The sequence below is a fragment of the Hibiscus syriacus genome, unplaced genomic scaffold, assembly GCF_006381635.1.
Source record: "Hibiscus syriacus cultivar Baekdansim isolate YM2019G1 unplaced genomic scaffold, ASM638163v2 tig00112517_pilon, whole genome shotgun sequence".
NCBI classification, from domain to species: domain Eukaryota; kingdom Viridiplantae; phylum Streptophyta; class Magnoliopsida; order Malvales; family Malvaceae; genus Hibiscus; species Hibiscus syriacus.
The window spans coordinates 135,520-187,994 of record NW_024063353.1 but is presented as its reverse complement, the minus strand read 5'-3'; the positions used below and the strand labels follow the sequence as shown (position 1 = coordinate 187,994).

The 52,475-nt window shown below is 34.7% G+C and overlaps 7 protein-coding genes, 1 long non-coding RNA gene and 3 pseudogenes across 8 annotated transcripts; 7 read left to right on the top strand and 4 right to left on the bottom strand.

The window, feature by feature from the left end:
- Positions 1–1,136: 1,136 nt before the first annotated feature.
- Positions 1,137–4,117, top strand: LOC120181198 (annotated as a pseudogene).
- Positions 4,118–7,497: 3,380 nt separating this feature from the next.
- LOC120181151 lies at positions 7,498–8,981 on the top strand (annotated as a pseudogene).
- Positions 8,982–11,480: 2,499 nt separating this feature from the next.
- Positions 11,481–13,567, top strand: LOC120181170 (sphinganine C4-monooxygenase 1-like). Its single transcript, XM_039186357.1, has 2 exons — positions 11,481–11,785; positions 12,778–13,567. The coding sequence occupies exons 1-2, from the start codon at positions 11,564–11,566 to the stop codon at positions 13,330–13,332; spliced, it is 777 nt and encodes a 258-aa protein (XP_039042288.1). The 5' UTR covers positions 11,481–11,563; the 3' UTR covers positions 13,333–13,567.
- A 322-nt stretch (positions 13,568–13,889) lies between these two features.
- Positions 13,890–14,921, bottom strand: LOC120181207 (annotated as a pseudogene).
- A 3,187-nt stretch (positions 14,922–18,108) lies between these two features.
- Positions 18,109–21,459, bottom strand: LOC120181150. Its single transcript, XM_039186347.1, has 9 exons — positions 21,265–21,459; positions 20,943–20,993; positions 20,536–20,604; positions 20,312–20,464; positions 19,928–20,014; positions 19,801–19,890; positions 19,557–19,630; positions 19,346–19,422; positions 18,109–18,209 (listed from the first exon to the last, which is right to left on the bottom strand). Exons 1-9 carry the CDS (start codon positions 21,457–21,459, stop codon positions 18,109–18,111), a joined length of 897 nt encoding a protein of 298 aa, XP_039042278.1.
- Positions 21,460–21,860: 401 nt separating this feature from the next.
- LOC120181206 (probable apyrase 6) lies at positions 21,861–26,066 on the bottom strand. Its single transcript, XM_039186383.1, has 8 exons — positions 25,275–26,066; positions 24,881–24,993; positions 24,236–24,343; positions 23,844–23,898; positions 23,243–23,428; positions 23,065–23,162; positions 22,728–22,924; positions 21,861–22,549 (listed from the first exon to the last, which is right to left on the bottom strand). The coding sequence occupies exons 1-8, from the start codon at positions 25,879–25,881 to the stop codon at positions 22,276–22,278; spliced, it is 1,638 nt and encodes a 545-aa protein (XP_039042314.1). The 5' UTR covers positions 25,882–26,066; the 3' UTR covers positions 21,861–22,275.
- Positions 26,067–33,218: 7,152 nt separating this feature from the next.
- Positions 33,219–34,373, top strand: LOC120181143 (ribonuclease 1-like). Its single transcript, XM_039186343.1, has 4 exons — positions 33,219–33,378; positions 33,460–33,618; positions 33,710–33,908; positions 33,987–34,373. Exons 1-4 carry the CDS (start codon positions 33,271–33,273, stop codon positions 34,211–34,213), a joined length of 693 nt encoding a protein of 230 aa, XP_039042274.1. The 5' UTR covers positions 33,219–33,270; the 3' UTR covers positions 34,214–34,373.
- Positions 34,374–36,756: 2,383 nt separating this feature from the next.
- On the top strand, positions 36,757–40,659 carry LOC120181195 (ribonuclease 3-like). Its single transcript, XM_039186376.1, has 5 exons — positions 36,757–36,884; positions 36,997–37,152; positions 37,526–37,724; positions 37,826–38,056; positions 40,641–40,659. The coding sequence occupies exons 1-4, from the start codon at positions 36,777–36,779 to the stop codon at positions 38,047–38,049; spliced, it is 687 nt and encodes a 228-aa protein (XP_039042307.1). The 5' UTR covers positions 36,757–36,776; the 3' UTR covers positions 38,050–38,056; positions 40,641–40,659.
- On the bottom strand, positions 39,467–40,220 carry LOC120181197. The gene is made up of 2 exons (XR_005521740.1): positions 39,954–40,220; positions 39,467–39,762 (listed from the first exon to the last, which is right to left on the bottom strand). It is a non-coding gene; the product is annotated as an uncharacterized LOC120181197 (long non-coding RNA).
- A 2,537-nt stretch (positions 40,660–43,196) lies between the features above and the next one.
- On the top strand, positions 43,197–48,380 carry LOC120181193 (beta-1,3-galactosyltransferase GALT1-like). The gene is made up of 9 exons (XM_039186374.1): positions 43,197–43,384; positions 44,601–44,767; positions 44,914–45,674; positions 45,982–46,211; positions 46,299–46,580; positions 47,022–47,150; positions 47,219–47,398; positions 47,587–47,694; positions 47,795–48,380. The coding sequence occupies exons 2-9, from the start codon at positions 44,739–44,741 to the stop codon at positions 48,005–48,007; spliced, it is 1,932 nt and encodes a 643-aa protein (XP_039042305.1). The 5' UTR covers positions 43,197–43,384; positions 44,601–44,738; the 3' UTR covers positions 48,008–48,380.
- Positions 48,381–51,381: 3,001 nt separating this feature from the next.
- Positions 51,382–52,217, top strand: LOC120181196 (E3 ubiquitin-protein ligase MPSR1-like). Its single transcript, XM_039186377.1, has one exon. It carries the CDS (start codon positions 51,518–51,520, stop codon positions 52,124–52,126), a length of 609 nt encoding a protein of 202 aa, XP_039042308.1. The 5' UTR covers positions 51,382–51,517; the 3' UTR covers positions 52,127–52,217.
- Positions 52,218–52,475: the final 258 nt, after the last annotated feature.

Here is a 52,475-nt window from a genome sequence, read left to right as displayed (position 1 = left end):
GAATCAGTTTCCAGATTCGCAACGCGAACTTGGACTATCGCAATGCAAACTTGGACTATCGCAATGCGAACTTGGACTATCGCAATGCGAATATGAAATCGCAATGCAATATAACCAGTCGTTGCGATTTTGGACTATCGCAATACGAATATGTAAATCGCAATGCGATAATCCAAGTTCGCATTACGATTTACATATTCGCATTGCGATAGTCGAAGTTCGCGTTGCGAATCTGAAAACTGATTTGCGATACCGGAGATCGCGTTGCGAATTATCGATCGCATTACGATTTAGTTGGTCATTTTGGCAAATCCAAAAAAAGTTGATTAAATCGTATATTATAAGACATTTTTGGTCACTAAGGTATTTTCTCTTAGAATAAATATTTATTTAAAAATGTACTTTTTTGAAAATAAAAATAAGTATGTTTCGATCTTAATTTCTTGTTAATTTTCCATTTGTTTTAACACATTCGTTTCTCATTACTCTCTTGCTCTTTCGAGGGGAAAAATTAAAAACATGCTGTTAACGTGGAATTTGTCATCTAAAACGTTCTTTTGACCAACACATAATTAACTAAATATAATTGACCAGGTCAATCAAAATTTTAATCTTTTATAATTAAATGATATTTAATTAATTCATGGTATTTAATTAATTTACTAGTAACTGTTTGTCGTCATTAATAAAATTAAGTACTTAATTAAACTTAAGCTTAAATTTTCATGAAGTCGATTGTAATCAAAGCCCATGGTTACTCCACCGCAGGGGATCAAAACTCCACTAACGGAGAAAATTGACCAGCCGCGGCGGGTAAAGTAAAGCGGTAAAAGACGTAGGGTAACGAACTCTACTTTTCTATCATACATTTATCATAATAAATCAACACGTGTTTAAACAGGCGCTCACCGGTTCTCGGTTGTTTTACTCCTCTTCATGTGGGCCTATCCGCCTCCGCCGCCACCCTCACCACCTTCACCGCACCCCGCCTCCCCCCCATCTCCTCTTCCCCCGCGTATCCACCGCCCATAAAAGGGAAAAATATTTAATAATATCGAAATTTATTTATTTACATTCCCATGTTAAATATAACTAGTAAAAAAATTCAAGCAGCATTTTCTTTTTAGCTGTTTGGGGAGAGAGGAGTTTTAAGAGAGATAAAGGGGGCCTCTTCCAGATTTAGCTCGCGAAGCCAAAGCTCTCCATTGCTCGCTCTAGTTTGCAGACAAAATCCAAAGGACGAACAGCCAGCCTATAGAGAAACAGAAAAAGAAAATTAGACGAAGAAGCAACAGAAGCGCGAATAACAGAAACAGCGAAGCTAAAGGAGCAGCAAAAACAAAAGTTAAGGGAGTTTAAAAGAAAATAAAAGTTAGCATCTAAAATTTTGACAAAGAAAGGAGAAATTCAATTCAGTTTCTTCTTATCCAATCAGTAAGTTCCTCGCAACATTGTTGTTATCATTATTCATTATCTTTTCTGTCATTTCCATGTTAATAGTTTGTAATCGCTTTGTTTTTGGCCTGATTCGTTAAATGAGATTAATGAAATTATAAACAGATCTAACTCGCTCTCTTCTTTTTATTTCCTTTTCTTTTCAATCTAGCGGTTCTATTTGCACATACCTATATATATTTATATATATACTATATAATGCTCTGTTTTGGTTTGTTTATGAAATACTGAGATCTGTTTTTTATTCTTCAGCTCGTTTGATTCTGAGTTTTCTTTTCATGTTTTATAAGTTTTTTTCTGTTTATTCTCCTTTGACCCAATCTTCTTTTCCCATAACCAGTAGACACACAAAAGCCTCTGTAAATTATTATTCCTTTATAAATCTCAACTGGATCGTTCATTTATTGGCTCCAAATCTCTGTTTGATTCATTTTATCATTTCAAAGTTCAATTGAAACTCTTCGTTAGTTTTTCTTTTCTTTTCTGAATAGCTTGAATTGTTAATATTGACAGCGTTTTCTTTTTTTCCGGGGGACCAAAACAAAACCACTTGAGCTTCTTACAGTGATTTTAGATCTCCCATATTTTCATTTCGGGATAGTTTTCCCTTTTGAAGTTAAGGAGGGGGGAGGAAGAGTCATGTTACAGGACCGGTCCTGCGAGTCGTTTTGTTGTTTTGCAAGCTCTTGTCAACAAGGAACCGAGTGGGCTTACATGTACAATGGGAAACGTTCACTGGAACTCGGAGAACCGGATGACACTGTTCGGGAAACCAAGTTGGCTAAGCTCCCCCCCGATGATTCTTCCAGCGACGACAATGTTGATAATAATACTAATACTACTTCTTCCCCACAAACTCAGGTGACCTACTCTTGCCTGATTCACGTGACCAATCCGACGATGACAGTAAGCAATCTGATTCTTCTTCGGATTTGGATGCTTCACTTATCCACCGTCACTCCATTGGACTAGACAAACCTGATGTCATTAACCAATCAGACGAAGTCAGCCTGTCGGGTTCTGTGGAAGACTCACCGGGAACAGTCTGGGAAGATGTTGAGGAATTGTCGTCAGATTTAGATACCTTAATCCAACCAATTGGGAGAGACAACTCCATCAGTTGTCTGATAAGGTGTTCAAGGTCTGATTATGGTTCCATTGCCTCGTTGAACCGTAGTTTTCGTTCCTTAATTAGGAGTGGAGATCTACAAGTTGAGGAGGTTGAATGGAGTGATTGAGCATTGGATATACTTTTCTTGTCAACTCCTTCAATGGGAGGCATTTGATCCAATTCGACACAGGTGGATACATTTGCCGAGTATGCCTCACAATGAATGTTTCATTTTTTCAGATAAGGAATCCTTGGCTGTGGGAACCGAGTTGCTTGTTTTTGGGAAAGAGGTGACTTCTCAGGTTATATAGATACAGTATTCTGACAAATTCATGGACTTCTGGCACTAGCATGAATGCTCCGAGGTGCTTGTTTGGGTCGGCTAGTCTTGGAGAGGGCGATTGTAGCTGGTGGTTGTGATTCTCAGGGTAATATCTTGAGCTCTGCAGAAATGTACAACTCCGAGACACAGAAGTGGGAGACTCTCCCTAGCATGAATAAGCCTAGGAAGATGTGTAGCGGGTATATATGGATAGAAAGTTTATGTAATTGGAGGAGTTGGTGGGGGGAAAGATGCAAGGGTTCTCACTTCAGGTGAGGAGTATGATTTAGAGACTAAAAGATGGACTGAAATTCCTAATATGTCTCCCGGAAGGAGTGGAGCTGCTGGTGAGGCTGAGGTGCCTGCAGCAGCAGGTGCACCCCTCTGGTTGCAGTTGTAAATGATGAATTGTATGCTGCAGATTATGCTGACATGGAGGTAAGAAGTATGATAAGGAGAGAAAATCATGGTTGACTATTGGAAGATTGCCTGAAAGGGCTGTCTCAATGAATGGTTGGGGTCTTGCTTTCAGAGCATGTGGAGATCACCTTATTGTGATCGGTGGACCTAGGACTTCAGGGGAAGGTTTTATAGAGCTGAACTCATGGGCTCCAAGCGAAGGGCCTCCGCAATGGAACTTGCTAGCTAGAAAGCAATCGGGTGGCTTTGTTTATAATTGTGCTGTCATGGGGTGCTAGTAGATGGATTTTGGCAACATCCTGTGCAGTGAAATGGTGCCACTGCTACTGAGGTTTACATTATTGATATCTCCTCCTATACAGAATTCTGAATTCTTGCTAATGGTAATTTTCCCTTGCTTTCTTTTTTTATATATATATATATTTTCCCTTTTGCTACTGATAGCATGTCTCGACTCTTGAGCTTTTGTTTCTTTTTACAATTTCATTCAAAATTTCTTCCATTAAATTCGTGTCTTCCCCTTTTCAGTTACATGTGAACTTCCCAAGGTTGGTGCAATGTAGCACAGGAATAGGTTTAATAATTTAAGTACCAGCATATCCGTAGGTCGTCATTACAGATTGTTGAAGCTTTTCAAGAACACAGAACTAGGGTTTCTTTATCCTTAATTTTCTTGCTATGGTCTTTAAGGGAGGAAATAAGTTCCGGGGGACGTAATCTTGGATGTTGGCTGATGTACTGATTACATTGATCATTACAATTGATGAGCTATATATTCCCAGAATTTTTCTTATGTACACTTTGTAATCTTTTGTTGGTTTTAAATTTCTTTTGTTCAGCTGTTGCTGTTGGTTCTTATTCCTTTCAATTATTGATAATTTTGACATAGAACTATATTCGTTTTTTTGGCAGAATTCTGCTTATTGGATAAATAAAAATCCAATTTATCCCCCACAAGAAAAAGTGCTTTGTTCATATGATTAGGACGTACCATAGCAAATTTCTTATTGTGAACTTGTGTATGATTTAGCATCCATTGCTAAATATCAATATCTGCTTAGACTTGGGAAAGTTTTAGTACCTTCACTGTTGGCTTGGCCAGTCTGTCGTGGCAACTCTCTTTGGAGTTCAGAGTGTACTCTGCAAATAAGGTTATCAGTTATGACATCCTTGCCATGACATTCTTTTAGAAGATGGGTTCCAAACTATATACACGTGAACACGTAAAACATCGCGTATAAATTGAGGCCTTCGTGAAGAATCGATCTGTGCGGTTGGTACTGGATACAGGAGGCCATTAGAATCGTCTCGGCTTACAAAATGACACCGAATCTCTCTATATATCTTTATGCATGTCTGGTTTCATTCTTCTTCTACTCTATGCTTCAGAATATGGTCTATTTTACTTTGATTGGTTTAGTTGGAATGAGTTAATATATATATAAGCCAATTCACCCACCGAGTTTTCCTGTTACCACTTTCCTCTGCTGCTATATTAAGCCAATTCCACCCTCCGAGTTTCAATCATTTCCATGAAAATTCTATTAGGCTTTAGGCTCGTATTGCTGTTTGGGTATGCTGACACCTTACTAAAACCAGAAGGTGGTCCTATGCACCAAGTTTTAATCCCACCTTTCAATGCTTTCAATTCTGTTGTTTTGTCATTGAGTGACTTTTGGTGCATTGCCTTCTTTATTAGCTGGGAAGCATTAAAAAAAACCATTTTGATATTTTAGTGTTGAAAAAGAGTAGCAATTAGGCGTGGGAATTGGAATGTAGGAACTGTATAACTTTGAATCTTTGATTTAATTATGAATATGGTGAGTCCATGAAAATCATTGGGGCGGAGGATTATTGTCCCAGTTCAACTATATAACTATGTATTTATTAAAGTAAAACTACAGTGCTATTGAGAGTTGAGTGTATTCTTGTACAAGTTTGTTCCGGAAATAAGAAGACATAATCATGAGAACATACAAAAAGAAAGGCACTTTATGATGAAAAGCTGGTACAAGGCTAACTAAATATTCTTTCGTACTCTTATTATTTTGCAGTGAAAAACTTGGAACTTCCCTTTCATGTAAATTTCATATAAATGTGAGGAGAGTCTAAAATACATGTTAATATAAGATTAAAAATTCACATAAATAAATTGTCACTTGTAATCTTATCAAAAGTATAACTTTTTAAGTTAGACACGAAAACATTTTATATTAAACTGAAAATATAATTTATAATATTTCAATTGTAACTGAAATTGTTACAAAATGTACAACTTTTTGTTGTAAACTCTAGAGCTACTCTAATATAATTTTTTCAGTTGTAATCGAAAATATTATAAATTATATACTTTTTAAATAAAATAATAATATTTTAAGTTAAGAATCCCTTTAAATTAGATTGCTCCAACGCAAAACTACCCAAAACTCTGAGCTTTCTAGACGTTGAAGATGCATTTATTTTACCATTCAGCCATAATCTGTGTCAACTGCAGCAGTGCAGTCCCTTAGTTTATGCTGGCAAGTTTGACCCCAGAGCTTGCCGTGAACCATGTGGGTTCCCAGTTCCCAATCTTGATATATATTGTAGGAAATATGAATAATCTAATTTATTTTTTTTGCGAAGTAAATTTCGCTGTGACCAAAGAAGTGCTGTACTGTAAATGGTCTGAAGTCTGAACGCAACAAATGTGAAAAATGAGTGGGAATACGTAAAAGAAAAATTTGTCTAATAGTGGAACAAATCGATGCAACAAAGATTCAGTATTGCACGTGTTTTCATGAATAGTGCAGTGCTTAGAAATTATTGATATTTTGAGAATATCTCCATAATTTAAAAAATTACTTGCTTGCTAAAGTTTATTAATATTTATTTCAGAGTTAATTGCATCATATGTCCCTCAAAGTACGACTCTCATTTTAAATTGGTATTTAAACTTTTAAAAGTTTCAATTTCATCGCTAAACTATGATTATGATTCTAAATTAGTCATCAACTTTGAACATTTTGATTTCATCCCAAAACTATGAAATTATTCTAAATTAGCCCTTAAACTTTCTTAACATTCCAAATTTATCCCAAACTATATGTATACTAATCACATTCATGTTAATAAAATTGTTAAGCCAAATTATGTTATTATATGTTTGAAAAAATATTTAGGTTAAATTATGGTTGAAAATAATTCCATATTTGGATGGATTTAGGGATGAAATTGGAATATCCAAAAGTTTAGGTACTAATTTAAAAAGAGGGTCATAGTTTAGGGATAAATTAGAATGTTCAAAAGTTTAAGGATTAATTTAGAATGAGAGTCATATTTGGGGATAAAATTGGAATATTAAAAAAAAGTAGGGACTAATTTAAAAGGAGGGTCATAGTTTAAGTAATGATGCAATTAACTCTTTATTTCACCAAAAAAGTTAATTTAATTGATAATAAATCAATTATCAATTGATAAGGCTACTGATATTTGTTCCACCCTGGGTGTAATATCCTTAAAATTTGGTTAGTGACCAAAATGTAAAATTTGAAAGTTTAGTACTCAAAGTATAAAATCGGGAAACTTTTAATGACCTGAGTGGTAATTTTTCCAAAAAATCTTATTCCATAAATGAATAGTTTACTCATTGAGAGTGGGGTTTTATTGAAATCGGATTCTTGATCCGAAATTGGTGTTAAAACTAGAAAGTGTTAAAGTCCGGTAAAAATTCGGTAAATCGGATCGAATAGACCAAAAAATTAATTTGTTTATATTTGAATTTATAAAGATGATAAGGGTTATGTGGCTTGGTATGGATATATTATCAAGTTTCATTAATCGTAAATTGTCATTTTTCATTAAATGAATTATTAATTTAAGCTTAAATAATGATAAATTAACATGAAATTAACTAAAATTTCATGAGAACTTGGTCATCTTACCCTCGTGACCTTCATATCCTAGGTAAGAGAATTTTTATTTTTCATTTTAATCCAATTTATTAGGTTTTTGGATTAAGACGTGAAACAGAAAATTGTTCCATTCGATGAGCTCTATCATTTGATACCATTATTGCATGCTAATCTTGCTTGAGTTCAACAATCCCAAATTTTAGGGTTTATGTTCATATTAGGGTTTATGAAATTGATGATGGATTTTGAGGTTTTTGAGGTTGTAGAATCTTTCCAAGCTTGTTGATAATTAAATCATGATCAAGCCTCCTAGAAATGCATTGGTAGTTTCGGCCTAACCCTAAAAATTAGGGGAAGTTGTGATTTGATGAAATTTGATTAGGGCTTGTACTATTCGAACTTGGCTTTTGGGATGATAAAAAATATGGAAATTATGTAGGGGCTGGAAATGATGTAGGAAGTATTATACAAGCCTTAGAAAAATTTGGGACCATTTTGTAATTTTATGAAAGTTGGGGGACCTATTAGACAATTATGGAAAATTATGGATCCATGTGTAACGGTTCAATAGTTGATGTACTATGCTGGAAATTAATGTTGTTGAAATTGATATCAAAATGTGAAATTGGATCATTTTGGAAACTTGGTAAGTTTGGTGAGTAGTTTGGGAAGTTTGGAGAGTTTAAAGGTAATTATGCAATTGTAAATATACTAGATCGATTATGTTGATTTGATGCTGGAATTTTCAGTACTGAATTTGAATTGAGCAAAGAGTAAAGACCATTTCGAAATAAAATGAAAAGTTGAGATGAATTCTAAAAGAATTCATAATTGTGGTTAAATGCAAAGTTGAAAATGTTACGTGAAGTTTAATGAATTTAGATAAAAAAAGGGGACTTGAATGGTTAACAATTATGTTGTGACACAGAATTAGTATCGAATGAGCATTGAAAGAATTTTTAGGAAACTATTTTCTATTGTGTGCCTATGTTAGTAAGATTCTAACATGTAGTTTGAATTTGTATATGTTTGTAATGATGATTATTTAGATTGTGTCTTCAAATCTTGATATTATGCGAGGATTAATAGGGTCTGAGGATGGCTTGCTCTCGCTTTCCAACTGTGCCGACCCCGTGCTTCCATCGTTGTCTCTGCTTTTGAGTGACGATAAGGTGTTTATTTTTTCACGAAACTTTCTTTAGCTAATCATTAGTGCTTGTCAGTTAAGTGATCTCATTGAAAATGTTTGAATCAATCAACACAAGCAGCTCTCTTTTGATTTTTTTTTTTGTTTTATGGAGTGGTGGTCTCATGTATCAATGCTGCAGGAAGTTTCAGAACCAGCTGCTGAAGCTCGTAAATCTGTCCCAAAATGCAGGATTGGCCGCCAAGATGGTTGAAATGGGGATGATTAAAATAGCCATGGATTTGTTGTCCAAACCAGGCTCTAGTATTACTCGGCTTCTGGTTATGCTACTTGTTAATCTAACACAGTTGGATGATGGTATTTCGTCTTTGCTTCAGGTGCTTCTGTCATGTCCTATGACTCTTACTAATCCTTTCTTAAATCTGCATGAATATTGGGACAGGTCATATATATTTTTTTTTTTGAGATTTGAAAGATTTATGTTGAATGTTGTGCGTGTGTGTGTTTATATATTACTTCTCATCTCATTATCATTATTTTTTCTACCTTTTCTCTGGGAATCGTTAATCACTTAGCAGGGGGCTTTTTGTGCTTTTTAGACTGGAGATGACAAGATGCAAGGGCTTTATATAAAGAAGCTTGTAAGATCATTCTGTATATCAAGCGAGACCATTTTGCTTTGTTTCATCATGTATATAGATGTGAAAGGTCCTTTTAGATAATTTCGGCTCTTGCCAAGTTTGGACCGTCTCAGAAAAAGGTTCGACGCAACCACCCTGTCAGATATAAACGAGACAGGACTAGCTTGTTCACAGTTGTGTATCAGCCCCAAAATGATTCCTGCATATTGTCTCATACAGGCCTTGTATAGATGAACTGTTTAAAGGGGGCTAATAGGCTTTCCGTAAGATAGCCAACCTATAATATAATTATAGCCCCAGATTAACTTGAGATGGGCATTTGAAGAGCTTAATGAGTGAGAAATTTGTTCCAAGGAGAACTGAAGAGATGATACCACAAAGCCGGGGGATAAATATTCAATAGCAGGCTCGTTCAGAGTTTGGTAGTTAGATATTGATTAATTTGAGTATGATCAGGCTTGCAGATAGTTTCTTTTCAACCACATATTGTAAATAAAAGCCTGCTCTGATAAAGCTTAGGGACCAAGCTTATGCATAAACCAATTCACACCTGAGCCGACCTATTAACTTAGCTTCTCTAGAGATCAGTGGGTTGTTTGCATGGTTTCAGGTTTCTGGAACTATTAGGAACTGCTGCTTCGAAGCTGAGAATCAACTACAGAATTTGCTCTTGATATCAGAGTTTCTTTGGCCAGCTCGGCTTCTCCCAGTTGCTGGAAGCAAGGTAGCATTTAAAATGTTTGCTGCTAGGTTAAAGCATTTATTTTATGTTGGCTCATAACCAAGGATATAGCAGTCTTAGATAATTTATTTTCCTTTCTGATTCCGTATCCATGTCTCTCCAGGAAGCGGGTCGAAGGGCCATGTGGTCTGTCAATGGACCGAGATATTACAAGTGGGGTATGAAGATCCAAAAGTAATGGAAGCATACGAGCAATCGGTTCCTTGGTCTGTTGCGATTCATTCTATCTCGTAGTTGCTATGGTATATGATAATAATCGTTCAACCGCATTAGTTACGAATCTGATCCCGATTCTTGTATCCATTACCAGCTTGTTCATGGCAGCCGTGAGACTGAAGAACCATCAACAAACACATCAAAGTAGCTTTACCTTGAATGCTTATTGCTTTCTGGATTACCTGTCCAAGATGTTGCTCTGTAGGCTTTATAAAGGCTACTAGATATGCAATTGCAGTTCCCTTGTTTTAGCTTAAACGATGTGGCACGTCAAGATTCGATTGCAAAAGTCGGTTATTGTTTTTTCTCTTACAAAAAATAGGAAGCACTGAAAATGATTAAATTATTGGGTAAATTATACGATTAGTACCTAAACTATCAATTTTAATCTGTTTTAATACTTAAACTTTACTTTTTTTAATTATGGAAAGTTTAATTTTTGTTTCATTTTATAGTGTCTCGCCGTAAAGTTTTTAAGGCACTGCATTTCTTGTGGGTAAATTAAATCATTCATCATTCAATTATCTTCTTACTCCTATTTTGATACTAAAGTTTAAAAAATTTCAATTTAACTACTCAACTTTCAAATTGCTTCTATTTTAATCACATTAATTTATTTTATTAATAACTTTTGGTATGACATATTATTATTATTATTTTAATATATAATTAAAAATAAAAAAGTAAATTTGAAAGCTAGAGTGATTAAATTAGGAGCAATTGAAAGGTAAGTAATTAAATTAAAAAAAATTAAACTTTAGTGATCAAAATAGGAGTGATAAGATAGGTTGAGTGATGAATAATACAATTAAACAAAAAAGGTGTCACGTGCAAATCACCCGTTAATTTTTTAAACGGTGAAGTATTAAAACTAGGCTATGTATGATTTTGAAAAAATTGAAAGTTTATATATTAAAATAGATCAAAATTGATAGTTTAAGTACTAAATATGCAATTTACCCTAAATTATTATAAAATATAGTCAAATTAAGTATTTAATCAAAAAATCATAATAAATTTTGATATTATACGAATATTAATTGATAAAATAAATTAATAAGTAATAAAATTTATTTGAATATATAATATTCCAAACAAATAAAAGATTATCCTTAACTATTTAGTTACGTGTCATTCAATTGGAAACTACTCGTAGGTATAGATTCTCATTCAATTTGGAAGCTGCTTGTGCTCAGGACCGTCCATATATAAAACAAATTCTTCCTATAGCCGTCCGATCAACTTAACTAAAAGAAAATCAGAAATCGAAGGATCACAATTTATCAGAATAGAGTCGCACGCACCGAATTACTTCTCATGATATTTAACATTATGCCTTCTTCATTTTCCCCAATTCTGTTTGATTGGAATCTTCCTCTTTCATTCCAACTCTAATAGAGAACTTTGATCCATCTGTCTTTCTCTCTTTATGTGTAGCTGTTTCCCAGGTGCTTAGACTTTTAATCATTTGACCAAATCAATTATTAGCTGATTTTCTTTGAATAAACCGTCAATTTTGACTTATTCTGGGTTAAATAAACCATTAGCTTCGAAGTTCTTCTTTTCTGTTCTTACAAATTCATGTGTTTTGTCTGAAGTTTGTTTGGTAGAAGGAGATGGTCTTCGCTATATCTGATGAGTTATTGGGAACTATCGTCCCGATTGTTGTTTATTGGATTTATTCCGGAATTTATATGTGTTTAGGATCTTTAGAGAGCTATAGATTGCATTCAGTGAGCGACGAGGATGAGAAGAATCTGGTTTCCAAACCAACTGTCGCCAAAGGCGTCCTTCTGCAGCAAGCAGTTCAGGCTGTTGTCGCCATCCTTTTGTTTGCGGTAAATCGTTGCTGAAACAATGATTCAATCTTTTACTTTTTGATTATTAATTTGTTTTTTCACAATCGAAATGTAGTTGGAATTTTGTCGGTCCGATCTTCTTTTACCTTGATGTGTGAATCGTTGAATTTTATTATTATGTGTTTGGCTTTTTGTTTTACTTTTGCTTTGATGCTTATTTAGAAAGTAAGATAGGTTATAAGACTTAGTTAAATTTTCTTAGCATAGCTCCAAATTCTTACCCTTAATTACTTTGCAAAGATATGAAGAAGAGATTGGAGTTAATTATTTGGATCACTCCACTGCATGTGATGTATTTGTTCAAGCTGATTACAAAGCTTGGATGGATAGTCTTAAGCTTTAGGTAGCCATGAGAACACTAATCTTAAGCTGGTAAAATACATATTCAGACGTGTATTCAAGTACAATCCTCCAATTCTATGAGAAGACTTCGAACAATATGAGCTAAGATACATACTTATGTCCAATACTCGCCTCGTGCTTGGGTAACATAGCTTTGAATTGTCATTATAATTATGAGTTTTCAGTTATAATCTTGCTGTTATTCTGCATGTATGCTGAATGATCTGTCTTGAAACTTCTTAATTAGATTTGAGGTATGCGTAATAAATGCGGATATATACTTTCTTACGGCTTGTGTTAGTGATCGCTAGTTTATTGGTCGAAAGTTTAATTTAACAGATATTATAGCCACATCAAAGTTCCTTCTATTTAGGAATGATTTTGTAAGTTTCTTTGTATCTTGTCACATGATGAAACGCTCATAAGCCGGTTGTTGCCATTTTGTTGTGTTCGAGAGCTCCTTTAACTTTCATGATCTTATAGTCGGTTTGTTGACTGGTTTTATTTCTGTTAATTGAACTCGAACATCCCTATCTTTGCCACAGTGTATAATGCGCCGTCTAAGCAGTTTCAGCTGTGATGAAATTGTCACAGTTGTATATAATTTTATATAACTTTTTAATTTGCAGGTCGCAGGGGGCGATGATGAGGCTTCTGTACAACAGTCAACTTCCTTTATAGTTCTAGTTAGACAGTTTGTCACGGCAATGGTGGTTCTGGATACTTGGCAGTATTTTCTGCATAGATACATGCACGAGAATAAGTTCTTGTACCGACACGTTCACTCTCTGCATCATCGTCTCGTCGTTCCTTATGCATTTGGAGCTTTGTACAATCATCCAGTGGAGGGGCTTCTCGGCGACACAATAGGTGGTGCCCTATCGTTTCTCCTGTCCGGCATGTCTCCTCGAACTTCCATATTTTTCTTCTCATTCGCCACCATGAAAACCGTGGATGACCATTGTGGGTTAATGCTTCCCGGGAACCCCTTCCATATTTTCTTCAGAAACAATTCCGCATATCATGATATCCACCATCAGCTTCATGGTACTAAATACAACTTCTCGCAACCGTTCTTCGTCATGTGGGATGGAATCCTCGGAACTCAGATGCCTTATTCGCTCGAGAAGAGAGCAGAAGGGGGATTCGAAGCACGGCCGAGGGAAGAGTTAAAGGATGATTAATTACTATTGGTTAGCATCCTTTCGGTTTCTTGCGCAAAATGTACCGACAGCTCTTTTCGCTTATATCGGTAAACCACACTGCTTTTGTGATTTGTATATCCCTATATTCTGAAGTTCTAAACTTGAAGCTTACTTTTGTTTATACAGGAATACATTAGTCATGTTTGAAAACTTATTTAGAAGGTTTCTGTCATTCAACTAGGAAGCTTAATTCAAATCTTGGTGTTTGTAACATGGTATTCAGTATTATTACAGCCGCTTTGTGCTAGTCTTAGATAAATCGATCAAGAATGAATTTGTTCATGTTCGATTCGTGTTCATTAAGAATTTATGGTTTTATATATGTTTGTTTGAAATTATGTATGTTTTATTAGTTTAATATTAATGTGTATGTTCATTTAGTATTCATGTACATACTTGTTTAAAATGAAGACATATATTAAACCAACAAGTTCAAAAATACATTAATGATTATATAATTAAATAAATTCGTAACGAACCAATTAAAAATATATTTTTGAATAATAGATAAATGAACATAATCAGAGGCGATCGGATAACTCGGCAATGACGAGTACGCGGTTGAAATATGAAATTAGGGAGAACAGCATTCAAGTGAATGTTCCAAAATAGCAAAATTATAACACAGATGATTCATAACAGCCAAACGTAAAAACACTGATCTTAAATCATCTCAAGCTACTATTTCAAGGTTCAAAATTTACCCCATTGAAATTCTAGCTCTTGGATGATTGCTTTTCTTTTGCCTTCTGAATCTTCAGCACCTTCTTCACAATCTTCTGCTCTTCCACCAAAAAGGCCCGAATGATCCTGCAATGATTCGTAAGCGAGAAAACAAGCCTTAAACCATCGAAAGCAACGCACGAATATGAGATCACTTACATTAGACCTAGGTCTCAATGTACGAACCTTTCCCTAACAGCACTTCAGGATAAAACTCCGCCATAAGCACGATTCACGGTCCTACGGTTTCTAGGCAATCTAGACCTCTTACACTCGGCAGGTCTCAAGTGAGGAATCTACAAAACATAGGTCATATTTAAGCTCAACCGGGGAAAACTTTACTCAAACTGAAACATACTGAATTTCCCTTCAATATACCCAGTCTAGAAAACAAAATCTCCAATGAATCACATTTCAGCTACCTAAAATCATACCCAGAAAACAAAATGCTTATAAATTCAACAATTTCCATCAAAATCCAAGAAAAGAAAGGACATACTCCTTGAATTCTCTTTCCAGTAACAGGACATTTGGGTCCACAAGCTCTCTTCTTCGTGGTTTGATAAAACAAGTTTCCCTCCTAATAGAAACAAAAACAAAGCAAAAGAAATTACCGCCATTTCGATGCACCATCGATCATACAGAGTCTTTAACCCATGAGTTCAAAAGAACAACAAACCCAGGAACGAATCTGGGCAATGGGGAGAGAGATAGATGGAAGAAGTTACCGGGGGTTTTGACGTGCTGTGCTGGTTGGACTTGGTGGCGTAGCTGTGCCGCGTGCGGTAAGTGAGTCGCTGAACCACTTTCGAGGGCCGCACCCTGGTTTTCGGTCTAGGGTTTTTGGATTGAAAGCGAGTTCAACTCAGTCCCCCCCCCCCAAGGGATATTTAAGGGAAAACGAAACTTGGACTCTATTGGGCTTTTTGTCATAGTTTTAGTTTTTTGGTTTAAATATCTTTCAAGTCCCTACAAATTTTAGAATTTGAAAAATTAGACTATGATCTCTCAATTTTTAAAACTCATATTGATGATTTAAAAAACCAAACTCAAATATTCATTTATATTAAAATTTAGCTTTGTTTCAGTCATATCATAGTGTTTTCAAGTAATAATTTGTTTGAATTCGAGGCTTTATCCGATTGGTTTCATATAATTATTGTTGTGTTTAAAATTTAGATTCAAGCATTTTTTTTTTTATAGAAAGGCGTTACATTTATTAAAAATAGAAAATATCCATAATTACAATGAAGATTTAAGCATAACTGTAAACTACAATGTAATTAGGAGATTTCCCTAATTGTGACAGAATTATAAAATTAAACTTTGAATACATATTTTCCAAGAAACTTGCTACTGACATGCAAACACATAAATTTTCTCTTGCAAGAAAAGAAAAGGTATGAATACTACAATAATTTTCTCTGGAGAAATTTTCAAACCATAAACTATACCTTTGATTTGCTTCATTGATCAACTATAAGGATGTCAGCTTACAATACAAAGATGATTGTGGCTCACTAAATTGTCTTCAAGTAACTTCACTATACCCATATCTCTTGCTCTGTGACCCAAAAAAGAAAAAGAAAAAAAACTATGGGGGAAAAAAAGAGAAAACCAATCAACCAACCCTCAGAATCAGACAGTTTTCCATCAGCTCCATGTTTTATCAGCACTGAAGCACATCACTTTGAAGTGTTGAAACTTACTTTGAGGCCATTGAGCTTCCTTGTTGAAGAAACTAAACCTCTCCAAACTTGTTGTCAATCAAGGTTTTCGAGACCTGTTGTGGATAGGATCCGATCCTCGTCGAACTCTTCGTTTGCTCGACCGATTCGGATCGAACCGGTTGTTCCCGAAAGTCTGTTTCTTCTCCGTATTCATTCCCTTCGTATCGACGGCCTTGAGAACACGTTGAACGTGTCTGAAGACAACAAGGTCCAAATTTCTCAGACCAGAAACTTCAACTGGTTGAACTGCCAATAACCCGAAAATCGAAAGAAATATAAGCACTCTTTGAGCCCTGCAAATCATTTTTTTTCTTCTTGAACTCAATTCAACTCAAAACAAACAAGAAACAAAAGCAGACAGACACAAAATCTTTGTTCTGTGTTGGTGTCACTCTGTGGTTATGTTCCATTGCTGTAGACATATGCCTGTTATTTATGTGTCCTGTCCTGTTGGATTTGGAAAGGGCTTTAAAGGCAATATCAAAGACATGGAGGGACCCAACATTAAAAGATGGGGTTTTGGGATTCACCAAAAATCACAAGTCTGCAGTAATATAAAGCAAATTAGGGCTGTTGTTTAGAAGAATCTGACATGGATGAATAAAGGGTTTTTGGAAATTGGAATAATACCCTTAAGAAGCCAAGTATCTTTTTCTTTAAGCTTTCCTTCTAAATTATATCATTTGCCACAGTGTTTTGTCTGCCACATCATCCGACCGGTTCCTAAGTGTACATTCGACTTGGGACTCACTTATTCCTGTCTGTAAAGTGTCGGATCTAGAAATTAAAAAATGGGATCTAAAATTTTAATACCCTATTCTAAAAAAAATTGGGTATGCAAATTTTCTTATTTTTTTTCTTTTCTTATTAACAAATTAAATTAAATTTAACATTTTTATCAAAATAATAGGTGTGCAATGACTCTCCTAGGGAGCCATGTACATCCGCCCCTGGTCTAGCATACTTCTAGAATGTATCTAATCCGGATTCGACACGTGTTATAATTATGATGGGTATATATTTATTGATGATATACTATTTAGATTGTGGCGATTGTAAATGTTTTAATTTTTTTTATTTGAGTAAACCATTATATTCGATTATTTAACGATGGAAAATCAATACGCAAATGATAAATAGTATCCTTTACCTCCATAGAGGTAGAGAAAGAAGTGGAGTCAAATATCCTTTCTCTCATTTTTGATTAAGAGATTATGTGATAATCTTCCGTATTAGTGTCATGTAGACGATGATCACTATTCGTAAGTTGGCATAATAAATATATATAGTCACCTGACAATAGATTTGACTCTAATCAAAGGATCATGACTGATAAGGAGAGGTAAGTTTTTTTAAAAAATTGATCAGAAAAGAATTCTTTCGAAGACATTGATAGACGGAAAAATGATAATGAAAGACATCGATAGACGGAAAAAACAATAATGAGAGTGTGAATCGTGAAAGAGATCCGAAGAAAGTATAAAAGTGTTCTATATGGATAAAAATTGCTGCAAGTTAAACAAAGGGTAATAAAAATAAAGACGTTCCTTTGATGGTAAGAAAAGGGTGTTGTTAGGGTTTCTTTAATGGGAACGACTGGTCAAGGCAGAAGCCATGGACATGGACCACTAAGAACAGCTAGATGCTTTGCAACAGTAGCAAACCAAAGCTGAATCCCATTAAAAGAATGCGAATTTAAAGTGAAAGTGAATACATATAATACACATATATTTTATGTAAAAGAAGAGGCAGTTCAAAAATAAAAAACTTGTCTTTTGTCCCCCCAATTTGTTTAAATGTAGGTAGTATTATATGCATATTTTTGCTTTATTTATTTTCTTTTTCTTTTTATTATTAAAATATGCAAAATGTCACATGCACTTGGAACATTCTAAAGCATAAATTCTTGCACTTTCGGGTTCTCGAGATGTGGGGCTAACTATGGTGGCTGCTCATATCATTTCACTTCATCTTGGTCTTTATTAATGTTCTGATTCTACACCTTTTGTCGTCCAATTGAACATTACAAAAATATTGAATAAATATAAAGATAATTAAATTATGAATCACGTCCTAAACGAATTCGAGATTTACTTATTTTAAACTCAACCTTATACCAATTTCGATTCTTTCTTTCGTAACATACACTTCGAACATGAATTTCAAGAAATCCGAGTTAAAAATTAAATATTTTGATCGTCTTGGCTTAGATGTAAGGTAACAATATAAAATCTAACATAAATAAAACCTGCTACTTGAGAAAAGAAAAAGCGAAAGGATGTTATAGATTCTCGAGGTTGGTCTAAAAGGGGATACTTTTAAAACTTTGATTTAAACCGAAGGAGGCAGCCTCGACGGTCTTTGTGCTAATGAGACCATCCACAGTCAGCCTTGCCTGAACCCCTGACCCATTCAAAACACCAAAGGGATTTAAACAAAAGATAAAGCCTTTCATCATCTCTTCCACTGTTCCATTTCCAACGCATCCATACCCTAAACACTTGTTTAGTACGGAATCGAATCGATTCTTAGTATTGTTGATATCCTGCTATACAAGTTCACCGAGTTGGGATATCGACGGCATTGTTATCGACCCCGGGTTGAGACCTATTCAGGAGACAAAACCTCCGACCCGAGGAAGACACTGATGTTGATGTCTCGATCTTGCGGGTATCGGAACATAAACCAAACCGGTTTCAAGATAAACAATCGAGTATTTTATATATAAACAAAATTGAAAGACCAAACAATTTGAGACAGACACAAACTTTTTTTTTCCATCAGGTAGACACTGCAAAATGAGATGTTACCAAAAGCACACAAGTTAAAGGCAGAATCTTTACCTGGCATTTACTTTTAAGGTTGTTCTGATAGATGATGATCAAGTTTGGTCGAGGGCACGTGAGAATACATGCTGCATTTGCTTCATAAGAGAATACCACTAAGTGCTTGGGCATCCATTGACGTGACCAACTAAGTGGAGTCTGAAAGTGGGGTTAGCATTTCAGATTTTTAACAATTCCCAAATGTTATTCGAATGTGGTAAATATAGAGTAGATAAACAAAAGACAATTTGGTGCTCCATTTTGTTTATTCCTCCCTACTTCACCACACACCACACAACTCGGACTAACCGGATTCGGACAAGTGTCAGGTACGAAATGTGCCATCACACATTCGATATTTTAATAAGATTTTTCATATATTTGAAAGATTATACTCGTACAAATCTCTAAAGTAATGGATATAAGTGTCAGGCATGTGAAAAAAATTAAAAGAAAATGAATTGAAATTAAAAATCAAGATATAGAGAATGGGAGCAGAGCTCAAACAAGACACAAGGAACCGAACTAGCACTTCTCAGATCAGGCTAGGCCTCTCCAGCTGAGCTAGGTGCCGTGCCCCTGGACACTCTAGCCATAGGCGCATAAGGGGATGTTGGTTGCCGGGTTTCTCGGATGGTAAAAGGATTTCTTTGGCTCAGGCTCTTTTGGAATTAAACCGAACTTGTGGACATCGACTATAAGGGTGGGGAATACCTGGAAAATCTTTTATTAGGTGTAGGGGCTCCAGGCTAGTACTGAAGCTGCCTGGCTCGTCTCCATCTTTAATAGGACTGGACCAAGTTCAGGCAGATGGATAGAAAAAGAAAAGCTTCATCGATAGGACGAGAACAAACTGGAACGATCATCATTGTTCATCAGCTACCAATATAATTTCAGTGCAGGGCTTCATGTTTCAAACACTAACCTGATGAGATGCGATGGTAAAATGCATGCCCCCACTAGTGCAACCTGTATTGCAGCCCCTGCAGCTTCCTGATACTGATACAATAAAAATATAAAAACTATCCGAAGAAATATGGTCGGTTTTCAGTCCGAAGAAATACACGAAGGAGTGGTAGTTAAAAAAAGATATAGAGAACCGGGGCCCCTCAGGAAGAGAAACAAACATGGAGTTTTCAAATTGGAAGTAGAAGTAATCCGAGAATAACCCGTCTTTGCCTTCGTCGCTGTAATACACCGATGGCCCGAGCCATGATGTAGCATGGCAGGAGAATTACAGCTGCACAAAACAAGAAAATCTGAAACATGAAACCATGCAATATAAGAAGAAATGACTCCAAATGAGAAGACAGTATACACATCTTCGTCCGAGTCAGCATCTGGAACGTCAAATGCATGGTGCAATAGCAGAAGCGCCATTAACTGATAAAATTGAAGAGAAAAATCAATCATTTTAGAAATGGACTCTTAACCACAATGCCGTGTGAGAAAATAAAGATTGTCGAGTAAAATGCTTAGACAGCTCAGAAAAGTCCTTTCTCCAAATCAGTTTTATCAAAATATTTCCTCAAGACATGGCTTGTAAATTAATAAGTAGAAACGATAATAATCCAATTTTCAGGGATTAATGTTAAATTCACCTAAAGAAGGATGTTGAGCACCGTGTTAAACAAGATTAGAAATTGAATATGAAATGGGGCTTTGCAACTAAAAGCTTACAACTAGAGCAGTCGAACGACAGAATGCAGCTCCACTGGCATTTAATGCAGCATATTCATCATACTCGGTTTCCAAAAATTGCCGTTCTGCCTCTGCAATGGCTAAGAGACGAGGATCACGCAAGTCCAGAGGCCAGAGATTGTCCAGACTCCACTACAAGACATACAGAAATCAATAAGATGAAATCTTCCAAACAGATCATACAGAGCAGTTGTCCCTCAAACATAACCAATATCAATAGTGGTTTCTTCAGTTTGGACGCGAGGTAGAGCAGTATAATCAGGTTGATAAGGCTGCAAGGCAAATGAAAAGCACATACTAACTTAGCAATGAGACATTAACAACCAAATTTCAATAGAACTAAGTTAACAAGGCGTCGGCAGCGATTCAAAGCCTAAATGTATCGAACCCGGGGCTTGAAATAAAAGTGTTTTCCTGTAAATCAAAAGGCTAATTCTAAAAGCAGCCGATTTCAGCCTCTTCCACTCTCGTGGAACTACTTCGAAATCCACAAACTTTCCATTCCTTGTACCAAAAACCTAATGTTCTAGTTCAAAATTATGCGATAAATGAAAATGATGAAACCAAATTGCAGTAATTGATGACGGGGGATTCTAAAGCAAGTAGATACCTGATGACAGATCTCACAGTTTATATTGCCTTTGTCGTTGCTATGCGCATACTGCAATTTTAAACACACAGAGAATTCATGAAATGCTTATCATAAATCTCATTTCATGTAGTATTTCTAAAATGCCAAAACAAAGTAATGATAATTGCGAAATTAGCACAAATTTTATGAGAACCGAATCGTGAAATCGGTTTGAATTCTTATCAAGAAAAAGAAATGAAAAATAATAGCAATGAAAGAAACTACCCTGAGGCTGCCACTGCAGGCACAGGGAGTCTCGAGATTCTTAATGGAATTTTTTTTTTTTTGATAAGAAAAGGGCCTCGTTAAATGCGGTCTCGAGATTCTTAATGGAATCTTCATCCTGGCAAATGCTGCACTCGGCCGACTGAATAAGCGGCTCCTCCTCATCCTCCCTGACGACCTCCTTCTCCTTATAATCAGACAAGCACGGCGGCCTTGGATTCTCCTCTGACGGAACAACATCGAACCTCACTGGCTGCACGGGCTCCGGCATTACCAGACCGTTGACATTCAACACCAGTCGACCACTCATAATTTATTCAGATTTGACAAAAACTGTACAAAAAAAGTCTTCGATTTCTACTGGTTCATTCAACCGATTAATTTTTTATTTACAAAAGAATAAAGGAAACCCCGAATCGCGCCGGGAAAGAGCAGCGAACCCGGGGGTTCCCAAACAAATGAAAGAATGAAAAATGTTATGGAACGAATGGCAGACAGGAAAAATAAGTCTTAAATATATTTACCTTTACCAGGAAAACTGTGGAATTTGCGTTAAATTGGACAGTGAAGAAATAGGAGAGAAATTTTCTAATTAAGCTTTGTAAACTTCTTATGATTTTGAGTTACCGTATAAAATTTTCTTCTTTTTTCAAAATGTAATAATAGCAACGATAATTCAAACAAGCAATTACAAGGCACTTTAAGAACACAGCATTTGAGGAAGAAGCAGTGATAAAGCTCTGAAAATAAACCCCTTCCTCTCCTCCCCACAACTAATGCATCACTCCTTTTATCTGATTCTGTAGTCTAGGTACAAATGAACAAGCAAGTGGTATAATAGTAGGGTTTTTGGTTCACGACTTCCCGGTATCGGAATCTAGTCTTCTATTCGGTATCCCCATGATTACTTTCGATCCTATGTTAAGAGTTTGATGATATACAATCTTACATTTTCCGCTCATATTGTGACCTTAAGTGGAGGGCATAGTAAACCAGGGAAGCACAATGATAGTATACCATCGTAATATTGGATCGTCCTCGGTTGCAAACTTGTTAGCATGTTTTCGATCTCCTCCGGACAATTATATCAACTTCTGCCTATACGAGTCACTATATATCGTCCTTTCTCTAGATCATAAACTGTCTTCAACTGGGGTTTCCTCCATTTCGATAGAGACCAAGCTACGAACATCAATATTGCAGAAATGGCAATGATGGAGATTAGTTTGGGTGAATCATTGCTGATAATGGTAGTTATCCAATCAGTTTCCTCTACTTCGAACTTGGCCATGCTTTGCAATATGAAAGCTCCCAAGGCCCAATCGAGTGGTATATTTTCTACCTGATTAGCAAAGCTGATCCTGTTTATGATAGAATCCCATTAGTAAAAGTTCAATTGTGAGAGAGGTGATAAAAATTATAGACAGATCTGCAAATTGATATGCTTCATATCGAGGAAAGCCACGGTGCCCAAACAGTCATTGAACTTGCTTGGTCTTTGCTTTTGAAGACACTGAACTAGTAAGGCAGGAAATATACCTTTCATCATCCAAAGCAATTCCAAGGCTATCATGAAGTAAGGCCACAATATACGCTGAAGAAAAACAATAGCGCAACAGTTCTTCCTCATCAAGTGACTGGTGTTTCTTCTTCAATTTAGACCAATCCTCTCCACAGAAATGTTGCCCCGCCATCATTAGATCCGAAAGAAAGGCCCTCTGGCGCAACCTAAAGAACTAATCAAACAAGAGGAGACAAACAAAGAAATTGAAGCCTTTTAAGAAACAGAAACTCGATGCATCTAAGAAAATATCACATGGGTTTAGGATGTGCTTGCAGATAAGCCAGTAGGAAACAGAGACATTAATAATTATACCTTTGAGGTATAGAAGAAATTCTCTGTAGCCAAAAATTTTCCTTGAAGCTTGGGCATGAAAACTGACCCCAGATAACAGTGATAATTGGAACATTTCTCTGTAACTCAGAATCTATAATGATCATTATCTTGTAGTGCAAGGTAATGCAGATTCAGTGGTTCTAAGAGAGTTTGTTACCTTTTCCTTTTTGTAATAGCCTTAGCGCAGCAGATCTGCAATCTGAGAAGTTACCAGTAGCTTGAAGTTCAGAAGTATATTTACTTTTTTCAGCCATAAAACCTAGTGAAAGATTCGATGACTGAGGCAAGTAACCTTTGGGTGTACAAGGATCTATATACATTTCATTGTGAAGAGAGTCAGCAGCTGCATGAAGGTAAGAAAAAACATATTGAGCCATATAACCATATTACTTAACTAACTAGTAAGTCCATATCATCTGTATTGAAGGTAACAGATTCTATGAAAATATCCAACAAAAAACTCACTCAAACAACTTTTTCGGTACATCCCTCATGGATAGGCAATAAATGCCCAAAGTTAAAGAAGACAACTTTTAGAATTAAACATTCAACCCAGCATAAATAGTAAAAACAATTATAACAAATAGGGTTCATACTCAAATCCAGATCTCTTCCTTAAGCTTTAAATTGCAAGAATAACGGAGATGATTAAATTACAATCCAGCATGAGAGAAATTCCTAGTTGGAGTTCAATGCATAATTTTAAGCACTTCTAAGCCTGCAAAACTTTGGCAGAAAGCAAATACAGAAAAACATACCAGGACTGAAATCTCCTTTAAAAAGTGATTCCCTCAATGACTCATGAGCAACATTCTGAAAAAGGAAATGAAAAAAGTTAAAAGCTCCTATGCCAGCCTTGGATTTCTTGACAGAATTTCTAATAACATCTCACAAAACTCACAATGCAAAGCTATATTGAAATAATACTAACACTAGTTAGAAGTTAGATCTGCATTATATCGTTATTGTCACTATCACTTTCAGAATTAATGAACAAAAAACTATTCTCAGTCCACTTGATTTTGGCTCATGAAAAAATCCAAACATATCATTTGAATTGCAAGAAAGTAAAACCAAAGTGTTTTGAAGCCTACATTTGAAACACAACAAACAAAAAAGTAGAAAAATAGCTGATGCATGCAAAGGTTACCTGGCCCAAATGAAGAAAGCTGTGACTATAGAGATTGTAAGTGAAATTCCCAAACTTGATGGAGCGTGAGAACTTAGAAGGCATAAACTCATTTGAGACAAATGTTACCTGAAATAAGTATAACAGCGAGTTAATGGTGATCTTATAAGTGCTTCTCAAATTATATATTAAGTGCACCAAGTAAAGAACATACATAATGCCATCAAATGCATTTGCAATGAGTTGAAGTCATAGCTTCTTGTTCTTTTAACGTCTGTTGCTTTAAGCAGCAGTAATGTCTTTAACAACAATAACTTTTTGCATGTTAATGACTGTTTTTTGGAATGACATCAACTTGTTTTTTTCTGGACAGCCGACAAAATGTAGTTCATAGCTCACACTAAACACCTACTTCATAGTTACAAGTTCAACAAAGAAAGATTTATGGATTATGACATAATCTGAGATATCATTTCTCAATACACAAGAAGTAGCTTCAAAGGATGAAAAATTATGTTTATTAGTAGTAAAAAATAAAACAAGAAATTGCTTCAAGGAACTCTAATGCCTGAGACCATTAATTAGAAGCTCAAATGACTAATAAAATCTGGTGTGGAAAAATCCAATTAACTCGATCAAAACACAGGAGTAAAGATAACAACAAACCTGAGCAGATGCCCCGCCAAGTTCAATAATTCCAGTCGTATCCAGAGGATTACCTCCAAGAGTACCAAGTGCATAGTTTGCAACAACCCAAGCATAGACTCCCTCATCAGAGCCTGAGACAGAAAATTCAAAAATTAGCCTAAAAATATGGATCAGGGATTTGCAACTACAATATAAACACAAGACTGAAATATTTCCGGCCTTGACAGCAGGAGTGATCTTTATTTAAGCCCCGGATACCAAAAAAAGAAGAAAAGCAAAACATGGTCAAGTACTCTAATTCTTACAACTGAAGATGAACTTAAAACTCTTACTACTCTTCTATTCCTATTCACATGTCGGATTCAGAACACAACATATTCAATTACAACCAAAGCAACCCACAATGTATTACCTGTAATAACCGAAGCCCATTCATCGTGAAATTTAAACCCAGACACCCTAAGCACCTTCCTGCACTCCTCTAAAATCTGGTCCTGCAATTCAACATCCAACAATCTCAGCCCCGCCGTCGCCATTAGCCTAATTTCCGTCTCTCCCCACAGTTCTTTTGGAACTTTCTTCCTCCCAAACTCCAGAAGTTCTTCCAAAGAATCCCATACTGCTTCCGGCTGCTCCACGTAAGCTGACAAGCCCGGATTAACTTTCAAGCTATCTGACCCTTCTTTGAAATCGAAAACCAGGTTTTTGCTTCGATCAACTCTGTATCGAAACACGTGGATCCTCGTTCCTGTGCTTCCGCCATCGATTATGATTCCGAATTTTGTGGACTCCGCTGATGAGAAGAGGAAAATGTAACTGAAAACCAATAAAGCGAGGGATACGACGATTGAAACTGCAAAGATGGAAAGGGTCGGCCTGGTTTTACTAGGGTTTCGGGAAAAAAGAGCGGTGGATCGGGAATTGGGTCGGATTTGGAACTTAATCGGATCCATTTCGGGTGCGGTGGCGGTGGGTTTGGGTTTGGAATCGACCCGATTTCGAGCAACCGATCGTCGCATTAAGATATCAACAGTTGGGGAGGAAGCATGTGAATTGTTAAGAACACTAAAGGAAAAGAAATTAAATTATAATCGAAACTGAATAAAACGAAAAGGTGTATTGAAAATGGATTTTTACGGTCCCCCTTCCTTGAATGGGGATTTGATCGGAGAGGAGAGTGTGACTTTCAGAGGTCTCTCTCTCCCCTATCTGATTGTTTTTTTTTCTTTTCCTATTCGTTTTGCTTTTATTTTTCAAGTTTCAATCGTATTTACCAGTACCCGGATTAGGATGGGCACGGGCGGGTATTTTTGCTGCCACGACGACGACGACGACGACGACGACGACGACGACGACGACGACGACGACGACAGTAATAAAATCTTATTTTCATATGCAATGGGGTGAGGGGATGGGGTGAGGTAAGTTAGTAGGTTGTCCTTCGTAGAAGATATCTGGCAGTCAAAAAAATTAAAAAATAAAGATAAAAATCCAATGTATGTATAAATAAATAAATTAATAAATATATAGTTAAACAATCATCATATGCAGTTTTCATACGTGCGCCTGTAATGGGAAGTAATCCCTGCAAATAAGTTTCTGTGTAAAAATCTCTGCATATAGACAATAAAGTAATTCCCGGCTAAATTTAGAAAGAGAAAACATGAAGAGAAAGATACACAGAAGTCATTGATAGCAAGTTATGAGAAGTAATAAAGTTAAATGGGTTAAAACATAAACTAAAGCAACACTACTCCGCTACTCTAATTCTAATCCTTCATAAATTCCAATGACATAAACGAATAAAAAGTAGAAGTCATGGAAATTACTACAGAGGCATTAAAAAGAAGACAGAGTTGCTACACCTTATGGTTGTGACCCACAACTACTCGGCTACCCTAGTCTTAAGTCTCTATAATTTCCTATCAGAGGTCATGTCTTCGGTAAGGGCTAACTCTTTCAAATCTGATCTCAAGCACTCTGACCACTTCCTTCTTGGTCGTCCTCTCATTCTGGCACCCTCGACTGTAATCGACTCTACCCTCCTGACCGCATCCGGCGGTTGTCGCCTAAGGACATGCCCAAACCACCGTAGTCTTCCCTCCCTTAATTTTTCGGATACAGTCACCACCCCTAAGGACATCCTAATTGAAGAGTTTGGTGTCATGTCCCACAGAGTCCTACCACATGCCCATTAAAGCATTCTCATTTCTGCGGCCTCCATCCTCCTTATGTGATCCTTCTTGATTGCCCAACATTCTGATCCATACAGCAGCGCTGGTCTAATTGTCATTCTATAAAATTTTCCCTTAAGTTTTAGAGGCACCTTCTTGTCACACAAAACTCCAGTAGCAGCCATCCACTTTAGCCATCCCTCCTTTATACGGTGTGTAACGTCATCATCTACACTTCCATCTTTATGTATTATAGACCCTAGGTAATTGAAACAATCCTTTGAGGGTAGAACGTGTCCTTCGATGCATACTTCTACATCTTCATCAGTTTGGTTCCCACTGAAGTTTGAACATATATATTCTGTCTTTTCAATATTGATCCTTAGACATTTTTCTTCCAAAGCAGTCTTCCAGATAGTCAATCTACTATTCAACTCAGTTTTTGTTTCAGCAACTAGGACAATGTCGTCAGCGAAAAGCATACACCATGGGACACCGTCTGGTGTCGCACAATAAATGTCGTCCATAATCAAGGCGACGATGTAAGGGCTAATAGCCGACCCCTGGTACAATACGATTTTTTTTATCTTTTTTTTTTCTCGTCCTGAATCTAACCCGATTTTTAGACTAAAAGTACAACCCAAATATATTAATATTTTAAAATAATTAAAATAATATATTTTGTAATAATATATTTTATAATTATTTAATATATTTAAACTGTTAAATTAATGTATTTTATAATATTTATTTTATATTTTTAATAATTAAATAATATATTTTAATAATATAAAAATAAAAATTATTAAAATACTAATTATAATATATATATATATATATATATAATAATCTGGTCGGGTTGGTGATTTTTTACCTTAAACACAGTCTTGCCCCGCCTGCCCCAAATTTTTTTACTATATAATCTGCCCCGCCTGCCCTAAATTTTTTTACTATATAATCTGTCCCGCCTTGAGCCCCGAAAATTAAAAAAAAAACATCCTAATTGGGTCGGAACCTGTCGAGTACAACTATTTTGACCATCCCTAACCGAAAGTGCCATGAAAATTTCCGGTTCGGTTCATTCTTAGAAAAATAAAGGATAAACTACATATATGACCACCCAACTATGACTTGGTCTCAAAATGACCACTTATTTTCAATTTTGCGTCAATAAAACCACTGAACTATTTAAATGCTTTCAATATAGTCACATGTCATTAACATTTAACGGAATAAATTACGTGGCAGTTAATAAAATTAGTATAATTAGGGCACATGTCCTTTTAAAGTTAAGTATTCGTGATGTTGGGACACTGCTTTATTTTCTTCCATTTTGGTCACTACTTATATATGATTTGTTTACTTATATTTTCATTTAATGCAATTCGATCTTGATTATGTTTTTAATTTGTCTAATGCCTTAATTTAAGCCTTAACTTTAAAATCTTTTATTCTAGTCATGTATTAAATTTATAGAATAAATCTCCTAGATTTTAGAATTAATTGTGGAGTCAATTCTCACACTTGTTAACAAAATAATACATATGTTATATAACTTGTTCAGGTTTAAGCAAAAAACAAAATGAAAATAACTTAATTGCATTTGAACCCAAGATCATTTAGTAACCAAACAAAGGCTTAACCAATAGGCTAAATCTAATATTTAGGAATCAATTAAAATATTTTTTATATAGTTAATTATAGGAATAAAAATAGACAATTGGGGACTTAAATCTAGGCCAATTGAGAATATGATGCTAAAATGAATCGAATATATTATTTATAATTAATTTAAGATTTTAATATTTTTTGAATTAAATTTATTTATATTAAGTTTATTTATTAGTGATTTTATATATGAAATTTTATTTAAAATTAAATTAAAATTTTATTTAACATATTGAAACTCACTAGCACAATATAAAATCAAAATCAAAATATAAATTTATAATTTGAATCTTAATTTTTTTTTCTTATGATTATAATTTGAATATTAAATTATTTTTAATGATTTCATATATATATATATATAATCATTAAAAAATAAATATTAAAATAATAAATTTAGTTTAAAATATTAAAATCATAAATAAATTATAAATAAACTATTAGATTTATTTTAGTGATTTAAGTGTTGACATATTCTCAATTGACCTAGATGTAAGTTCTTACTTATCTGTTTTTATTTTTTTATCATTAACTATAAGATATATATACACACACAATATTATAATTAATTTATAAATATTAGAATTAGCTTATTGGATAAGGCTTGTTTCGTTACTAATTCATTTTGAGTTCAAATTCAATTAAGTTGTTTTAACTTCTTTTTTTTTTTGCCTAAATTTGAACTAATTATATAGCATATGTATTATCTCAATAACAAGTGTGAGAATTAGCTCAGTGGTTAAGGCATGCGCAAGTTACCCTTGAGTATTAAAACTTGTCTTCATTTATTTTCACTTCAATTCAAAAGGCGACATGTGTCACCTTTTGATTGGATTGAAAATTTATTAACTTAATTAAATTAAAATTAAATAAAATCCTATAATCATATTGTGACATGTGTCACGAAATGATTGGAGAAATAAATTTATTAAATTAAATTGAAATTAGGATCTAATTAAAAATTAAGAATTAAAGTTAGCTTGGTGATCAAATTTATTAATTCAAAAATCTAGGGGATTTAATCTATAAAGTTAATACATGACTAGAATACAAGATTTTAAAGTTTATGCTCAAATTAAGATATTAGACAAATTAAAAACATAATCAGGATAAAAATGCATTAAATGAAAATACAATGAAACAAATCATATACAAGTAGTGACCAAAATGAAAGAAAACAAAGCAAGATTCCAACGCTGTGAATACGTAAATTTACAAGGACCCACGCCCTTATTATACCAATTTTGTTAACGCCACATAAATACTTTTGTTAAATGTTAACGATAGGTGGCTATATTAAAACCATTTGAATATTTCAGTGGCCATATTGACACAAATTTAAAAATGATGGTCATTTCGAGACCAAACCCATAGTCGGGTGGTCATTTATATAATTTACAGAACATAAATATTTTTACTCCATCTGGCTATTCTTGATATTATTATCGGACCCATTCTAAATTTATTTAGTTAAATAATATTTTTTTTAACAAAAATGTGTTATGTAGGTCGAATTATTCATAAGAAGTGTTTTGTATAACATATTTGGGACTGTTTCTTCTTCCTTCCTTCTTCCATTGTTGGCCATTTTCCTGGTTCTGAAAGATTAGCGACTCTTGAAGAGTTTTTTAGATTAACTCATGTCATTGATTTTGCTGCTACCGCTGCAGTTAGACCGCCTAAAAAACCTGAAATTGTGCATGCAAGATTCGCATCTCGTTTTGTAAGTTGTGATAAGCGAGGTAATATATTGGATCATACACAGATTTCTGTTATTGGCTGAAAATATTGGTCACATTTATGGGATTTTGAGAAGAAGATAGGAGGTAGAATCGATCACTTTGCTCATAAGGGTTTATCTCAACTTTTTCTTTATGGTTAGTAGGTGTTTCACGCTCACCGCACCTGTTGTTGATGAAAGGAATAAGATTGTGGTGGATTTCGGTAGTTTACCCTTAGAGGAGGAAATCGGGTCACTCGGATGGGTCATTTCGGGTTAGGATGTATTCGGTTTAGGTTTGGGTCGGGTCGAGTCAGATCGGGTTTGGGTTCGGGTTTAGTTCGGTCTATTGAAATTAATTTGGGTCGGGTTAAAATCGGATCGGTTGGTTTAGAGTCGGGTTAGTATCGGGTCTGAAAATTGAAAATTGAAAATCAAATTATAATATTTAGAAGTATAAGAATAACTTTATAAATCCTAATAAATTTTAGGATTGATTGTAGTATTAACTCTCTATAATTTTTTTACTTTTATTATAACTATTATCATTTATCATATTTAAAAAATACATATATATATTATTTTTTTATATTATTTTACTAAAACACATTACTTGTTCCCAATTCTCAACCCCAAATTAAAAATTACAAACCCTAAAAAAATTATATTATTTAATTTAATTTTTTAAATTATTTTATATGTGTATTCTAACACACCAAATTTTTTCCAAAATATTTTAATATAATTGAGTTTGACATGCAAGAATAATTCAGTTTTAAATATTTTATTTTATAATCCTTCCTATCAAATAATGTCTTGAAATGATTTAGAAGTTATCGGATATAGAGATGATATTTTAATGGAAGAAATATTATATTGAACTATTAACTAGTTATATAATATAAAATGAGTATAAAATATATATCATTCTACTATTTATCTAATTAATAAAAATGGATAATAATAAATAAATTATTTGTTCACTTAGACTCAATTATCAGGTTAAAATCAGGTCAAATTTTGGATGGGATCGAATATGGGTAAATTAAATTCGGTTTGATTTCAGTTCGGGTTATTTCTAGTTCAGGTTAATTTCGGTTCGGGTAACTTTCAGTTTTGGTTGCTTTCGATTTAGGTTAACTTCAGTTCGGGTTGACTTTGGTTTGGGTTGCTTTAAGTTCAATTATAATTTGGGTCAGTTACGGTTCGATTCGATTTATTTTGGGTTTCAAATCAATTTTAGGTTATCATATTCGAGTCTATATCGGGTCTCGAATCTAGTAAATCGATTCGGGTAATTGGGTACGGGTCAAATTTACTGGTCTATTTACCCCTTCTGATTTGGATGGAGAGTCACAGACGGTGATTGTTGAGAAAGAGAGTCATACAACCAAAGAAGATGATAAAAAGAGTGAGAGTACCTCCTCATCCTTTCATGGTGATTTTTAATATACTCTTAACGTTGGTGTCAAACCTAGGAGATGATGGCTACTTGTAGGTTAAGAAGACGAATAGACCTTATTGTCAATAGATCACATGGGTCTACCAATAATCATGTCAAGAGGGTATAGTTGACCTAAGAATATATAATTTTGGAGACTTCGAAGAACTCCATATGCTTTTAGACTCGAGAGATAGAAAAATAACAACGAAAGTACAACTTGCCAAAGAAACCGAAAAAGGTACATCACAACACAATACAGAGATGTTAACATATACATACATTATTGTAATAATATAAACACACAATTGTACTCACAATACAAACTTTTGTAGGTGTATGAGCGCAACTAAAACATTAACGTGAGTACAATCAATAAAATGAATAATTAATAAAAAAATATAGATTTTAAGATAGACATTTGTCTACCTTGAGCAAAATATGAATCCGCCATTGTATACAATTATGAATTTAGTAAGCAAATTTTAATTAAAATTATCATATAAAAGTAAGAAAAAAACAAATGGACGAAATTTCGAACTTCGTCAAAAGAGTTGAAAAAATAATGATAATAGAACTTCAATATTGACTTCATAGTGTAAACAATACTTGTCGACTTCAGTATGTCGGAGGGAGGTATTTAATCCATGAATGTGAAAGCAATCGCAGTGAAGTGCTGCAAATTCTCAAACTCTCATCTAACCCAATAATTGGTAGACTCCGGGATGGACCTAAACGGATAGTCATCACCTCCTAAAATTTAAAATTACTATATATTTTAGATTTTATCAATATATTTAATATTAAAAATTTGTTTTCGTCCACTAAAATTTTATAACTTCAAGTTCGCTCCACTAACGTAAAATACTACGTCCGTCCCTAGGTATAATTAAAGTCTTAAAAAAACGGTTGATTCCCATAGGTAGCTTTGGCATCTGCTCCCAAGTGTGACCATCTAACTTGATTTTGCAGGTCAAAAGAAATACGTTACACATATTCAAATGTAAATGCAATCACATATATAATCTTTGTAATTCAAATTATTTCATTTACGACTAAGGTTCGAATTATGGTAGACATTGTATATCCTCAACATTCAGTGCTCGGACATTGGTGAGTTGTCCCAATCATTCAACCACACTCCAAACAATAAAAAACTAAAACAGCAATTGCCTGATTGGATTCACACCTAAAAAGAGAGAAAATTTAACAACGATAATGGGGGGCTAAATATGAACATGGAATCGAAATCATGAACGGATACGTTACCTAACATAAACATTTTTGTCATTATCAAGTGTATCTGTCAAAAACCTGCCATTAAATGCCTATAAAAACAGCTCTTATCAACGTTGTATCAATCATTCTCAAACTCCAAACAGTAACTAGAAAAATCAGAGAAGAAATGAGAATGGAGTCCAAGTTTTCATTTTTGATCAATCTTCTGGTTTTACAGTATCTGGCAGTTGTTTGTGTTTCCCAGGATTTTGATTTTTTCTATTTTGTTCAACAAGTGAGTTGTTTGGTTGCTAAGAAAAAAACAGTTTTTTTCCTGGGATTGTTTTGATTTTCCTTTTTTTTTTTTTTTTTGCAGTGGCCAGGATCATACTGTGATTCAGCCAAGAGCAGCTGTTGTTACCCTACAACAGGGAAGCCTGCAGCTGATTTTGGCATACATGGACTTTGGCCTAATTACAACGATGGTTCCTACCCTCAAAACTGTGATTCTGGCAACCCTTTTGATGAACCCAAGGTGGCTTTAACATTTGTTATGTAACCATTTAAAAATAATGCATTAAAGTATCCGATTTCGGTTCCATTAATGTAGTTCGAAACCGTAGCAGATTTCGGACCTCATCGGTAACATGAGAAAGAACTGGCCGACACTGGCCTGTCCGAGCGGCAGCGGCGAAACCTTCTGGTCTCACGAATGGGAGAAACACGGGACCTGTTCCGAGTCCGTCCTCGATCAACACGGCTACTTCGAAACAACACTCGGGTTAAAGCAACAAACCAAACTCCTCCAGGCTCTCAAAACCGCAGGTAAAACATTTACCAGAAAACCGATTACAGTTTATTAAACGGACCCTCATTTTCTTCTAAAAAAATCCGGGTTTTTAGGGATCAATCCGGATGGAAGCACATACAGCTTGGAGAACATCAAGGATGCGATCAAAGAAGGGACGGGGTACACGCCATGGATCGAGTGCAACCGGGATTCCTCTGGGAACAGCCAGCTTTACCAGGTGTATCTGTGCCTCGACAATTCAGGGTCTGGCCTCATTGAGTGCCCTGTTTTCCCTAGAGGGGGGAAATGTGGGCCTGAGATCGAATTCCCTTCCTTCTAATCTCTCTGCTGTATTACTGAATTTGTAATTTGTTTGATTTGCTCATGCTGTCTGTCATATAAATTATCAGCTCCATCGTCTTGTATTTTACTGTTGAAATGCCAGCTCAAGTTATATATTGCCTCCATGGATTCATACAATGAAGACAGTGCTTTTTCCCTCATTAACGGGGTTCAATATGAACGTGGAATTGAGCCGACACATAGCGAACATAAAAATCTGTAATTATCACATGCACCCGTCAGAAATTGAGGATATCCGGCTCCAGATTCCGATTCCAAAAACCTTGCATGAAAAATCCCTTAAAAACAGCTTTGAATGGGAACATGAACATTCTCAAACTCGTTAAACAAACTAGAAAAATCAGAGGAAAAAATAAAAAGGGAGTCCAAGTTATGGGTAAAGTACACAAATAGTCCCCGATTATAGGATATACTTTATTAAGTCCTTGATTATTAAAAGTTACAAAATGGTCCTCTGACTATATAGTCTTTTGTTGAGTCTCTCGACTGTTAAAAGTTACAAAATGGCTATCCGACTGTTCATTAGGTTCCAAACTAATTATTTTTCGTTAAAAATTTGACGGTATTCTGTGCTAAACTTTAATCTACTGATAAATATGATCCGAGAATCTCAAACGGCTATCATATTCAATCATTATGTTAACGTCTAGTTCAGACGATCGTCAACAAAGAAACACTCTATAATTGGAGGACCATTTGTAATTTTTAATAATCAATAGATTTAATAAAGTAGTATCCTATAGTCGAGTGATCATTTGTGTACTTTACGCTATTTTTTTTTATCAATCTTCTGGATTGATTCAAGTGAAGAGATTTTCTAGTGTTTTTTTTCCTATTCTTTTGGCAATAATGATATGCAGAGTGCTGAAGAGTTTATGTATTAATATAATATGAATATGAGATGATTTTTATTTTTTTTATTGGTAGATTATATAAAATATGAAAATATAATTATAATAGTATTAGTTATTAGGGTAAATTATTCTATTGGTTATCACTTTTAATTTGATTTCAATCAAGTCGATGATCTTAATGAGATTCTTGATAATCAATAGAATATTTGATTTCAACCGTCCAAAATTTTGAATTCTTATTATTTTAGATATTTTGTTTATATTTTTTATTGATTATTTATTTTTATCCAATAAAACTTTATAAGTTTATCATCCTTAAAATATGGCTTAATTATAAAACAAGTGTCTAAATTATACCTTTTTTCAAATAGATGTCTAAACTTTTTTTTAATCATCCAAGTGCTAACGTTATAAACGTGACCATTTTAGGTGTTCATGATGTAACTGCCGTTTAAAAACTTCATTAAGTGACACGTGTGATGCTATGGTAATTTTGAAATTTTTTATTTAAAATAGAAACGTTACAAATATAATTTTATTTAAAAAAAGCCGAAGAACTTTTGAAAATCTAAAAAAAACCAAAACTTTGAAAACCTTTATGCCAACCCCTATACCTACACTGACCACCAAAGTTTGTCGTCGTTGCCATTGACGAACCACCAGTCAACTGGTCTGCCACCGACGAAATAACCACTCAAAGAACCCCTAATCGATGATTTAAACATGATGAACCCTAAAGTAAAATTGTGAAATTGAAGCCCGATGACTCTGATGGCAACCACGAAGGAATGGGCGAGGACAACTGACAATGGAGGCAGTAAGGACGGTGTCGGCACCGACGACTGTGGTCAGCAAGGGAGGTTAATGTTAGGGTTAGAGATTTGAGATTTTTAGGAACTTTAGGTTTTTTTTTTGTAATTCTAGAAAAAAATAGGTTTTTTATAAATATAATATTTTTTATTTTTTTTAAGTTTTCAAAATTACCAGAGCGTGACATGTGTCATTTAACGACAATTACGGTCCGAACACCTAAAGTAGTAACGTTCGTAACATTAAGTACCAAGATAATTCAAAAAAAATTAAACACTTATTGAAAAAACGATATAATTTAAACACTTATTTTACAATTAAGCCTTAAAATATTATAAGTTTGCCCCTTTAATCTTCTTGTTTACGTATTTATATGCACGTCATGGATAGAGGGGATACCTTTTAGACACGTTTGAAAGTTACTGCATTTTTACTTCTTTAATTTGCTCGTATATAGGGTTTGTGATTTAAATTCTCAGCTCATGGTTTGTGTTTTACGATTGAAACTGCTGATCATCCAAATGCAGCTTCAAGTGATTTAAAATATTATTGTGGTATGAACATCATGGGGCCAAGGCTCCCTTTGGCTCCCGCCATTTAAAATTAATTAATATTAAAAATATTTTTTTTTGAAAAAAAAAAAAATTACAGCCACCCATCAACTAAAAACTATAATTATGAAATATAAAAAATATTTTAACCCCTATTATAATAAATTTTTAGTCCACCCCTATTTAATACTCATGGCAATGACAAGCATATGCTGCCATGAATATTCCATGCCCTTAACCACCTTCTTGCCTTATAAATACATCCTTCTGTCAAAACCCTACCTTCATCATTTGTTTCAGACAGAGAAAAAATCCCTCTGAAAACATGAAACTCTTCACATGTTCAATCGTTCTCATAAACCTTCTCGTACTGCAATCCTTTTCGGTTCTTTGTTTCTCACAAGATTTTGATTTCTTCTACTTTGTTCAACAGGTAAATGAACACGATGAAACCATTTTTCTATTATATATATCTATCTATCTGTTTATCTATTTATCGTGTTTTGGAGTTTGAGTTATGATATCGGTTCATGTTTATCGTACAGTGGCCTGGATCTTACTGCGATTCGAAGCAGCGTTGTTGTTATCCGAAGACAGGGAAGCCTGCCGCAGATTTTGGGATCCATGGACTCTGGCCTAACTACAACGACGGCGGCTACCCTTCCAATTGCGATCCCGACTCTCGTTTCGACAGATCCGAGGTACAATATATTTGTCACACTATTCAGAAGTGATGGCCAAAAATAAATTCTCGTATTCATATTCGAAACCTCTAAAAATAATAATTATTGCTTTAATTACGGAAGTTGCTTGAATCGTAATATATATAAATTTATATGGTTAGCTAATAAAAATACTTTTCTTACACGACAACAACTACCCATTTCGTTGCTTTCCATGTTGTTGGGAGTGCGACCAGACCACCCAACTTATGTTTCGATCTGGTTCCAATGTCTTTCTCAACTTAAATTAATACCAATTGCACCCAAATTCCCAATTATTTATCCACATTATACTTTTTCAACATATTGTTTATTCACACTAATACTAAATTATCATTTACACGACAAATAGATCTCAGATCTGATTCGGACAATGGAGAAGGAATGGCCCACTCTTTCATGTCCCAGCAACGACGGAATCAAGTTCTGGACTCACGAATGGGTCAAGCACGGGACTTGCTCCGAATCCGAACTCGGCCGACGTCAGTACTTCGAGGCGGCAATCGCGTTGAAAAGAAAGGCCAACCTCCTCGACGCTTTAACGAATGCGGGTACATTCAGAATTCATTTTCTTTCACTCGAATTCGGGTTTTGAGTCGCGTTGAATGTGAATATCGGATTAACGAGCTCGATGTGAAATTCGTGTTTGTAGGAATCAAACCAAACGATGAATTCTATAAAATCGAGGACTTTAGGGATGCTATAAATGAAGCGATTGGGTATACCCCGGGCATTGAGTGCAATGTGGATCCATCCGGCAACAGTCAACTTTATCAAGTTTACTTGTGTGTTGACACTTCTGGGTCCGATTTCATCGAGTGCCCTTTGTTACCAAGGGCTAGATGTGGTTCAAGCATCCAGTTTCCCAAGTTTTAATATTTTAGTCCAAATGTTTCAAATTTTATAGTTAATTTATTCACATGATCGTTCGTTATCATCCGATAAAATCTTCGTAATTCGTAATAAGAAAAAGAGTTTGTGTATCTTATAATGTAATTTATCTATCGAATGAATTTTAAAATTTCGTTTGAATTAATGTAGTTTTTTTGTGGATTGGACAATTTAATTTAATCATTATATTGTATGATCACATCGATAAATAAGATAAATCTAAACTTGTATCATAATAAATTTAGAAAAAATAACTTAAAATAAGACAAAATTATAAAAGTAGTCACTAAACTTTTAGTGTATTTGTATTTTGATCATTGAACATTTAATTCACTTTCATTACTGTCACTAGTGTTAATATCAAACGCCCGTTGAGAAATGCTAGGAAATTAACAGTTTCCTTTTGCATGTGCCATCACCATCCGACATTTTTACGATATTGTCGTCACTAAATGCAACACTCGTCTTACTCGAGAGCTTTACCATCATTTCATTAAGTCTCAAACACAACTGAAACTCTCCCACCTTACTAATGTAGTTGAGAATGACTTGTTTGCGTAAGGAAAGATTCTTGCTATCTCAATGTAAGTCCCGTCCCATATATACCTTTCAGATAATAAGATGCCTATAGAAGGTGAGTTTATCTAGACTGCTACCTTACTGAGCCAACCTACTATGTATTTTAAAGAGTTTAACGATTAATCTCATATTTGACCAACAATAATTCATCCAATTAAAATTATTTTAAATAAATATCAGATGGTCACGACATAAGTAAAAAAAATTGACTATTGCCATTAGTATAAAAAAACATAGGTTTTATGATAAAATATGATTCTAACGTATCATATCAACATTTTTTAAAAACAGCTGATGATATTAATCGTAATAAAAGTGAATTAAAAGTCCAATGAATGTATTATAAGTTTGATGATTAAAATACAATCATCCTAAAATTTTGTGATTTTTTTGGGTTTATCCTTACACTAAATATAAAAAATACATTCAATTAACCCGTGATAAAATTTGAATATAAACTTTTTATCAATTTTATTCTTGAAGTTATTTAATTTTATCAATATTTATCTTGACGTCTTAACTAACAGAACTGTTAATTTTGTTGATGTAACACCAAAAATTTTTATATTAACAAATTGATGACGTGACTCTATAATAATATGGGATTTAATAAAAAAATATTTTAAATATGTCCTAAAATATTTAAAATATTTTTATATCAAAAAAATCACCAAAAATTATATTTACATGTATAGGATTATATCATGAAATAATATATTGTAATAAGGAAATGGTTGTCCCTTGTTCCCATATGTAATGGATTAAAGGGAAATAAGATAGTAGGTTATCCCAACACGAGTAACTTCCGTAAAATACCTCCGAATTATGAAATACTTACATTGTGCTCTATAACTGAACTGGATAATCACAAATGCTGGAAGTAGTTACATAAATTCCCGGATTCAGCTCATTAAATTGTACGGTACCAGTAATAACCAACTAGAAGATGGATGTTGCATCAGAAAAGTTGATATTCCGGTCCGATCAACTTGTAACAATGGGGTTTCCCGAAGCATCCAGATCGATAACAGTCATTTCACCGCTTGTAATCTCCAATTAGGAGGGCTTCCCTCAGGGGTTTCTTGAAGCATCCAGATCGATAACAGCCAATTCATGATACTTTTTTTTAATACAAGGACGGAAACAAAACAACACCAGTTGTTTAACAAAACTTAAATTGAACCATTAAAACTACCTCAAAAACAAACAAAGCTATAATTAGATCTCCTTAAAAAAAGGAGAACAAAATTTCAGTAAAAAATCATAAATATTAAAAAAAATAAAGAAAGCTTACAAGGAACAAAACTTACTGGATTCAATCAATGAAACGAAACATGAAGTATAAATGAGATCTATGCGGCGACGAATGGAGGTGTCTTACTTCAAAGGAGTCGAGAAGTTTTTCCAAGATCTACAACAAACGACGATGATTTGGAGAAACGGACTTCAGATCCATGATCAAGAGGTCAAAGCGAGCCAACTGGTGAATTTTGGTCTTGATCGACCACTGACGACGGCAGCCAACGCGGTGGAGCAACTATGCCTGAGATAGAAAGCACGGGTGGAAAGGGAAAGAAATAAAGTGAAAAAATATTAAAATGGTTGCTTCCAAAACTAAGTAGTTTTGGGTGGTAGGAAAAAAATGAGAAATCACAACTTCAATCCTCTAAAAAAAAGGAAAAATCACAATTCCAATCCTCTGACGTGAAACATTTGACGTCCGTGTAAGCAAAAACTAACGATGATTTTTTACATATACAAAGACTCCTAACGAGGATTTTAAAGTGGTTCTGGATCGATCTGATAGCAAATTTGATTTTGGTCGATGAGTATATTTTTTGCATACACAAATATTCGAGCCTGAGACATTACTTAAACGATATCAATCTACTTATTATCTGAATTTGGATTGGATTTTAAAGTGGTTCTCAAACTTTAAATTATTCTAATAGATTCTTCAAATTATCAACATTGTTTTAATTAGATAATTTAGTTAGTCTAATCATCATTTTATTGTTAAATATCGTTTAGATATGATAAGTAGTATATTTGAAACACATTAATCAAATTTTAAAAATTATGCCTCTACTGCCACGGGTGTGCAAAAAGAACAATTGATTGATCCGGTTATTCGATCTAAAAATTCGGATATCCAATTCATTTTTTATTTTTGGATAATTCAAATCGGATATCTAAAAAAAATCGAATAATCGGATAAGATACAGATCATATAAATTTCAATTTTGAATTATCCGAAAAACTAAAAATATATTAGACTTTTAGATTTTGGATACCCTTAAACCCAATAAATGAGTAAACCACTAACCTATTAAAGTTGTAACCCAATAAAAACTATGATATTTAATTATTTATTGTGTATGAGTAATTGAATATATACAAAAAAATATAATAGAAGTATTAAATAAGTTACATTCAATCATAAAATTTAAAATTATTTTTGTCAAATTAAATTTTAAATTCAATTCAGATATTCAAATATATGATTTTTTTCAAATAAGATACGAATCACTATTTTAGTTATCTAAAATTTTCAGATATTTAAATTTTTGGATAAAATCATATCCGATATCCGAATTTACATACATATCTCCTATATTTGCATCTTTAATTTGATGCGTTAAAAGAAAGAAAATAATTCTACCGGAAATTTAATATCATAATCTATTTTGTGATATGTCATATTATTATGTCAATGCACCATGTCTAAACGTATTTGAAATTCGACATCATATATCTTAAATATATTTAAAGTTAGATATGAACTAACATTTAATGTTTAAGTATATTTTTATTAAGTTAAGGTGATTACATAATAGTATTTGTTCTAAGTATTCTCAATTATTTGACAATAAACGCTCAATCACCCTTCTACAGCTGTTGGTACTCGAACCCGTGACTTTTAAAATTAACAACAATTCCTTTAATAATTGAGGTAAGTTAATTCGTGCACATTCAATGTTAAAGTAAATTGCTAGATTGATCGAAAGATTTTATATGAAATTAATAGTTGAACAACTAAATTACAATATTTTAAAATTTAAAGATCGATTAAAATCCAAACATAAACGATATTAATCCAATTAATTAACTTTTTTTCATAAAGTTAGATATAAGTGATCTAACAACATTAAACATGACATCAAAATAAAAAATATGAATACAAATATAAAATAACTTTTAATAAGCTTTCTAGGTACTAATTAATAGATTTGGTATGAGGCAACATAGGAGAGGTGAAGTATTGCTTTCGAATTGATTAAGCTCTTACGTTACTTAAAATATTCATTCATTGTCGGCATTTCACGGTATTTGTCTTAGTTTTACTCTTTAACTCCTCCGTTACTTTCTTATTTTTGGATTTTACCCCACGTTTTCTCTTTCTCTCTTTTCGCTTTCTCCGTTACTAAAAATACAACGATTTCATGAAAAATAAAGATTCATTATAAAATTCAATTAAAAATTAGAAACAAATTATTAAATATAATATTATAAACTAAATTTAGGGTAAATTACATCATTCCTCACTCACTTTACTTTTCTCTCCTATTTTACTCACTATACTTTCAAATTTTCTATTTTGTTCATTGAACTTTACAGATTGAATTATTTTGTTCACTCTGCCATTAATTTTTAACGATGTTATGACATGACACAAGCATCAAAACGTTGTTAAAAAACTCAAATATACACCAAAACGACGTCATTTCGAGACCTCTTTTTTCCCCCACACCGTCGACCGTGTAGATAGTGGCCATTCGGTCTCAAAATTCATGGGTCGGTTCACCTCGACCCACTGAGTCCGAATCTGGTGGTTGTTTCACCAATAAATGTCCCAAAATCGTGATCTCGACTGAAATGTTTCGACTTCATCACTTGCAATCTTCAATTGTGGACTTTAGAACAAGTTTTGACAAAATGAGGTCGGATTCGGACTCAAGGTGTTGAGGCGAAGCGACCTATGAAATTTGAGACCGAACGGCCACCATCTACTGTGGTCGATGGTGGCATCTGACCACCTTCTGTTTTTATTTTATAGTTGTGTGAACAAAATATGAGAGATAGTAAAGTTCAATGAGAAACGGTGTAATTTATCCTTTATATTTTCAATTATTTTATATTAAATAATAATAAAAAATGATACGTCATCACAACGTTAGAGATATAACAGCAGAATGAGTAAAATGATATAATCTGTGCAGTATGGTGAGTAAAATAGGAAGAAGTAAAGCTCAGTGAATAACAATGTAATTTACCCTTAAATTTATCATTATATTCCAAGAAAACAAAAAGGAAGAGAAAGCAGCCGACAGTTCGCCACGTGTACATATATCATTAGGCATTCCAGTCAAGGTCTAATCAGCGGATGCTAGTAAAGGTGAAAGGCGAAAGGGCAAAAAAAAAAAAGAAAAAAAAAGAGGAAAGGAAATGTAAAAAATAAAAATAAAAAATAAAAAAGGGTTTTATGCTATTTAATTGATTTTAGGGAGATTAAAAAGAAAAGAAAATTACAAGTCAGTCAACAAACGCAAAAACTCTGCTGTTTCCTTCCCTTGGGAAGACCGGGAACGGTTCTATATCCCACCGTTGAGCTTTAAACGACCTCAAAGTTCAAAAAACAAAGCCCACAACGACAGAGATCCGAATTCTGTTTCCGAAAGCTTTATCTTCAGATTCTGTCTTCGTAGGCAAGCTTCAATCTTTGATCTCGCTGGAACTTGTGGTATTTCTTCTTCATTTTTGCTTACAGTGTTCATTTTTAGTTCAGCTTTTTGTTTAAAATGTTTTACACAGAAATGCTTTTTATTCAGTTATTTTAATCAATTTTCGCTTTTGATCTTCGCGTTTGCGTTGTTAAGTTTAGATTTAGTTCAATGTGCTTGGATCTGTCTCGAAACTTCTTGTTTTCGGTTGTTGTTTGGTGCATTTTTTTTTAGTTTGGTTTGCGGGAAAACATGAGCTAATTAGAAGATGAGGAGGGAACTGATTTTTTTTTCTTATCTTTCGTTTTTCTTATGGGACTTTGACAGTTTGATTGTTTCAATTATAGTATGGTAGCAAATTAGCAATTGTGCTAAGTTCCGGCAGGGAAAAGATCATACAGTTGAATCCGAGATTTGATTGACAAAAAATTCGGAATTTTCTTTCTTTTTTCCTACATTTTCTCGCGTGCCAATCATAGCTGTAATGAGTAATGACGGTTAATTTTCATTTTATTTATTTAAAATTTTCCCCAGCCAAAGCCAATTCTGATACGGCAATGACATTTTCGCGTTGTATAAAGAACGATTTTATGACTTTTGATATAAAATGATAATAAATTCATGTCTATAGTTTCCGTTAAAGAAAATATAATTTACGGTTTCTCCGGGGCAGAATTATAATTTATAACAAGAAATAATTTATTCTTTGAAGTTTTAAGTTCTCGTTTGCTATAGTTATGCGTCTCTAGTTTTATTTAGTCATCTTATATAATTTTATGTGTACAAAGTTTCTAGTTTGTTTCAGTCAACATGAATACAATATATCCATTGAAAGAGTAGGCTCAACAACTCCCTCCAAAAGAGCAATTGGGGTGAGACAGCTTTATACATTTGACTAGTACATCTTGTTTGTATTCGGTGGCTGCTGCGAATTGGTTATTGTTTGCTTGGGGAAAATGTTAGTTTAGTGTTTTATAAGTTATAATGATGGTACTGATGTTTATGAAATGTCTGACTCTTGTCTCGGGATGAACTTGGTATAGCTTATCAACTTTGTAAGCGGAAAAAGTCGATGGCCAGGTCTTCGGTTTGATTTGCTTTAGTTTTTGGAGTTGTGTGCTTGTTTATTCTGTTGAACTGTTTCTCGTTTTATTAGTATTATGGATGTGTTGCTTCTTTTTAGTGGCAAAACTTGATGCATTTTCTAATGGGCTGATTGGTTTCATTTTCTCTCAGTGTGATAATCTTATGCCCGATGCATGACAATGATTATTTCATGAAAGTGCTTCATGGCTGAAGAGGTTTCAAGCTTTTAAGCCAAAAGGTGATGCCTGCAAATTTTGGTTGTTGGCTCAGTTGGACGGCAGGTTGAAAATGAAAGCTGAAACACCCCATTTGAAGAGGTGAAATGATCATTCAGCTTTTAATCTTAGACTGTTGACTGTCTGTCCAAAGTGCATCCATATTCTAACTCTTAATTATTTTGCAAATAAACTAACTTATTTTCCAGTTGTTTGCAAAAACACTGATGTGGCTGTATGATTGGCAGAATGAAGAAATGGTATGGTGGTGCTGTAGTTGCATCTCTGTTTATGTTGCTGCTGCTGAGATATGGTTTTATGAAAAATCCTGTTGAAGAAAGCTACTTGATGAATCCCTTCTCTTCTAATGGAACCAATCCACTTGAATGGGTGCGTTTTACAGCTCCACCTGCACTTCAGAATCCAGGAAATGCTTCTCAAGTAATTTCCTTTGATATCATAGCCTTAAGTCTCTTTGCTCAAAGGAACCTCTCCAAGGGAGAGCAACATTCTTTGCTCGCCTGGAATTTGTTGAAGAACTTAATTAATCATTCTCATGCTTTGCCAAATGGAGTAGAGGCTATCAAGGAAGCTGGAAGTGCATGGAATAGCTTGATGGCTTCAGTCGAAGAGGAAAAGCTTGGTTATGTGAATGATAATTCATCTAGAAAAGCAAAAGAGAAGCAATGTCCCCAGTTTCTTAATAAAATAAATGCTACAGAACCTGAGAGTCACTTCAAGTTACGAGTTCCTTGTGGCCTAACTCAAGGTTCTTCCATTACAATCATTGGCATTCCAAATGGTGTTCTTGGTGATTTTCGTATTGATTTAACAGGGGAAGCACTTCCTGGGGAGCCTGATCCACCAATAATTTTGCATTACAACGTTAGACTTCATGGGGATAAGATAACCGAGGACCCGGTAATTGTGCAAAACACCTGGACCTTAGCTCATGATTGGGGTGAAGAGGAGCGTTGTCCTCCAGAAACATCTGAAAAGAATAATAAAGGTAGAAAGACTCGTTACATCTTTTTGATACTTTTAGTGCCAAAAATTTAGTGTTTTTCCTCTTGTTTTATGTTAAATTAAGGTTCGTGTAATTTTTCCTCTCTTCTGGATAACTCATTAAAGGACTCCGAAAGTTTCATTAACTTCAAAGGTTCGTCAACTTATTGTCTTCAAGCTTTGTCTAGCATGAAACTCTATGCTTAATGAAATCAATTAATAGCTAGCTACAAAAGTGTTTTACCTTCATTGTGTGCAATGAAATAGAATATTTCCACCTCATGTAAATTTCCACTTATTTATTTCTACAGTGGATGAGTTGGAGCAATGCAATAAGTTTGTGGGTAAAGATAATAACCTGACGGTAAGAGTGCACTCCCATGGTTCAAGGAAGTCTTCAATGGGGCTGCTAGGGATTAAATCCAGAAGATATTTTCCTTTTAAGCAAGGTTCTCTTTTCGTTGCAACGCTTAGAGTAGGATCGGAGGGAGTACAGATGGCAGTTGATGGGAAGCACATAACATCCTTTGCTTACCGAGAAGTAATTTCTTAATCCTCATCTTTTAGAATTTGTTCAATAATTAATAGTTTTTAAGCTAAATGGCTTTTTTGCTGCTCTTATGTTCAGACATTGGAGCCATGGCTTGTTAGTGAGGTTAGAATTTCTGGAGATGTGAAATTAATCTCTGTGCTGGCTGGTGGTTTACCCACTTCAGAGGATTCAGACCATACAGTTGATATAGAAGCACTTAAATCAGTTCCTCTTTCTCTTCACAGACCCGTAGATCTCTTTATTGGTGTTTTCTCTACAGCCAATAATTTTAAAAGAAGAATGGCTGTGAGAAGAACATGGATGCAGTATCCCGAAGTTCGATCTGGGACTGTTGTAGTGCGCTTTTTTGTTGGTTTGGTAAAGTCTCCTTGTGAATTTCTCTCATTCAAAATAGCTCTAATTTGGATGCTTGGGTAATTCTAGTTCTATCATAGTAAGGGAGAATCATTCTCTTCAAGCAATACATGGTTGAATAAATGGTTCTTAATCTCGATCATGTTCTCAGTCCATCATTGCATCTCTAGAATGCTTATGATTTTATGCCAGAAGCATTAACTGCTGTTAGAGGTCTCCATCTGGGACAGTATTAATCATGTTCTCGGTTTTTAGATCTTATTCTTTTAAATATAATAAAATAGTTAAGATTGTTACCAAAAAAATAGATTGACAGTTAGGAAACTTTGGTGCCAAAATCTGAATTGTGTCTATCTTGAAACTATTTTTGAGTTTGTGGTTTTAAGTTTTATGGTTATCTAAGCCTCTTACATAATAACTTAACGAATTTGAGATGGTCTGCAGCATAAAAACCATATTGTGAATGATGAACTATGGAATGAAGCACGGACATATGGAGACGTACAGCTGATGCCTTTTGTTGATTACTACAGCCTGATCGCCTGGAAAACTTTAGCTATTTGCACCTTTGGGGTAAGTCTTGTTCCCTTTGTTTGAATATGCAAAATTGTCCATTTTCTTAGAGTTCATCTCTCCTACAGACACAAGTTGTTTCTGGAAAGTTTGTTATGAAGACTGATGATGATGCATTTGTTCGTTTGGACGAAGTAATGGCTTCATTAATCAGGATAAATGTGACTCATGGATTGCTTTATGGACTCATTAACTCAGATTCCCAACCTCATCGCAGTACAGATAGCAAGTGGTATATTAGCCCCGAGGTAATTCTTCACTCAATTCCCTCAAAATTTTGTTTGATATGAGCACTGATTTGAATCAAGAACTGTGCTAGCTTCTGTTAATTTGCATCATCTTCATGTTAGCTACAAATCACCATTATATTTAGCCGGAATCGGATAAAAATTACCTTCCGCTGCTTACTATGTTCTTGCTATCATTTCCAATGAAGGAATGGTCCGAAGATAGGTACCCACCTTGGGCACATGGTCCTGGTTATGTGGTGTCCAACGACATAGCGAAGGCTGTTTACAAGAGGTTCAATGAATTACGCTTAAAGGTACAACGAAACTTTTTGACCACCTCCTATTTTTGTTGTTTTGATTAATGCAAAACAGTCACCCCGCAAATGTTGAACAAATATTTCGTGTAAACAACAGATGTTCAAGCTCGAAGATGTGGCGATGGGGATTTGGATCGCAGATATGATAAAAGACGGTTTAGAAGTCCGGTATGAGAAGGAAGAGAGGATCTTCAACGAGGGTTGCAAGGATGGTTATGTCATTGCTCACTATCAAGGTCCAAGAGAGATGATGTGCTTATGGCAGAAACGCCAGGAGACAAAAAGAGCTATGTGCTGTGGCAATTCTTAAGGCATGCAATGGTTCCTTTGAGATTCTTTGACGAACGAAAACCGACGACTACATTTCACAACCAGCACTTTCCCGGTGCTAACTTTAACTCGACCGGAAATGGCGGAGGAAACCGATCAGCCATTATTGGCTCGATTGATACGGCTCAGGAAAATCAGAGTAAGAGAAGGTGTTTTGGTGGTCCTTTTGTTTCTTTTATTCTTTTAAAGTTCTTTTGATAGTAATGTTGATGGGGTCACTGATTATATATTATTGTGTAATAAGAAATCCTTTTTGTAGGGCATAGATAGTAACCTACATAAGTGATTAGGAAACGGTAGATTGATACCTTGTATAGAGAAGCCGTTGCATTAAAATTTACGTTTAACGAGTATGTGCACGTTATCGATAGACTAAAAAAATATTTTAAACATATATTACGTTATAATTATACGTTGGTGACATGCATTTACACAAACAAATGTCATATCAATAAAGACACGTTCTATTAAACGTACTGTCTTAAATATATCCTATTAAAATTGAAAAAATTCGTAGCCGACTGAAAATCAAACCTTTTTGCTTTTATTTAGAATGTTCAATATTAGGTTGAATTAAATTTTAAAAAATAAAAATGAATAGAGCTTACGGTTTCCTCAAAGCAAAAAATAAAAAAAAAAAAATAATCAAAGACAAGCTGGACAACAAGACACGTGGCATTAAAAACATAGTTGATATCAGCACATTAGCAACCCCAACTGAAATCGACTTGCCTTTGGTTGGTTTTGGTTTAAAGCGATAACCTATAAACATTATTAAAAAAAAGTAAAATATACAAATTATTCCCTACTATAAAATATTATTTTATAAAGAGTTATTTTATTGAGTGTAAGGGCGGATGCATATGGCCCCTCAAGGGACCAAATGTATATGCATACCTATTGTTTTAGATAAGATATTAAATATAGTTTAATATATTAAAGGAATAAAAAAAATAAGAAATTTTGCATATTAACAACAACAACAACAACAAAACCCTATTCTCATATGCAATGGGATAAGGGGAGGTAGGGTAGTAGGCTGCCCCCAATGCCAGGATTGAGAGCAGCTTCCATGGGAGACATCCGACAGTCAGAAAATTAAAAATAAAGATAAAATGCAATGCATGTATAAATAAATAAATAAATACATAGTTGAACAGTCTTCATATGCGCGTCTGTAATGGGAATTAATCCATGCATAAAAATCTCTGCATATAGACAGAAACGTAAGACCCGACTAAATTTAAAAAGAGGAAACCTGAAGAGAATGATACACAATAGTCAACGATAGCAAGCTACGATAAGGAATAAAGTCAAATGGGTGACAACCAAAACTAAGACAACACTACTCCGCTACCCCAGTTCTAAGCCTTTATAAATTCTAATGACATAAACGTATATAAAGTATAAGTCATGGAAATTATTACAAAGGCATTAAAAAGAAGACATATATGTTACACCCTATGACTTTGACCCGCACTACTTGGCTACCCTGGTCTTAAGTCTCCATACTTTCCTATCAGAGGTTATGTCCTCGATAATGGCTAAATCATTCAAATCAGATCTCAAGCAGTCTTCCCACTTCCGCCTTGGTCGTCCTCTCCTCCTGGCACCGTCGAATGTAATCGACTCTACCCTCCTGACCGCATCCGATGGTTGTCGCCTAAGGACATGCCCAAACCATCGTAGTCTTCTCTCCCTCAATTTTTCGGATACATGCACCACCCCCAAGGACATCCTAATAGCATAGTTTGGTGTCATGTCCTACAGAGTCCTACCACATGTCCATTGAAACATTCTCATTTCTGCGGCCTCCATCCTCCTTACTGATTGCCCAACATTATGATCTATACAACAACGTTGGTTTTAGTGTCATTCTATAAAACTCCAATAGCAGCCCTCCACTTTAGTCATCCCGCCTTTATACGATGTGTAACGTCATCATCTATACCCCTATCTTTATGTATCATAGACCCTAGGTACTTGAAACATTCCTTTGAGGGGATAACGTGACCTTCTATGCATACTTCTACATCTTCATTGTTTTGGTTCCCACTGGAGTTTGAACATAAATACTCTGTCTTTTCAATATTGATCCTTAGACCTTTTTCTTCCAAAGTCGTCTTCCATGCAGCTAGTCTACTATTCAGCTCAGTTTTTGTTTTAGCAACTAGGACAATGTCATCAGCGAAAAGCATACACCATGGAACACTGTCTGGAGTCGCAAATAGATGTTGTCCATAATCAAGGCGAAGATGTAAGGGCTAAGAGCCGACCACTGGTGGAGTCCGATTTCCACCGAGAAAGCCTCGGTGTCGCCAACTGTAGTCCTGACGTAAGTAGTAGATCTACAGTACATATCACGAATCGCCCGAATATAAGCAGTTGGGATCCGTCTCGTTTCTAAGGTCTTCCATATCGTATCGCGTGGAACGCTATCATACACCTTCTCAAGGTCAATGAACGCCATGTGAAGATCTCTATTTTTCCCTATATTTCTCCATAAGCCGTCAAAGTAGATGAATCGCCTCCGTAGTAGATCTGTCTGGCATAAAGCCAAATTAGTTTTCCGAAACCCTAGCCACCTATCTCAACCTAGCCTCTATCATCCTTTCTCATAGCTTTATGGTATGGCTGAGTAGTTTAATACCTCTGTAGTTGCCACAACGTTGAGATCTCCTTTATTCTTATAGATTGATATCATCGTAGACTCTCTCCACTCCTCTAACATCTTGGTAGTCTCTAAAATTATATTAAAGATTTTGCATATTCATTATATTAAAAAATATTAGATTTTTTTGACCCCATTTTTAAATTTCTAGATCCGACACTGGTTGAGTCCCTCGACTATTGAAACTTATAAAATGATCGCTTGACTATTTATTATGTTCCAAACACATTCTTTTATGTTAAAAAATTAACGTTCGTCTGGGTTGAACGTTAACATGTTGAATGAGATATGATAGTCGTTTGAGATTATGAGATCATATTTTAACATATCTCAGTCAACAGGTTAATATACAGCTCAAGTTGTCATCAAATTATTAACGGAAAATGACAAGTTTAGAATATAATGAATAGTTAAGTGATCATTTTGTAACTTTTAATAATTAAGGGACTGAATAAAATAAATCTCTCAATCAAAGAACCATTTTATAATTTTTAATAATAAATATAATTAATAAAACAATATGATGGTAAACTATTCATGTACTTTACCCTTAAAAACAATTAACATAATCAAATTCAAATTCAAAGACATTAATTGTTATCTCACTCAACGTGTTTTGTAAGTGATAACAGTTTCTCATTAAACATTAATCAACATTCCAGATCTTTCCACAACCTTCTTCACAAATCTGTGGACCTCTCGATTCTATTTCCCTTTTAACTTCCTCGTGATTTCCCCCAAATCCCATCACATTTTTTCATTAATCGATTCATTTTAGACCTTAAAGTCTCCACCTTTCTTCTCTTTTTCAGAGTTTCCATGGTTTCTGAAACCGAAGCTTCGCAGGTTTTTTCTTTGTTTGAAAGATTGTTAAGGCTCAGGGAGCTCTATTTGTCTCTACCCTTCATCTTGAGATCCTCCGACAACGACAACGACAACAACGACGATGTTTCAAGACAAAACACCGAAAACCCAGATCAAGAAACAGCTCCACAACGTGAGAGAACAATCCTTGTCAACCCGTTTATTCAGGGCATGGTGGTCATCGAGGGAGCTTCAAATTTGGAAGCTTTGGTACGCGGGTGGGCTAACAAAGACGGTCACCCGCCTGCTTCCAAGGCATCGATAGAAGCCATGCCGAGCGTCGACGTCGGTGAAGACGAAGATGGGGAGTGCGTGGTTTGCTTGGAGGAGTGGAAGGCGGAGGAGCTTGCGAAGGAGATGCCTTGCAAGCACAAGTTCCACGGTGAATGTATAGAGAAATGGCTTGAAATACATGGCTCTTGCCCTGTTTGCAGGTACAAGATGTCCGTTGATGATGAAGAGAAAGGCAAGAAGACAGGCGAGCAGAGGGAGATTTGGGTTAGATTTTCTTTCAATAACGGTCCTCCAACTGGTTCTGGCAATGCAAATGAAACCCAGAATTAGAAGAATCGTGTAAGAATTTGTATGTTTTTATTGGAAAAGCATGTACATATTGATGAACATAAATAAAATTTCGAGCATGCTACTCTCACATGGAGAATTAGCAGAATTTGTATCAATGAAAGACACAGAAAATCTTTTACTCAACACCAAGAGATTTCCATGAAGTGATCCACCTCGTTCCACCACTAGCATTTGAGATTTTTCTCGGACAAGGTGGTGGCTGATGATGTAATCATGGGATCAGCCTGCAACTTCCTTTTAACGTCCACTGTCGTACAAGGAAGCTCTGGTAATAGAACAAACACCATGTGCTAGACGGGATTCAAAAGTTGGTCATATAATTGAAGTT

Excerpts from the sequence above, each read along its gene's own strand:
- LOC120181195 (XM_039186376.1), top strand. The coding sequence starts at position 36,777 with ATGAAACTCTTCACATGTTCAATCGTTCTCATAAACCTTCTCGTACTG. Across the intron at positions 37,153-37,525 it reads CTCGTTTCGACAGATCCGAG|ATCTCAGATCTGATTCGGAC; the intron begins GTACAATATATT and ends CACGACAAATAG. Across the intron at positions 37,725-37,825 it reads CGACGCTTTAACGAATGCGG|GAATCAAACCAAACGATGAA; the intron begins GTACATTCAGAA and ends TCGTGTTTGTAG.
- LOC120181143 (XM_039186343.1), top strand. The coding sequence starts at position 33,271 with ATGAGAATGGAGTCCAAGTTTTCATTTTTGATCAATCTTCTGGTTTTA. Across the intron at positions 33,619-33,709 it reads ACCCTTTTGATGAACCCAAG|ATTTCGGACCTCATCGGTAA; the intron begins GTGGCTTTAACA and ends AAACCGTAGCAG. Across the intron at positions 33,909-33,986 it reads CCAGGCTCTCAAAACCGCAG|GGATCAATCCGGATGGAAGC; the intron begins GTAAAACATTTA and ends CCGGGTTTTTAG.
- LOC120181196 (XM_039186377.1), top strand. The coding sequence starts at position 51,518 with ATGGTTTCTGAAACCGAAGCTTCGCAGGTTTTTTCTTTGTTTGAAAGA.
- LOC120181170 (XM_039186357.1), top strand. The coding sequence starts at position 11,564 with ATGGTCTTCGCTATATCTGATGAGTTATTGGGAACTATCGTCCCGATT. Across the intron at positions 11,786-12,777 it reads TCGCCATCCTTTTGTTTGCG|GTCGCAGGGGGCGATGATGA; the intron begins GTAAATCGTTGC and ends TTTAATTTGCAG.
- LOC120181193 (XM_039186374.1), top strand. The coding sequence starts at position 44,739 with ATGAAAGCTGAAACACCCCATTTGAAGAG. Across the intron at positions 45,675-45,981 it reads ATCTGAAAAGAATAATAAAG|TGGATGAGTTGGAGCAATGC; the intron begins GTAGAAAGACTC and ends TTATTTCTACAG. Across the intron at positions 47,695-47,794 it reads TCAATGAATTACGCTTAAAG|ATGTTCAAGCTCGAAGATGT; the intron begins GTACAACGAAAC and ends TGTAAACAACAG.
- LOC120181150 (XM_039186347.1), bottom strand. The coding sequence starts at position 21,459 with ATGCCGGAGCCCGTGCAGCCAGTGAGGTTCGATGTTGTTCCGTCAGAG. Across the intron at positions 20,994-21,264 it reads TCGAGACCGCATTTAACGAG|TATGCGCATAGCAACGACAA; the intron begins GCCCTTTTCTTA and ends TTAAAATTGCAG. Across the intron at positions 20,465-20,535 it reads CCACTATTGATATTGGTTAT|TGGAGTCTGGACAATCTCTG; the intron begins GTTTGAGGGACA and ends TATGTCTTGTAG.
- LOC120181206 (XM_039186383.1), bottom strand. The coding sequence starts at position 25,881 with ATGCGACGATCGGTTGCTCGAAATCGGGTCGATTCCAAACCCAAACCC. Across the intron at positions 24,994-25,274 it reads ATGGGCTTCGGTTATTACAG|GCTCTGATGAGGGAGTCTAT; the intron begins GTAATACATTGT and ends TTTCTGTCTCAG. Across the intron at positions 24,344-24,880 it reads TTGGCGGGGCATCTGCTCAG|GTAACATTTGTCTCAAATGA; the intron begins GTTTGTTGTTAT and ends TACTTATTTCAG.